Here is a 72,089-nt window from a genome sequence, read left to right as displayed (position 1 = left end):
TGCAGGTCAGATACAGAATTAATCTCTAGGATATATAAAGAACTCAAAAATCTTAACACCAAAAAAATCCACAACAACCCAGTCAAAAAATGGGCTAAGGAGCTGAACAGACAGTTCTCAGAAAAAGATTTATATTCCATCAACAAATATACAAAAAAAAAAGGTTCAACATCTCTAGTAATTAAAAAAATGCAAAGAAACTACTCTAAGAGTTCATCTTATGCCAGTCAGAATGTATGTTATCAAGAATACAAACAACAATAAACATTGGTGAGTATGTGGGGGGGGAAAGTCACACTCATTCATTCCTGGTGGGACTACAAATTGGTGCAACCACTCTGGAAAGCAGTATGAAGATTCCTTAGAAAACTTGGAATGTAACCACCACTTGCCCCAGCTATCCCACGCCTTGGTCAATATGCAAAGGCATTAAAATCATCATACTATAGTAACACAGCCACAGCAATGTTTATAGCAGCTCAATTCACAATGGCTAAACTGTGGAAGTAACCTAGAAGCCCTTCAATAGACGAATGGATAAATTAACTGTGGTATATATACACAATGGAATATTACTCAGCATTTAAAGAGAATAAAATTATTGCATTTGCAGGTAAAAGGATGGAGCTGGAGAATATCATGCTCAGTGAAGGAAGCCAATCCCAAAAAATCAAGGGCCTAATATTTTCTCTGATAAGTGAATGCTGATCTATAACGGAGGGATGCATGGTAAAAATGAAGGAACTTTGATGGGGCAAAGGGGAGAGAAAGAGTTGGGTATGGGGGCAGGAAATATGGTGGAATGAGATGGACATCATTACACTAGGTACATGTATGAGTGCACATAGGGTGTGATGTTACATCATGTATAACCATAGAAATGAAAAGTTGTTCTGCAATTGTGTACAATGATTCAAAATGCATTCTGCTGTCATATATAACTAATTAAAATTAAAAAATCAAGCTAAAGTGATCTTACTGTTGCATCTTATCCTACATACTTAATATTTTTAACTACATACTCAATATTATTAGAATAATTACTATCTCTTAATTTCCAAAAACTAGAACATGAGGAAATATTTCTAATTTATTCTTTGAGGCAATTATTACTCTGATACTAAAAACAAATAAAGATACTATGAGAAAATTATAAATCAACTTAAGAATGTAGATGTAAATATTAATAGCAAACCAAAGCTACAAACATGCACAAAAATACACACCATGAGCAAGAAGAATTTAACCTAGCAATGCAAAGTTGGTCTAGCATCTACAAATCAATCAATATGAACATCACAGTAAAAGTAAAGAACAAAAATCACATAATGATGTCTGTGTATGCATAAAAACTATTTGGAAGATACCACCGCCCATTCATGACAAAGTTAATCAACATTTGTGGAATATAACATAATAAAAAACACCAACTATGGAAAACTTACAGTAAACATCACATCTAATTGGAATCATAAGAAAACATTCTCTAAATCCATTTGAAGACAAGGATATCTACTCTTGCTATGTCTATTCAACATCACTGCAGGTTCCAGTCAATTTACTTAAGAGAAATAACATAAAATCAATCTCACATGGATAAGATATCAATTTATTACCATTTGTAAAAGATATAATAATGTATATAAAAATTCCTAAGAAGTATACTAAAATCTATTTGACCTTATATATGAGTTCACCAAGACTATAAGATAGTAATTGATATTTAAAATTATATTGAATTTCTGCATTCTATCAAAGAGAAATTCAAAAACTAAATGAGGAACCAATCCTCTTTACAATAACATCAACATTAATAATGTATTCAGGAAGATATTTAAGAAAATCAGTGTAAAGTACATTGGTCACAACAAAACATTGTTAAAAAAAATTGAATGGAATACAAGTAAATATACAGATATCCTATATTTCTGGATCAGACTTAATATTGATAAAATAGAAATAGTCTCACCTACAGATTCAATACAATCCCTATACAAATTTGTGCTTCTTTTGGCTTGGTAGCAATTGACAAGCTGATTCCAAAATTCCTATGCAATGTAAAAGTCCCAGTAGAGTTAAAACAATCTATTGATTGATTAAAACATCCCAATTTCAAAACATAAGTAATAGAAAAAGTAGTCAAGAATATGTAGCATTGGGGTGAGGACAGACATATAGATTAATCAGATATAATTAAGAGTTCACGTATAAATCCTCACATTTGTGGCAAATGATTTTGACAAGGCTTGAAGAAAATTCAATAGTGGCAAAGTAATCTTTGCAACAAATTGTGCTTGTAAAATTGGATATTCACAAGAGGGAATAAATGGAGTTGAACTTCATCCTCACACCATACACAATGACTCAGAATAGATTATAGGGTTTAATGAAAAAGCCGAGTATTTGAAATTCTTAGAAAGAAATAATGCGTAACTTTGTTACCTAGCACCAAGCCACACTTTCTTAGATATGACACCAAAAGTACAAGTGATAAAAGAAAGAAAATATCAATTAGATGTCATCAAACAAAAAATTTCTGTAATGTTAATTATAAGATCTAAAAAGTGAAAAGTCATTTCACAAAATGGGATAAAATATTTGAAGACTTTTTATCAAATAAGTCACTTGCATTCAGGGTATATAAAGAACTTTTACAACTTAATACTAAAAAGATAAATTATCAGTTACAAAAAGGCAATACATTTGAATAGACATTTACTTAAAGTAGATATACAAATTACTTATAAGCCCATGAAAAGATAATAAATCCTATTAGGTAAATGCAAAACAAAACCATCACATACTGATTCATACCCACTAAGGAGGGCTATGATAATAATATTTTAAAAAATCATATTGAAGGTGAGAATGTAAAATTTTTCAGCTTCTATGAAAAGCAGTTTTTTTAAAAAAATATTTTGTAGTTGTCAATGGACATTTTCTTTTCTTTCTTTCTTTCTTTATATATATGTGATGCTGAGAATCGAAACCAGTGCCTCACACATACTAGGCAAGAGCTCTACTACTGAACCATAACCTCAGCCCCTGGAAAGAAGTTTTGATGTTTTTCTATAGAACAACTATATGATCCAGACTGTATTTCTTTCTGGAAATAGACTGCACTCTCCCTTGAAAGTGAATCCCTTGCCTTACCCTAAAGCATCTCTCACTTGAGATAACCTCCATTTTCCTTCCCAAATAAACCTGTGTCTATATGCTCCCACTCCAATAACTACTTTATAGTGTAGTAATTTTACTTCAGACATATATCCAAAAGAATTGAAAACAGGTATTTTAACAAAAGTTTGTTCACAAATGTTCATAGCAGCATTATTCTCAATAGCTAAATAGTGGAAACAGCAGTTTCCATTAACTGATTAATAAATTAAAAACCATGATATGTGTACACAATAGAATAGTATTTAGTTGTAAAAAGTGAGGTACTAATACATGGTTTAGCATGAATGAGCCTCAAGAATATTATGGAAAGCGAAAGATAAGTCAAAAAATACCATTTATTTATTTTCATTGACATGACATGGCTGAAAGCAAATCTATAGAGGCAGAAAGCAGATTTTGGTTTTCTTAGAGTGCAGGAATGGGGCAGGTTGTGACAAGTGACATACACATGTGGTTTCTTTCTGGAGTGATGAAACCTTTCTAAAACTAGTTTCATGACAGTTACATACCTGTGAATACAAACCACTACTGATTTATGTATCCTAAATGCATTTATTTGTGATGCATTACTAATAAATCAATAAAGCAGTTTAAATAAGAAAACTATAGTGAATATAGCTTTCCTTATGAAAAATTTTTAGGAAATCAGTTAGCTGGCCACTCTGTTATAAGTGCATCGTGTCTATATTACTCTTCTAGCAATTTTATTCAGAATGTACATTATTTATTTCCATAACTGCCTCCTTTTTTAGATTATGAGATTCTCATAAATTATGACTTTTTATGTTTTCCTGCTTTTACTTCAAGCTCTCTCCTGGAACATACAAAAATAAAGCACTAGCTTCCTAAATATTTTATGAAAACAAATGTTTTTCCTTGCACCTTGCTCCATGAATTTCTATTCTGACACATTATCTGTGGGGACAAAATGCTCTGGCAGCCTTAGTGAGCCAGTCACAATGTCATGTGGAGCTCATTTTTCTAGAAAATGGAATCTGATCTTCCTATGTGTATAAGAACTATCTTTCTCAATTGTTTTAAAAAAGATGATACACATTATTATAGAAATTAAAAAAAATGTTGAAGAAATGTAAAAATAAGCATCCGAAACAAATTTTTTACATGATAAAAAACTAAAGATATAGAGCCAGGTAACATCTGTAATCTGACAATAGAAAACTAACAACAAAAAAGAAAAAAGAAAGAAAATTATATATCACAGGTTTTCAATGAAAATTTTGTTTTCACTAGTGAATATCATATACTCCAAAGAAGAGGATTTTATGAATAAGACTTGATATATTTATATAGTTTTACTCCAAGAAATGAAATGATGTCTCTAGAATAAATAAAGTATAATTTGACTGGTTACTGTGTTTCCTACTTAGAAGTGTTAATGACCTAAATTTGTGCTGGTATGAAGCTATTTCTGTTATCTTAAATGTCAGAGAATCTCAATATCCTTTTTTGGGCCTGAATAATAATCTGCCTCCATTTTCTCTTTATCTACATTTACAAACATTTATATAGCATCAAACCAGTCTATGATAAGTGAGTGATCACCAGAAGGTATCACGATGAAATAATTGTATCAGTTATGGTGAACTAAATAGAGATAGATGTATTTCCTTAAATAATTTTTTTCATAGTCAAATTTGTAATCATCAGGAAAAAAAATTGGACAGTAACTTTTATTCTTCTAATTTATACACTTCTTATTCCTTGGACATTTTCTTCTTGTTTAGTGATTTTGGGCTTAGTTTTCAAATTTTATATAAAAATATCAAAATAAATTTATGCTTATTTCCCTTCAAATGGTTCCCTTATTTGTGCCAGTCTCCTGCCACAGTCATTACTTGTGACCAAAAATTTCAACTGTTTTTTTTTTTTTTTTTTACCCTTATAAGCCCTTCGCATGCATATTTCTCTACTACCTCTGGAATATTGAGTTGTTCTATTTTCATCTTGCAGTGTATTCTATTTTTTTCTTTTTGTTTGATTTTTGTCACTTTGTTATTTTACTTCCCTATTTCTGATGTTTCTGAGTCTATTCCTCTATGTCAGATCCTACAGGATCTCTGTGCTCTCTATTACCTTATATATATGAGAAACATAATAGTGTCTTTTGAAAAGTTTCAATAAGCACAGAGATATGTTGTTGAATCTATTTCAAACTCAGAACATTAGTATAAGAACTAACAGCAATGAGAAGACATAGGATAAGAAAAACATGGAAGAGAAGGTGAAAAAATTTGATGAGAGTAGCATATGTGACTACTGGGAGGAGGGGGAATGTACAGCACAGTGCATAAAAGAGAAAGTTAAAAAGTGAAAAAGCAAGGAAGACACAAATAATTACTCCAAGGGTGGAGGATGTGCCCAAAACAACAAGAACAGGAAGTGAATAAATACATGGGAAAGCTTGAGAACTGAGACTGCTTCTAAAACTCTTAGTGAAGGCTGATTGTTCACTCTGTGAGCTTATCAAGAGTTGTCCCAAAAGCTTTTGGTGTTGAAAGACCCTCAGTAGCTGGAGTGGAACTGGCAGCTTAATGGCTGCAGAGCGGCTGCCTGCACTCTGTGCTTTGGCCCTGCGGCCCCCACACAGGCATCATTCATAAGTGGCCTCAGTGTTTCCTTCCTCTGAGAAATTCAATGTGGAAGCCTTAGTTAAGAATAAAAAGCCATTATATTTTTTTTCTCCATAAATATGGATAAGCTTCAAAATACTGTGTTTTTAAAACACACACATGCACACACACACACACACACACACACACATACACACACACTCACTACATAGTGGAAACTAATAAAAACTTTTACATGGAATTGTTGCCACCATGCATAATTCATAAAGAAGAAATTAGAAGAAAGTAGGCAGACATTGACTTCCTTTAGTTATTGTTTAATTTTTTTCTGACTTTTAATTTATTCCTGTGGGGGAAAATGCTTTTCTTGTGTTCTATTGATATTGTTTTGTAGTAAGTTTTAAGTGTCATCCAGGTTTCCTTATTCAATCTAAAATCATACTTTATGTTAATTTTAGTCTTTATTGTTTGTAGTATAATTTGTTTTTAATCATCATCTTTTAGAGAATTTCATTTAGGACTCAAGAACCATTATCCTTCAGTGATTCTACAGTATAATGAAGCATATTTGCAACACAATATTTTTCTTAAATCCATGGATATTATCGTCATATGTATTTTCAAAGACTGCTAAAATGTCTTCGTGTAACTGAATTAAATACAGTTTAATTAAATTAAGAATTTTAAATTACTCATTACTAGTAATAACTTTAAGCTTTAGAATGCTTTTGAATTGGAAAAGAATTTGAATATCTGGTTTAACAGGTCCAATGTGGTATGAAATTAATTTGCATTATACATATCTCACTCCTTTTCAATAAATGCATAGATGGAAAACAGAGTGAGAGAGATAAGAAGCTCTGAAAAACCACTTTTAAAGTTTATTAATAAAAAAAAAATATTTTCCATGGTGAACAATTGAACTAGAACATGATTTACTTATTGAAGAAAAATGTTCGATTATATAATAACACTGAATAACAAACCATGAAATATCTGAAAAACATTATTTTCTACAGGTCATATAATTTCATTATATTCCAATATAAATGCTAGAACTATTGTTTCTAATGCTAATAAATTCATTTTTAGGGGACTACATAGTTAATGGAAAGGATAATGACAGGTAAAAACCAGAAGTATAACCTTATATTTCTTCCATTACACCTGTTAATTTTGCTATTCTGAATTTGTAATACCAGGATGATTTTACATCTCATTTCCTGCCAAGTAAATTTTCACAGCAGATAGGATCCACCATCTATTTTTTAGAAATTGTTATATTTTCCTAAAATATATTTTTGTAAGTAAGGTAAGGGAAATATTTAGAGCTTTCTATTGACTTAATTACATGAATATATAATTTTGTAGTGTTGGATAACACATCCAAAATTTCTCCCTCCTTGACACCAGTTTCATTCAATTTTATAGTAAGGGATTTGTACCTAATTGCCTTGGTGTGTTATTTTGTATCTTAATTGATCATTGAGTGCACAATATCCAGTAGATGGTATCTATCAGCTCCAAAATAACATTATTAAAAAGTATACTAAAATTGGGACCTCCAGAAAGCCTCATATATTTCCTATCAGGAAAAAATAAATTTCTTAATAAAATTTTTGCCATGGAAAGGGCTCAACAATGAGGTTAGAAAGAAAAAGCAAATTCAAAATTTTAATTAAGAAAGATAAAGAAACTAAGGTATAAGGATGTGTATGCACATAAAAGCACACAACCTGAAACTGTAAAAGTATGTGGAACACAACAGAGAGATATGTAACAGAATCAGAAAATGTGGAAGTATTTGATGTAGTCATTTATTTCTTAAGAATCATTTATTTAAAATGGTTCTTTTCAAGTTTGCCCTTTATAGATATTAATATCATGCTCATCACATCAGTTAAGCATGATACTCTAAGATGAGAGAAATTTATCTCTGATAAATTATCTATATATTTCTAATTATAATAGAAAGTGTTCTTAGCTTCAACATACATACCAATTAGGTTTCCGTTTTGCAATACATTGGAGGAGAAAGAATGGAACACTCTTATTTGTTTAGTTCTTAAGGACTTTAAATATTTGAATATTGTTTACAATTATGTTTGATTCAAAGCTGTGGATGTTACAACCATTCTAGAACTTGAGGAGAATCACTATATTAATGGCTAAATGTTAATATAGACATACTTTATATTATCTTGGATAATTTGACTATATAAATATAAGCAATTTAAATTCATTTTGTTTGTGCATAATTAGTCTTAAAACTATAAAGTGCTAATAATTGCTATTTTAATAGCATTGCATAGCATTTGTTTTAATTCTATTGCCTTACACATTACCAAAGTGAAGTCTCATTTTAATATTTTATGTGGTGAAAATGTACAAATTTCTGAAAATAAAACTACTTTTAAGGAGTGTTAAGTAGCTTATATTCATGTGTTAATTATAAAGATTATATAGTCAAGTAACTGGTTAATAAAAACATAATAAAGCAAAAGCAAAACCAAAAAGGCACCAATAAATTTAGTCATTGAACAATGATTTAAACACCTAGTTTTAATTTTTAGTACAATTCTAAGTGTATAGTAACAATGGAAACCAAATTTAATTAGGGGTAAACTTACTTTAGTCTTTAAGAATCTTTTTTTTTTGAGGTGTATTTACTTAATTTGAATCATGACTTACACTAAACATCTCACACCTTGTTGTGTATGTGAAAGCTCTTCATTCTGTCAGAGGATAGAATGTGTAATAAAAGGAACATAATTTGCACATGATTTATCAAAAGATAGTGATCAAATGAAACCAAATTTGGCAGCATATGTCCATCACTTTCCAAAAAAAAAGTGACAGAACTCATAAAAATAAGTTTCTAAGCTATGTAGCAAATCTATCAAAATAAAATGGATAGATGCAGCCAATTATCCATGGCTAGAAGGAATTAATCATGAAGACTACAGAACTGGCCCCTTGTCATGATTACTAAATATGAAGAAATATTCTGATTTTAATTTGAATTTATATATGACTTTGCTTACAGAAAGTGACTGTGATTGTAAATATTGTGCTATATATTTTATTTTAAATTAGTTCATTGATGTTCTTATTTTAAAATATAAACCCCAGAGGACTGGTTTAATGTAACTTTTCCACAAGTTGTCAATCCATTAGACAGATGAGATTTCTAGATACAAAATCTAAGGTTCAAGCCCTTGTTTGAGAAGGCAATGCTACACTAAAGGATCTTTAGAAATACCTGAGTGAATTCTGAACTCAATGAAAACATCCTCTTCATCTGTAAAAATGTTCACCTTTACTTTAAACAAAAACAGGAAAATTTAGAATCAGGAGAATAACAGAGAATATCCAGCTTACTCAATATTTTCATAAAAAAAGTAGTTCAGATTTAAGAATGACCTTGTATAGGGCATCAGTAATAAATATACTAAAGATGCAGGAATTTGGCCTCTGACTCATTTGTACATTTCAATTCTTGCTTACATGCATGTATCTGGCAACATTTACTGAAAATCTAAAAGTCCAACTTCATGGACTGGGGAACAGTCTACAGCTTCTAAGCTGTACTGGAGAAAACATGATAAAAGGAGAATGGAGTGGTGTTTGCTATGCTTTGTAGTCCAGTAAATGTCCCACTTATTTTTTATAAATATCCAGAGAAATTTTCTTACATTTTTATCCAGGTTACATGTATGAGGATATTATTATGGAATTGTGTGCTACAGCAGTGTGTTGGGATACATCTAAGTCTTACGAATAGAGGAAAAGGAAAGTAATACATGATAAATACATATGACAAACCACTATGCAGAAATGAGTGACAACAACTGTATATATAAAGTATATAAAATCCTATAAAGATAGATCAAAATATGGGATGAAATCAATGACTACATGAGATACTTAGAATAGCATTTTATGCAAATATAAACCATGACCAATTAGACAGCTTGTATTTTATGATATGCATGTGGTACTGAGGTACTTGTACATAGAAGTACCAAATCTATTAGCATGGGCACTGATGGGAGTGCCTTCTCTTTACAATTTCAACTGGAAACCACAAAAAAAGGGTGTTCCAGGCTCCTGTCCTCCCTTCTGTGATGGATCATACTTAAACCAGCACAATTGTGTGGAAGCCAGCACAATCCTCCCATTGTCAATTTGGCATTGATATACACCTCCACTCTATTGTTCTAAACCTTTGAATTATTATTACTCTTTTTCCAGTGGGGAACCCAGGAGGGCCTGAATCAATATTTCCTACTTAAAATGGTTCCTGAAGTCTCTATAAATATATTGGTCTTGCCTTTAAGCAGCAGGTCTTTCTTTGGAACACTTTTTAATTCTTTCTTATCAAATTATAATTCTCAGAAAATTGTAGAACTGATTTTTAGCCATGCTATCATTAGCTGAATTTTTTATATGGCTCTATTCTCTTATGGAATCAGCTAGCTACTCTACCTTTCACAGTTTGGGAACATAAATGTTAATCTCTACTATTGGCAGACGTGTGTGTGTGTGTGTGTGTGTGTGTGTGTGTGTGTGTGTGTTTTGCTTTTAACTCAGTAATAATTAACACCAGAATATCCTTAGTGACATGTTGGGGTTGTTGCTCAGTGGTAAAGCGCTTTCCTAGAATGTCTGAGGCCTTGGGTTCAATCCTCAGCACCACATAAAAAGATAAATAAATAAAAGGTATTGTAGCCATCTGCAATTTTTTAAAAAATATATCCTTGGTGAAAATAAGGGCAAACTGGTATGATCATGTGTAATGTTCACCTTTGCTATAGTGAGAATTTTATCCGTAAGCCCATTCATTAAAAGCTGAATTATATAGGAAGAGAATGACTAATCTTCAAAATAATGTTAATTTTGTTTCTGTGATTATGGAGAGCTTCTTCTGTGGTGGATTTCTTCTGTTGCGCGTTCACATTGAACATGGAAATTTTTCTACTCCACATCTTTCAAAAGGCCATGCAGATATATTTAACTCAGAATTTTAATGTTTAAAAAATAGTGCTTCAAATCCCCAATTAACAACCATTTTCAGATGCTCACGAGTCAGTGTACATCCATATATCTGATCATTCCTTTTTCCAAACAGAGTTAATAATCATAAGAACTTCTTTAAGTCTTTTGACTAAGGATAAATCCATCCTGTGCTAAAAATATACTGCTTCAAACATCAACTCTAAAATGGTACCAAACTACCAAATGGAGCCACCTGAAAACAACTCCATTTATTTGTTTCCAAATCTATTAGGCATACATAACTGTCAATATGGCCCTAGCAAGATGTTTTATCAATGGAGCAGAGAAAGAGTGGGTAAATTATCTCTCTTTTGAACTTGCCCTAAATATATTTTAATTACCTTAATGTGATAGTTATGCAATGTTTTCCATGTACCAATTTATAATATGATGCATTAAATTATGTAAATAGCATCTCAGACTGCATGGTAACTTCATGTTTGTTGTTTTTTTTTTGCAGTAATTATAGAAACTAGAAGCTTTATATGATGACTGCAGAACTTTTTCTCAAACTCTAAGAGGTTGTGCATTAATTTTCACATGGAAAAATTCTAGAAATCTTATAGATTATATTTATTCATTGTATATGTTTCAAGCATTGATCTGCAGGATAATATGAACAAGTGATAATGTGATTTTTATAAGCAGTGAATATTTTCATGAATCCTTTCTCATGACAGATTGCAAAGTAAATTAATTAAAGCAGATTATTCATATATGTTATACAAGTTGCTTCCAGAAACCAGAAACTCACCAAGAATCACTCTTCCTTTCTATTTTTCAAGATTACATGTTGTAAAATATTGTGTTTCACTGTCACCCATATCTCAACAGAACAAATAGTACTTAGCTATTATTATCTTCACTGAAGTGACATACCCTTAGACCTTGGGAAAAATATTGCCCAATTTCTGTCACCAAGCTTCTTAGATATTTTCTGGTTTTGCTCATCAACTCCAATCAGCATGAGTTCATTGAATGATGATCAGAATGAGCCCTGAGTAACGGGAAAGATGATCAAAATTTCTAGGAAATAGATTTTGTCAGAAGTAAGGATTTGATACAGCTCTACAAATAAACAAACATTTTAAAAATTGGGAAAAACATACCAGGTATCATTAGAAGCATCAACTGGTTCCTGTGAAGAAACGACATCTAGATTAAAAGCTGCAATTGAAAGAAGTTTGTAAAAATGTATTTTATTTCTTTCAACATTTATTCTACAAAAGCTAAATGGGAATTTGAAAAATGTGAATATTCTTGCTATCCTTGTGTCTCTTAGGTTTGTGACTATGATTCTAATCATCTCAGATCTTCTGGAATGTGCTTTTGCTTTTGGTTTACTCTTTTGATAGGGACATAGAGTTCCAGGGACTTGTACTTGGTCTTTTCTATTTCATGGTCCTCACTTCATTTATCATAAACTAATGTTGGGATTCTGACAGTTGTGAAATTTAGCTCTTCATGTTGTGCACCTAAGAACTAAAGATAAACCCCAGAATAAGTGATGAGATCTATCATGTGCACTTTGAGATGGACCAGAACAAAATATCCATTTATCATCTCACTACTAATAGCCCCTTTCTCTTATGGGTGAAACAGAGTAGTGTTCCTGGTCTCAGGAATAACATCAGCTGAGAGGAAGTGCTAAAAAGTCCCTGAAAAGTTTTTGATTTTTTCCTTCCCCAAAGCAATTTTACACTGGGAAATGATTTCAGGTTCCCCTGAGGACCTCTGAGAGGAATGTTATACTTTGTAATTGTGGCAATATTTTAAGGTCTTGCAGACATGATCTTTGCCTCCCTTTCAAGGGGATCAGGGTGTAGAATTGGGTCAAGTCTGAGAATTGAAGTAAGGATCCATAACTCTTCCATTCCGATGTCAAAGAGACCATTACTGACTTCACATATAATCAGAAAAGACAGACGATTTCAAGTTTTCATTTTTGAGATTCTTCTTCCATAAATCATTTCTGGTAATTAAAATGTATCAGGCAATGTTCATTCAGGGAAAGGAAAGACTTTCTATTAATTAGAAATGATAAATATTTTAATACAGAAGAATAGACATTTATACTGTCATTTAAAAGACTGAGTGAATGAAGGTCAGGGAAACTATCTCTAAAAATCTTAGCTTGTCATTAAAATGTTGACAAAAAAATAATACTTATAGCAGCCAAACAGGTGACTCATAAAGCCTCAGCATGAAAAAGAAAATATCTTGAATCTCCCTAGTTCATCTGCCACTTCTTCTGGAGAATAATGGCTCCTTGTTGGATGATTTTAATCTACAATATGAAGGAAAGAAAGTTATGGAAAACTGAGTTCCTAACACTTTTGCAATGAAAAAAAGGCTTGAAAGTTGGCAGTGATAATGCTGCGTTAATTACAAACCACTCAACATAAATAGAAAATGTTATCTATAGGAGTTCCTGGTCTGTTAGATTATATGAAGTTATGAAATTCCATTTTTGCATACATTTGCTTTTCATAGAACTGATCAGTGCATACTATTACTTTAGCATCTAGGATAGTGCCTGCTGTTTGGCAGATAATAAGTGTGTATAATCAATTATATGAAATTATATCTAAGTACAATTTTGACAGAAAACATATCCATATATGAAAATTCAAATTATCTTTGTAACTCTTCTGCTCTTTCATTTCTAGTTTTAGACAATATACAAAATAGTTTTGACAATATATGAAATTGACTTTAAAATATTTAAAGAACATTTTCTTTTTATTTTTTAAATTGGTACCAAGCATTGGAACTTAACTACACAGCCATATCCACAGCTATTTTTTATATTTTATTTAGAGACAGGGTCTCACTGAGTTGTTGTGGGCTTGACTGTATATATTATTACTATTAGTTGTTAAGGATGGCTTTGAACTCTCTATCCTTCTCCTTTAGCTTCCTGAGTTGCTGAGATTATAGGTATGTGCCACCATGCCAGGCCCCTATTTTTTGGGGGTCTACTTTTCTGTAAACTGGATTTCCTATGCATTAGAATAATCTCATAAGATATGATTTCAAATAACCATACTGTTCATTTTTTAAAATTTATTTCAAGTAGTTACACATTACAGTACAATACATTTTGACACATCATACCAAAATGAAGCATAACTTCTCATTCTTCTGTTTGCACATTATATAGAATCACACTTATGTAATAATATATGTATATAGATTAATACTGTCCAATTACTTGTATTATCCTTCCTACCTCCATACCCCCTCTACTCCATTTATTCCCCTCTAATTCAAAATGTCTCTATGTTTCCCTAGACCCCTGATGATTGCGAATTAGCATCTGAATATCAGATAAAACATTCACCCTTTGATTTTGGGGGACTGAATAATTTTACTTAGCATGATATTCTCCAGCTCCATCCATTTACCAGAAAATGCCAAATTTTAAATATTCTTTAAGGCTAAATAATATTCTGTGTATAGCACCTCATTTTCTTTATCCATTAATCAGTTGAAGGGTATCAAAGGTTGGTTGAGTAATTTGGCTATTGTGAATTGAGCTGGTTTAAATATTGATGTGGCTATGTCACTATAGTATGCTAATTTTAATACCTTTGGTATAAACTGAGAAGTGGGATAGCTGAGTCAAATAGTGGTTTCATCTCAATTTTTCTGAGGAATCTCCAACTGTTTTCCATAATGGTTGCACCAATTTGCAGTCTCACCAGATATTTGTAAGTGTACCTTTTCCCCCACATCCTTGACAACATTTATTTTTACTTGTCTTCTTCATATTGCCATTTTGATGGGAAATATGAAATCTCAGGGTTTTTTTTGTTGTTTATTTTTTTGTTAGCCGGCATGGTGAATATTTGAGCCTACTATTTAATTTTTTATTTTATTTTTTATTAGGCTCAGGGTCTCTGTCTAGTGTCTAAATCTTTGATCCACTTTGTTGTTGTTTGTACCAGGGATTGAACCCAGGGGCACTTAAACACTGAACAACATCTCTAACCCTTTTTTGGTATTTTATTTAGAGACAGGGTCTCACTGAGTTTCCTAGGACCTCACTAAGTTGCTGATGCTGGCTTTGAACTCAAAATCCTCCTGCCTTAGCCTCCTGAGCTTCTGGGATTACAGGCATGTGTCACCGTGTCCAGCCTTAAGAGCTGTTTTTATTTGTATTTCTCTAATTGCTAGAAATATTGAAATTATTGTTTTCAAGTATTTTTTTTATTGATTGTATTTCTTCTTCAGTGAAGTGTCGGTTCAATTAATTAATTAATTTATTGACTGTATTATTATTATTATTATTATTGTGTTGAGTTTTTTGAGTTTTTTATATATCCTGGAGATGAATGATATGAGTTGCCCATGAGAAAGATTTTCTTTCATTCTACGGGCTCTTTCTTCACATTATTAATTATTTCCTTTGCTGTGAATAAGTTTTTTAGTTTAAATCCTTTCCATTTATTTATTCTTTACTTTACTTCTTTGGTTTTAGGAGTCTTATTAAGGAAGTGGGTTCCTTAGCTGACACGGAGAAGATTTGGGCCTACTATTTTTTTTTTTTTAAGGCTCAGGGTCTCTGTCTAGGGCCTAAGTCTTTGTTCCACGTTGAGCTGAGTTTTGTGCACAGTGAGAGATTGGGGTTTAATTTCATTTTGTAACATATGGGTTTCCAATATTCCTCAGCACTTTTTGTTAAAGAGGATATTTTCTGCCAATGAATACTTTTGGCAGTTTGTGTAGTATGAGTAATTGTATTTATGTGGGTTTTATCTGTGTCACCATTGTTCTACATGTCTGTTTTGATGCCAATACTATGACATTTTTGTTTCAATGGCTCTGTAGTACAGTTTAAGGTTTAAGGTTTGGTATTGTCATACCTCCTACTTTACTTTTTTTTTTTTTTTTTGCTAAGGATTGGTTTGGCTTTTCTGGGCCTCTTATTTTTTCCAAATAAATTTCATGATTGCTTTCTCAATCTCTATTTTTTTCTTTTTCTTTTTTATTGGTAACAGGGATTGAAGTTAGGGGCACTCGGACACTGAGCCACATCCCCAGATTATTCTGTATTTTATTTAGAGACAGGATCTCCCTGAGTTGCTTAGGGCCTCCTCTTCTTGAGGCTGGCTTTGAACTCATGATCGTTCTTCCTCAGTCTCCCTAGGAGCTAGTATTAAAGTGCACCACAGTGCCTGGCCTGCTTTTTCAATTTCTACTAAGAGTATTATTGTGATTTCAATAGGAATTGCATTAAATCTGTGTGAAAATTTTAGTAGTATTGCCATTAATTTTGACTATCCAAGAGCATGCGAGATCTTTCCATCTTCTAAAGTTTTCTTCAGATTCTTTTTTAGTGTTCTATAGTTTTCATTATAATGGTTTTTAGCCTCTTTTTAATGATTGATTCCCAAGTATTTTCTTTTGCCTCCCTCCCTCCCTCCCTCCTTCCCTCCCTGTCTCTCTTCTCTCTTTCTCTTCTCTCTCTCTCTCTCTCTCTCTCTCTCTCTCTCTCTCTCTCTCTCTCTTTCTTTCTTTCTTGATATTATTATAAATGGATTAATTCTCATAATTTCTCCTTCAGTGGATTTATAACTGATGTATAGGAAGGCATTTGATTTATGGGTGTTTATTTTATAACCTGCTATATTGTTGAAATCATTTATGAGTTTAGAAGTTTTCTGGTGGAAATTTTTGGATCTTCTAAACATAGAATCATGTCGTTGACAAATAGTTATAGTTTGAGTTCTTCTTTGCCTATTTGTATCTCTTTAATTTCTTTCATCTAATTGCTCTTGCTAGAGTTTCCATGACTATGTTGAATGAAAATGGTAATAGAGGGAATCCTTGTTTTGTTCCAATTTGTAAAAGGTATGCTTTCAATTTTTCATCATTTAGAATGATGCTGGCTTTGGCTTAGCATAGATAGCTTTTATAATGTTGAGGTATATTCCTACTATCCCTAATTTTTCTAGTGGTTTGAACATAAAGGGGTGCTGAATTTTGTCAAATGCTTTCTCTGAATCTATTGAGTTGATGATATGATTCTTATCTTTAAGTCTATTGATGTGATGTTGAATCAGCCTTTCATCCTTGGAAAGAACCCTCCTTGATTGTGGTGCATTATCTTTTTAATATGTTTCTGTATGTGATTTGCTGGAATTTTTAAGGAATTCAAAGTTTGTGTTTGCCAGTATCTTTTTTAAATCAGAGTTTTTATAACTAACAGTTATGGATACAAATTGTTTCAAGCAAATTGTTATTTTTATCATTCAGTTTTGTAAATTATATATATATATATATATATATATATATATATTTGTAAATATAGATAGTTTAAGTATAGACATCCTTCTCTCAAAGTGCTGTTTTTATTAGTCATTCTGTTCTAAATACATATTTGTCAGTATATATAATTTTAAATATAAAAAGCTCTCTCTCTCTCTCTCTCTCTCTCTCTATATATATATATATATATATATATATATATATATATATATATATCTTAACGAATTGTATCTTGGTAGCTATTTCACACAGCTTTCAATATTAAACCTCTAATCATCATAAGAATCTTTTGGAAATGTTGTAATTAAGCCAAATGCATTTCTTATATGGTTTGTTTTTAGTTTATGATTCACTAATAATTTATCCTTATTTAACATTTACATCTAAAATAAATATGATACTGAGTTTTCATAATAGCTCTTCTCAGTCCATTGTAGCATTTAAAATTTTTAGGTATCTATGATCCTGCTTGCAACCATCAGAGGAGTCCACTCTTACTATGCATAACCTGTGATAACAAATAAAGCAGTGGTTGACCTATTTTAAAGAATGACTGTATACAATGTAGTTCTGACAGCAGAGGAAACTCAGCAGAAAATGAAATTGAAATGAACAGAAGAGCCAAGGAGATCTAGCAAAACAACCAGACTTCACAAATGGAGTTCTAGAGACAAAGAGAGAATGAAAACTTGTACATTAAATTTTGCAGAAAACTAGAACCAGTAATTATTTTAACCAAAATAGAAGTTTGGGACTTGTAAGGGATTCTTTTTGAGGCTTTTGAAAGTAATTCATAGTCCTAAGTAAGGCACAGTTTTTTGACAAAATATATACTTTATTATAATTGGCTTATTAATATGTGTTTTAATGAATCTTGGCTAATGTTCTTTCATCAAGGAATTTATTTTTCATTATTTTAAATACTTTAATTGAACTTAAATGCACTTTTTATAGTACAAAATTTTCTTTTAGGAAACAGAAAGAACAAACTTGAGTTCCCTTTGAGAATATTGCAATTGATGGTGGAATATTTGGTTAATATACTCATCACATGTTGATACCCAAAAGATTCACATATGGGTCTTTGGTGTACCATGAAGATAAATAACCAAGAAAGTTATGAGAAAGAGAATGTCCTGGATGTTGGGTTAAAAGAACTGCTCAGACTGCATGTTGGTGATTTATAGTTTTAATAACACTTGATGATTTGTCAAACTCTTTTAAAGGGCATTTCTCTTTTTTTTTCACAGAATATGGAAGATTGTAGTCATGAAATTCTGTGCTTCAAAAATGCCCCAACTTTTACTGATGACAGCTTCCCAGAGAAAGAGGGTTTTATTTTCTATGGCCTGTGTATACTCTCATGTCCATACCTCCACAGAGTAACCAATCTCTGACATCACTCTTAGTTATTAGCTAAACTTCTCAAACCTCCTAGGAAAGTTGAGTTAAATACAGCCTTCCCAAAAGCAGTAAATATAATTCCAATGACATTTTCAACTTACAGGCGGAAAAAAGCACATTAAAGTTGGGTCTTCCTATAATTATCATTCTCATTAAATACTTCATTGTATTTTTATTGTATATTTCAAATTATTTGTCACTTTCACTTCTAAAATAGCACTTGTATAAACTAAAATCAAATTCTTATATTTTGGATGCATTTTCCTTGTTTTGTTATTTTTTTGTGTTTTATATCATGTCTCTAATGCATGAGCAGTATAAAATATATTTTAAAAAACACAAATGTGTAATTGAATGGAAGTTCTAATAAGGAAAGTTTGAATGATGCTTTGTTATTGTTAGCAATGTGTGTGTTATAATTTTACCTTTTTGCAATTACATATAAGGATAAACACAAATGTAAAAGAAATATGTTAGTTATGTGAAGAATAGTATGCGCAGCAGTTTTGGTATTATTCAAAATACTTGGGACCAGAAGTGTTTAAGTTTTCAGAGTTTTTTTTTTATTTTATATTTGCATATACTTAATGAGATATCTTAGGAATGTGATCCAAGACTACATGCTAAATTTATTTATGTTGCATATATACCTAGTACAGATAGACCAAAGGTACTTTTATAATAATATTATTTTTAATACACCTGAACTTTGACTAAACCTGCCACATGAAGATCCATGTAAGTACTCTAATTTTGACATCATGCCTGTGCTCAAACACTTTGGATTTCAGATTCTCAGAATAGTAATGATCAACATGATCATCGATTTATTATGCACCACAATTATATAATAAAATTATAATCTAAATACTCTTTGGGTAATTTGGAAATGTATATTTTAAAAATAAAACCTAATATTTCTCCATTCCTTAAAGCAAGGGAGTTTTACTGAGAACCTGATACCTTTAAGAATGAAGTATAGATTTGTTAATTGTAAAGCTTTTTAGAAAAAACATAGTTAAAATGTTAAGATGTCAATAACAATATTATTATTAAAATTGCCCAGTCTAAGTCATCAGAAATTTATGCTATTTTTAAATGATAACAAGTACATTTTTCCATTTGTCTTTAAAAACTGTAAACCTGAGCTAATTTTTTATTTCAAGAGGAGTCCCAAACATTGTACAGAGTTTCCAAGATCTAGACAGATAAGTTTAATGTTTATAGAAAATAATTTAAAATAAGCCTTAATATAAAACTCAAAACTGTTTAGCTTATAGGAAAGAAAAATAAGTTTTAGGTGATCTGGCATTTGATAAAGACTTGTAATGGTCAACATCAAAAGCATAATCCATAAAAAAATATTACATTGTTGGATTTCATTAAAATTTAATTCTGTTCTGCCAAAGACACCATTTGGAGAATCAAAATACATGCCAAAAACTAGGAAAAATCATTTTCAAACACATTTTGGATAAAGGAGTAGTATTCCAAATTTAAAAAGAACATTGAAAAGCCAAGAAAAGAAAAACAACCTCATTTTCAAAGGGGCAAAATGTCTTAACAGATACCTTGCAAGATCACATAGACAAATAAGCATATGAAATGATGTTCATAGGAAAATAAAAATTAAAACCTTGCCACATCACATAGACAAATAAGCATATGAAATGATGTTCATAGGAAAATAAAAATTAAAACAGCAACGAACAAACAAACAAACAAATGAACAAAAAATACCACTGGCACCCTCAAGCTAGCAAGCTGCAGAACAGGAATTCTGATTGATTGCTTATAGGAAGGTAATGTTGAAAAGACACATTGGAAGATGGTTTAACAGTTTCTTACAAAGCTAAAGGCAGTTCTATCACATGACCCAACAATCATGGTTCCTAGAGTATTTATACAAATTATTTAAAAGGTGTATGCCCACAAAGTTTTGAATGGAAATATTATAGCAGTTTTATTATTGCAAAAAAAACACTGAAGGCAAATAAGATTTCCTCTATCATTGAATGCACAGACAAATTTGCAATATATTCTTATAATAGAAAACTGCTTATCAGTGAAAAGTATGACTTATGAAGCCACACAAAGCCAAAGATGAATCTTAAATGAGTATTAAGTCAAAGAAAACAATCTAAAAAGACTATGCAGTACGTTATTTCATTTATAAGGTATTATGGACAAACTGGAGCCATAGAGAAAGTGAAGTAGAAGAATGGATGCTAAGGATATAGAGGGGAAAAATGGTTGAACAAGAAAATAACAGAAACATTTTTTTACAGTGGTGAAATTACTCTCTATGATACATAAATGGCAGATACATGGCATTATACACTTGTTAAAACTCACATAACTTTACAGCTCAGAGTTAACATAACATATAAAAATAAGAAGATACAATGTAGGAGTTCAGGAAATGTGAAAAAATAATGAAAACTGTGAAGAAATCTAACTGTATTACAAATACATGAAACAATATCACAGAATGGGGAAGTGAGTGGGTATGACAGTGACCTGGTAACTTTCAAAGTGAATTGAGTCCTTGAAATTAAAAGCAAAAGGGATTTTACACAGTCCTATAGATATTACAGTTCATAATGTTACTACTTCATAAGATATAGGTTCTCTACAATTTTCTAAAATACATTTGCATATAGGAAATTATCAATTTAAGTAAATGGGCAGTGAATATCAGAAGTCCAGTTCCTCACAGTTTGAATGAGAGGCTACAGACAAGCAAGAATAGGGATTAAAATCATCTATGTAGAAATTCATTAGAATTGGAATATAAGTCAAATGGTAAATAAATTAAAATTATATCTTCCTACAGACTTAAAAGGTTATATGTTTACTAATGTTTAGCTTAATATAGTTGTGGATAATTTCACAGAAATATTTATAACATGTAGATATAATTTTGTTTTGATACCCACATGTATCTTTTTGTTCTCACATCTGAGAGACTGTGGAATCAATAACATACTTTATAGATAAGAACAACATGGTTTTTGTTTTCAATACTATATTCCAATTAAATCAACCAGGTATATCTGAAGAAATGGCTAATTATACCACTGGGATAAATCAGGAATTACTTGCAGTGACAAAAAGCAAGCCAATAAGTATTCAAAGAAACAAACATGCAGAGATGTGAAAAATAACCTGGAACTCAATGGAAAGTTCATGCAAATACCAATGTTAAAGCAATTTGGGCCATAAAATAATTAAATTAATACAATACTGTAACCCCCAAATAAAAATAAATATATGTCCATGCTTATATAATAAATAAATGACTGAATGAATATATACATATGGGAGAAGACACAAATCTCTATGCAGAATTCCAAATAATTTATATACACAGTTATCCTCCAAGAAGATGGAGCATAAATCCTTGCCCTTAAGTGAGATTCACACAATTTTTTCTTTCTTAAAAGTAAATTATAGAAAGAAGCCAAACAAGAATAACTGGAAAATGGGAGATCCTGGGAATGGCTACCTCAGCCATTCAGTGAGGTTAATACCAGCAGTGATATGCATACCAGTAGTATATACCTTGGTTATGATTTGATGAGAAGTCCACTTTACCACTGGCTTCTTTCTCCCCCAAATCAAGAACTGTACTCTAATCTAAAAATAAATAAATAAAATGAAAAATAAACAACACAACAAATATCATTTATGGTGCATTCTACAAATTATTTGACTAATACTCTGAAAATTACAAAGGTCTTTGATAAAAGTGCAAAGTTTTTTATGAAAAGAGGAACTTAAGAAACCTTGAGTAATAAATGTAATATGTTTAATTGGATAGGAATCTTAAAGAACATAAGATAAGGAAATGAGTAGCACTACCCACAAGAGCCAAGAGAAGAAAATAACTGAAGTGTTGATCTACTGATGAAGAAAATGTGGTCCATATATACAAGGGAATCTTATTTAACCATAAAAAGACTCAAATTTTATCATTTATGACAACATGGATAGAAATGGATATCTTTATGTTAAAGAGAAATAAACTACACACAGAAAAATAAATACTGAATGATCCCACTTATATGTGGAATCTAACAACTTTACTATCTTAGAAGTTTAGAAAAGAATGGTTATTATCAGAGGAGTAGAAAGGCTAATCAACAGTATGTTATAGTGAAATAGGAGCAAGAAGTTCTGTTTTGCTGTTTTAAAGTAGTATGACTATATACAACAATAATATACTGCATATTTCAAAAAGCTAGAAGAAAATATGTTGAATGTAATCAGTATAAATAAGTGGGAAGTTAGATATACTTACTCTAATTTAAACATTATGATACATGCATGTATTGAAACATCATATGAATACCCATCACATGAATGCATAACTTAATATTTGTAAGTATCAGTTAAAAATAAAATTTTAGATTAAAATAGTAAGGAAATCTGAGTAAGTTTTGAGTTCTTGTATCAATATTTATATATTATTTATGAGAAATAAACCTTAATAATATTAATAAGAATTAACAAAATACTGATAAAATTTTAACATAAAATTAATGTTAAAATATTAACAAAGTTATTGGATATGGAACATGTGAGAACTTGTTACTATCTTAATAGATTTTTAATAAATTTACATTTATTTTATAACAACATTTTATCAAAAATAAAAACACACTTCTGTTAGGGTCTGTAAACAAGTCTGGATGGTGTCTGGCATCTTGCCAGAGGGAGTGGTTTGTGAAGTAACACCAGCGAGCCATTAAGTGTGGAGATTCCTTATTGGTTGACTGCTGTATCTAGTTTATGTTAATTAAAATAAGCTGTGTGTAGTGTATATATACCCTTCCTGTCCTACAATAAAAGGCTCCCACTCCTGCTGTATCAATGTATACAAGTTGTTCATCACCCCCTGGTTATTTTGCTGTAGCTTTTTTTTCTGATAATCCTTCCTCCTCTGAACTTTCTTCTTTCTGACTAGAGTTCCTGGGCTTCCATAAACACATGCCCTAACTATTCTTGGTTCCACTAGGGTGCCTCTTTCCCTTATCAATTTACTTAACACCCCTTCCATATTTTCATCACAAAGACAATACAATACATTGAGACAAAACAAGACACAAACATACTGTATCAATCCTCTCCATTTTCTCAAAAAGGCCATTTTTCCTCTTGCCCTATCTAGGGACAAGCAGATTTGCTCTCATCCTACCTAGGGACCAGCAGCTTTTTTTCATCACTTACCCCCTAGTGTTCTGGGGCTCCCAGAACACTAGGGGGTAAGTGATGAAAAATCCAGCTGCAGCAAAATAACCAGGGGGTGAGGAGAAACTTGTGCACATTGATACAGCAGGAGTGGGAGCCTTTTATTGTAGGACAGGAGGGGTATATATACATTACACACAGATTATCTTAATTAACATAAACTAGATATAGCAGTCAACCAATAAGAAATCTCCACACTTAATGGCTCCCTGGCCCCACCTTACAAACCACTCCCTCTGGAAAAATGCCAGGTGCCATCCTGACTTGTTTACAGACTCTAACACACTTCCAAAGAATATTGATCTCCTAAGTGCAAGATGCTAGAAACAAATAATTATAGAAGTGAAAATTTTGTAATGTATTTGCTCACTTTAACAGGAGGGGCTTTTTATGAGAAAATGTTACAAGGGTTTGAAAAAAATAGGGGTAAATATAACACTCAGGTGTTCATATGGACTTAAGGAAGAATATTGGAGATGTTTAATCTGTAGAATTTTACCTTAAAAATTTGGAAAGAGTAGACTTCATGTGATAATTTCAGGAATGCAAAAGTGATTCTTGTCTGAATGCCTGATACTTTGCTGGGGATTCATAGTAGGTTATATTATGTAGAATGTAAACACATTGAATTTGCTATCACTCATTAGCTTTTATAGATTTTTGAAAATATTATCAGGCCTGCAGATAATTGTATATGTGATAAGACATCTGGAAATATTTTATATAGAACATCAACCAGAGTGATAGAATTGAGCATAGTGCTTATGTGAAAATCCAAACGACTGAGAAACTTCAATAAAAGGTGGGAAGTGAGACTATCTACACTGAGGTTATACTTAACAGTTGGCTCAGATTTTCTCAGGAAGTATTGCTCTCCCTACTTCCATTAAACAAGAAAATAGGAACAAGGAATCTGAAAACCAAGCATGCCGAATCTAAGATGGTCATAAAGTAAATGAGAATATTTATAAATTCTGATGTGATAATTTTCCAAAATGTAAATACCATGAGTTTATATTCATCATGAATTAAAAAGACAACTACCACTTTATAAAATATTTTAAATAACACATTTCTATTTAACCTGAAATGAGAAAAAAAAGCTACTATCCAAATTCACCCATAAAAATTCACCTTATTATACCTAGGTGATATAATGATACTATAAAATTGAATTTTGTAATTTGAAAATACATTTGAGTAATTTCAATGTGGATGTCTACTTTAAACCTTTTTGAATGTCCTTAATCTAATTTAACTCATGCCTATATTGTGTATGTACATGTTTGCAAAAGAATATGGAATATTATAGAATAACAGAGGCTTTTAGCTCAGTTTAACATTGCTGTAAACAATGAAAGTTCCCAAACTGTGCACTAGAATAGTATACTAGTTAGTGAATATTAAAGCTCGGCTTATTTACCATAGGAACTGCTTATAGTTAAAAATGCATTTAGAATACTTGTATACTCATGTTTTTGTTTCGGTATGTTCAAACTACAATGTGCTGTGGACCAGAATGTACATTGCTATAATCAATAAACCAGTTTGTCTATTTAATTGCCTGCTGATATACACAAGCTGATTCAATTCATCTTGGAATACTTTTGCATTTTACATTGCAATAGTCAACATCTCTACAGTAACATTCTGTTATCCTTTGTTGTTTCAAAAGTACATTCATTCAATGTTGAGTAAATTAAATCTCCCCTTGAACTAGCAAGAATATTTTCTTTTTCTAAACTGCACTTTTCTCCTTTTTATTTTGATAACTTCTTTTTGTTTTGCCTTCCATAAATGAGATGACAATGAAATCTGAAGGGATGGAAAAAAATACAGATATGATTACCATTGATTATCTTCCCTTTCTTTGCTTCATTACTTGCTGAGTGTGCCTAGATTAGCTGAACTATTAGCATATACTGAAAAATTATTGTGCTTCAAATTTACAGATACGGTGATCTTATGAGACACCACTTTCTTGATCTTTATGTCCCTAATTAGGAGATGACATGAGTAACAAAAATGTATTCATTTTTTAATATAAAAATAACTTAATTATGCTTTCAATATATGAAGAAGAAAGTGAAACTAAGGATAAATAAGAAGGTAACTTTAATTTAGGGTGAGTTGGAGCATAGAATGATGACACAATTTTGTTGATGATGTAAGACTTCATGGATAAAAACTTCCTTTTTAAAAAGATCGTCTCTGTACTAGATGACCTATTTATCTTAGATGATAGGTTTATGCAATTTTTTTTAGAAAAACGCCAATAAATTTAAAAACTTCAACCCAGTCCTAGTGATTCTGCTGCTGACAGACAGGAGAATATTAGAGGCAGTTCTCAATAATCAGTTCTGATTCAGGTGAAAAATTTTGAATACTAAGTAACAGTAGAAAATGGCATTGATTTTGATAACTTTAAGAATCAATCTTCCATTGTCTGAGTGAAGCCTTTGGCTGGTAGTCACTGAATGAGAATGTTTATCTAAGATTTTACACAGGAAAGGTTATAATTTCATATTAAGATACAGATCCAGCAACTATAAAAGAAAATTTTAATGTTCAAATAATACATCCTAGGAATAGATCACCAAGCTAGAGTTGTTTTCTGCATATTCAGTTGAGTGAAGCATTTGATTTTATTACAAATAGCAAAAACTTGATCATTTCTAATAAGTTGTAAAAAATACACTAAAGATCCCTAGTGTAATATGAATATATTTAAATAAACAGACTGAGTAGCTTTTTTGAGAGAAGTATGAAAGAATCAAACTCTATCATGATATGCCATCTAAATTTGTTATTTTCATGCTTTTTTGACTCCAATTAGCTGTAATAAATTGAAAAGAATTATTATTAGGTAAGTCTAGTAAGCTTCCTGATGGATCAGAACACATTTTCTATGACTCTTAAAATAGAAAAGTGAAACAGAGTAGGTCTAATCTGCAGGCAAAGAAAAAATTTCTTACAGAAAAAAAAAATCATCAACTTTCAGTAAGCATGTCCTTTCAGGAAAAACAGTTTCATGTTAGGACATTTGATGGCATAAAACAAGGGACTTAGTGAAAATATCCACATCTGATGGGGAGCAAATTAGGAACAAGAATGTGCCTGAGGATAGTGCATCACAAATTTGTTAATTATAAGAATCAAAGGAGACATTAGTGACAAACAGAGATTTCTGTGCTCCATTTAGATTTATTCAATTAGTAACTTTGTCAGTTAAACAAACCACAAACCTCATTGATAATTATAGAGATTGACCAAGTGATATTCTGTTTTCTATAAATACTAAAATACTAATTTGGGGGGGCAGGTGCACCAGGGATTGAACTCAGATGCACTTGATTACTGAGTCACATTCCCAGCCCTATTTTGTATTTTATTTAGAGACAGAATCTCACTAAGCTGCTTAGTTACCCTTGTTGGCTGAGGCTGGCTTTGGACTTGAGATCAACCTATCTCAGCCTCTTGAGCCATTGGGATTACAGATGTGTGCACCATGCCCAGTTGCTAAAATATTATTTATTTGTGGACTCATTGGCAAAGTAACATGTGTATCTAAATTAAATGTCATAGTATAGGATGGTGGTCTTTGAAAATTGAAAAGTTCATTTGTAGCAACTGAATTTTGAAAATTGATATTCTATTTGTAGAATTAATATCTTAAAAACAGATTAAACATTTAAATTCAGCCAGTACTTCTAATATATTTATTTTTAATTTTAATAATTTTAACACAAATTAATTATAATTATCAATAAATCTTATATTTGTGACTGGTATGTATACATGTTAGCAGTATTTATAATTTTAACAATGTATTTGTAGTTTATGTCTTTTTCTCTCTAACAAAATAAATTCTATCAATCACTTATTTATAAATTATAATAATATTATACACAGCAAACTGTAACTGTTTTTTAAATGCAGAGTAAAATAATGTTTAACTTACAACTTAAACTCAAAGAATAAAACAGTTACTCAATTACATATTTTCAAAGGAATCACAATTTTACATATTGAATTATCAAACATGTAAGTCTAAACATAATAAATATACATGATGAGTTTGCAAAGTTTACACATAAATTCCAGGGGTTTATGTATTTGATTCTTTCCATGGTCATATTTAATTATGAACCAGTATTAATTATTCAGGAGATAGTTACAAAATAAAACAACTTGATAATAATACCTTAAGAAAACTGTTGCTACAGTCAGTCTTTCCTGGATGAGTTGGGTATCAAACAGAGATGTGGGCTGGAAAGAGCAAATTTGGTGTGGATTATTGGAGGCTCATCTGTAGTCATTTTGATTGGGCTATCTGTTTAGCAAAATATATCTCTCATCCAATATGCATACATTGAAGTTCCTTCTTTCCCATTCACCAAATAGTTTAAATAAGTTATTTCATATAATTAATCTATTTAATAATTGATGATAAATTACTTTATATTATTTCTGTTAATATTATACAAATCTACTGTTTCAATGAAAATCAGCTAGGTTCTATATATCTCATTTATATGTAGTGTCACACTTCTTACCTCATTGTATATAGCTTCTGTTCTTGGTTCTGCATTAAGGAGAGTGAAAATAACACACAAAATTTTGCCAGCATGCATCTCATTGTACAAGTGGACTCTCCTCTACATATTCAAAACACCTGTTTAAATAATTTTCAGACAGTGTCAAAAACTTTGAATGTGGGGTAGAGATATTTTCAGTGAAACTGCTAGAGAAGTTCTTTGAGATGATTTGCTGAGCTCTGAATGATATAAATAGTCATTGTAGAAAGAAAATGAAGAAAGAAACTCTTAATATAGGAAGGAAGAGCAATGAAAAGTAAAATATCTGAAGGAAGGAAGGGAGGGAGGGAAAAAGGAAGGAGGCCGAGGAAGGGTGAGAAAAGAAAAAAGAAAAAGAAAATTACAGCTTCAATTGCATCTTAGTTTCAAGATGTGGTCCTGTGGTTTGGGCAGGTTGGAAACCATGAAGTGATTGTATGTGCTGATAAGTATCAGTCCTGGGACTTCCAGCTGCACCCTCTACCAGACACTGTCTTGTAGCTTCCCAGAGGTCACTAGTTTTTTCAGTTCCCCAGGACTCAACTTTTTGCTAAAAGGATGGTCTCAGATACCTCTGCTGCCTCAGCTTTCCCAGGGAATAGAGATCTGACTACCATAGTCATTATAGATTCTGTTAGTGAAGGACACCAGACTTTGAAGCCCCAGAAGAATTGTTCTGACTGGTATCAGAAAGTGTCAGTACCACAACTTAGAAAAGTAGCTAGTAAGAATTAATTCTATTTAGAGCTATTGGTACAAGGAGTTATAAAAGATGGGATGAACCAGACAGAAAAAAGAATTCTCTTTCTCCAAGATACTCTTCACAAGTCTGTACAAAATCCTACTTTCTCTCTTAAATGGCCATTATCTAAAAACTGAGGCTAGCTCAGTTATGAATAATTTTAAATTTACTTTCTCACATTTCATTTTCCTTTTCCTCTCATTCTTGTTACCTTGAACCTCCCCCCCACCTTGAAATGGGATTGTGGAGTTTGATTGCTTATCCCTGTGAAATCACTAAGGGCCTTATTGTTGTTAAGTGGTATGATATTAAAACTTATTTCATGATGATTAATTATTAAAGTTTGGACCATTTGTTAATAGGGGAAAATATGAACAAAAATAATTAACACATAGAAGAGTTTACATGTATAACACACTGTACCTAGCAATAATATATAAATTATTTAAAATAACTTTTTATCACTAACAAGCATATCTCATGTAATCAATCAAGTCTCAATCAACTAAAGAAAAATTTAAGTTATCCAAACTGTACCATGGCCTCAGTGAAATTTAAGGGAAAGACTTATTAAAAAATGGTAACAGAAAAATCTACACAAATGGAAATTAGGTAAAATATTTTTAATTAACATGGGTGAATAATAAAATCACAGTGAAAATTTGAAAAGAATTTGCTTAAAATATTATTGTTCTGCAACATATCTGTATTGGTAGAATATTGTCAAAGTAGTGTGTAGAGAAAATATGTAGGTTTATGTTGGAAACATTAAAATCTATAGTGCCTTTTGAAAGAGAAATAAATCAAATAATTGATTTATATATAACTCTAAAGAATTCAAAAACAAAATTTGAAAAGAGCAAAGAGAAGAATTAAAGCATAGGAAAAAATGAAAATTAGGACACTGATAACAAATAGAATACGATCACATAACAGAATGAATTAAAAAAGAAATAGAAGTTTAGACTCAGCAACATTAGGAACTATAAATAATAGATTCTACTATATCATTCATGAAAATAACAAGAAAATTTGTGGATAATTATACAAAAATAATTCAGAAATTGAGGTGAAAAAGAATAAAGAAACAGCAAAACCACACAACATATGGAAAATGATATCAGGATAGTTATGTATTTGATCAAGAAATTATTTACATCATCAGAATAAAGAAAAGTTTCTAAAAAAAATCTGTTTTATATGGTTCCATTAGTGAATTATTTTCTATATTAACAAATATCATTAGAAGAATAAATATTACTTTAGCTACTATAAAATACAAAATTATTTTTCAAATTTTATGCTGATTTGATGAAGCTAGAATTAAATTCATAATAAAAATGCCATCATTTTTTTCTCATAAACATAAACAAAGAATTAAATATAAAATACTAATAAATTGAAGATGTTAATTTTAAAAAATCAACTAGGATTAAGTTTGTTTTGTTCTAGGAATCAAAAGTAGATTAAACTTAGAATCAATAATGATAATTTGTCATATTTAAAGAAAATAGAAGAAAATGCAAAAATGCAGAAATAATGTCAGTAAGACATTAATTGAAATCCAAAGAGCATTCTGATAAAAACTGTTAACAAAATGATAACAATTTTCTTTTTTTGGTTAAAGACCATAATGACAAAATTTTAGTTAACCTCACATTTTAATGATATATTAACAAAAGAAATGAAGTTGAAGAATATTTAAGATGTTCCCACCAAACTAGTGGAATTAAATAAATTTGGCCAAGTGGCAATTACTCTAATGTCTGGTGAGGACATAAAATATGCTCTTATCATGTTGTATGTAATAGTATAGTGTTATAAACCTTGTTCACGTTGCTGTATTTTTGGTATTTTGTTTGTTGGTTAGTAGTGCTTCATGATCAAATTCAAGCTCTCATGCCGCAGTCCAGCTGGCTGGGCAAACTTATGCACTTTTGATATATCTTGCATAGATGGTATATAATTTCTCATATTTCTAAGTGTACATGTTGCAGAATCATATTGGTCATTTCATGATTGTTTTTCTCTTTCTATGAAGAATGTCATTGGGATTTTAATAGGAATTTCATTAAATCTGTATAATCCTTTGGTATATGGCCATTTTGACAATATTAATTATGCCTATCCAATAGCAAGAAGTATTGGAGATCTTGGAGGTCTTTCCATCTTCTGAGGTTTTCTATAATTTTTTTCTTTAGTTTTCTGTAGTTTTTGTTGTAGAGGTCTTTCACCTCTTTTGTTAAATTGATTTCCAGGTTTTCTTTTTTCTTTTTTTTTTTTAAGTCTATTGTGAATGGAGTAGTTTTTCTAGTTTCTCTGTCAGTGGATTCATCACTGATTTATAGGAAAATGTTTGATTTATGGGTTCTAATTTTATATCCTGCTAATTTATTAAATTCATTCATTAGTTCTAGAAGTTTTCTGGTGGAATTTTTGTATCTACTATATACAGAACATGTCATCAGCAAAAAGTGATAGTTTGAGTTTTTCTTTACCTATGTGTATCCCTTTAATTTCTTTCTTTTGTTTGATTGTTCTGACTAGAGTTTCAAAAAATGATGTTGAATAGAAGTAGTAAAAGAGGACATCCTTGTCTTGTTCCAGTTTTTAGAGGAAATGCTCTCAATTTTTCTATATTTAGAATAATGCTGGGCCTGGGTTTAGCACAGATAGCTTTTACAATGTTGAGGTATATTCCTACTAGCCCTAGTTTTTCTAATGTTCTGAAAAGGAAGGTGTGCTGTATTTTGTCAAATGCTTTTTTCTACATCTGTTGAGATTATCATGATTCATGTTTTTAAGTCTTTTAATAAGATGAGTTACATTTCTTGATCACTGTGTGTTTAAATAATCTTGCAAACCTCGGATTAATCCCACTTGATTGTGGTGCACTGTCTTTTTCATATGATTTTGAATTTGATTTGACAGAATTTTATTGACAATTTTTGCATCCATGCTCATCAGGGATGTTGGTCTGACGTTTATTGTCCTTGATGTGTGTTTGTCTGTTTTTTGGTATCAGGATGACATTAGCCTCAAAAATGAGTTTTGAAATGTTTCCTCCTTTTCTATCTCATGGAATAGTTTGAGGAATATTGGCGTTAATTTTTTGTTTAATTATTGTTAAGTTTTCTAGAACTGGGTTGAGAATACATCTGGTCCTGGTCTTTTCTTGATTGGTAGAATGTTGATGGCATTTTCTATTTCATTACTTGAAATTTATCTATTTAAATCATGTATAATATTCTCATTCAGTTTTGGTAGGTCATATGTCTCTAGAAATTTATCATCATATGTTTTCAATACTTTCTACTTTATTAGAGTATAAATATTCAAAATGGTTTTTAATTACTATTTATGTAATTGCTATTTATGTATTTCAGACATATCCATTGTGGTATTTCCTGCTTCATCTTGTATTTTATTTAGTAATTTGAGTTTTCTCTCTTATTTATCTTCATTAGAATAGCCAGGGTTTCATCTATTTCATTTATTCTTTCAAAGACAACTTTTTGTTTTGTCAATTTTATAATTGTTTCTTTTGTTTAAATTTTATTAATTTCAGCTCTGATTTTAATTAATTTCTGTCGTCTACTGCTTTTGGTGTGGATCTCTTTTTTTTCTAGAGTTGTAGTGTTAGGTCATTTATTTGTCAACTTTTTATTCTTTTAATGAATGCACTCAATGTAATAAACTTTCCTCTTAGTACTGCCTTCATAGTGTTCCACAGATTTTGATATGTTGTATCAGTGTTCTCATTTACTTCTCAGAATTTTTTTACTTCATTCTTGATTTCTTCTACTATTTATTTGTCATTCAATTGTGTATTATTTAGTCTCCATTTCTTATAGTAGCTTCTATGTTTTATTTTATTGTTGATTTCTAATTTTATCCCATTAGGGTCTGATGGAATGAAAGGTATTATCTCTGTTTTTTGTTGTTTGTTTGTTTTGTATTTATTAATAGTTGCTTTGTGGCATAAAATATGGTCTATTTTAGAGAAGGAGCCATGTGTTGCTGAAAAGAAGGTATATCTGCTCGTTAATGGGTGAAATTTTCTATATATGTCTGTTAAGTCTAAAATATTGATTGCATTATTTAGTTCTTTAGTTTCTTTATTTAGTTTTGTTTGGAAAAATCCATGCAGTAGTGAGAGAGGTGTGTTAAATTCACCCAGTATTATTGTATTGTGGTCTATTTGACTCTTAAAATTGAGAAGAGTTTGTTTGATGTACACAAATGCTCCTTTGCTTGGGGCATGAATATTTATAATTGTTATGTCCTTATATATACTTCCTTTATGAAGTCTGAAATGTTCTTCTTTCTCTCTTCTGATTAACTTTGGTTTGAAGTCTACTTTATCTGAAATAGGAATGGAAACCTCTGTTTATGCAATCCAATATGAGTGATAATTTTTTTTTCCATCCTTTCACTTTTAGCCTGTGGATATCTTTGCCCATGAGGTGAGTCTCTTGAAAACAGTATATTTTTGGGTCTTCCTTTTCAAGATTGTATATTTTGTCTTCATTATCTAAGGGTCTGTTTTCCAATTGGTCTAAACTGTTAGTGATGCTTTATATTGAGTTTATAATTTGATTTACTGATTCCTTTATTTTGAAAAATTCTGTTTATTTTATTTTTTACAATCTCTCTTTATTGAAGTATTGTTTCACTTCCTGTATGTTTTCTTTGATTTTATCCCTTACAGTAACCTTTACCTAACATATCAGTTTAACTATATACAATCTGAACCCCTTCTTGAACACGTCTTCTATTGTGTTATAAGTGGCTTTTGTTGTTCAAGCATCTTCATTTGTTTGGGGTGCTTTATTCCCTTGTTTTTATTTTGATTTTTTTGGTAGTGTCTTATCCCATCTAAAAGTATGGACATAAGACAGGATAAATTTTACCCTCTAGATATCTAGTGTCCCTGAAGGTTTGTAGTGCTTTGCCTTTACTGGTAAGACCAAAATCAACAGCACCCAATGAACACAATCTATAGCCTTAAACCTAATAGATCCCATTAAGTTGTCTACTGCTTTCTTGCATTGAATCTCAATGATGAGTTTTAAAACTACCTATAGTATAAAAAGAATATTTGTTAAAATGATTTACCATTTCAAATGGTGGATGAGAGAACAGAGGTAGGGTAGTATGCACTATTTGTGAGCAAGGAAGAGAGAATCCAGAAGTAAAAATTCACAGGAAATGTAGAAGAGGAGCTGACAGAGATTGACTGTTGGTTGAAGAAAAGTTGGAAAGAAAATCCAAGAAAATAGACAAGAGAGAGGAAGAAGACGAACAAAGAGAAAAAAAAAGAAATAAGAATACAACAAAAAATGCAAAACACCAATCATATATCATTGTCTTCCACACACTGATGCATAAAAAAAACCTTGTTCCAAATAAGGTAGAGAGATTAATGAATCAAAACATAAAACTAAATAAAATAAGTCTTGCTGGAAAGTTGAACTGTCTCTGTCAGTGTTTAAGATTTTCTCAGCCCTGTCTCTGACATCTCTTGGGATCACCAAATCCAGATCAGCTCCTGCAAACCCAGTCTCTATTCCAACACTTTGAGCTTCAGATACCTCAGGATTGGCCATGCTGAAGTCACAAGATCTCAATGCTCTTCCTCCTTGCAGAGACCACTAGGGATACTCTTATGCAAAGGAGCAACACCCAGATGCATCAGCAAGACAGTGGCCACCAGCATTCTCAGCAGGAAGACCCCAGGTTTCTCCAAAGCTTAAGCACTTCCACACTGAACCTGCTGGTCCCAGCTGGAGTCCCCAGACACAGGCTCTTGTGGTGGTAAACCTGTTGGCACCTAGGCACCAGGCCCTAGCTGACATTCCCAAAAGGGTGCATCCATGTGCAACCAAACCTGGAGTCTCTCCAGAGCAGTCCTCTAGGCTGTGGTAGCAGTAGTTGTGGTGGTTATTGGCAGAAGGCAGCAGGTCAGCAGTAGCTGTGACTGCAGCAGGAGCTATGGCTGAAGCTGTGGGGGCATAGTTTTCAGGTGATCTCTGGGGGTCAGAAGCAGTGTCAGCTTCAGTTGCATTCAGAGCAGTGTTTTTTTTTTTTTTTTTTTTTTTTTTTTTGCTGTGGCAGCAGCACCAAGTAAGAAGACCTCCAGATGATCTCAGGCTAGCAGCCTCAGAAGCAGAGAGAGCAGCAATGATGGCAGTGGTGCAGGTGGCAGTTGATTGACAGGAGACCTCTTGTTCAGCGGCAGCAACCACGGTAGTAGTGTTGAAATTTCCATTTGAGGTAACCCAAGTTGTTCCCAGAGATCTCTGGGCATGGAAGCATCATCTGCAGCAGGCTTTAGACCTACATCTACTTATTTCATATGCTTTAGATATGTATTTGTAGTTTATATGGTAATTAATTTTTATAAACATTACACAGTGTACACATATGTCAAATTATCACATTGTTTGAATTGAATATCTAATACCTTTAGGTATTGATTAAATTTTTAAAGGTCATACATCTATCATGTATCAGGTCATACATCTATTCAAAATAACTAGTGTTGTAAACAAACTTTGACCTATTTGGACACACATAGCCCTTAAGATTATTTTTTGGCAGACAACAGTAACTGTGAAAAAGTTTGAGATGGGTGGGGGTTGTATGTGTCCCCTAGTTTGAATACAGGTTACACTACTAGCAAGTTTCAGACTAAATTTTGTCATGGATGTAGATATTTATTAAACGTGTAATTTTAAGTATTCACAAAACAGTTCATATCTTATTTTTCTAATTTTGGTAAATGTCTCATTATTGATGTGTGTTGGATAAGGATATTGGAGACAACTTTGAATCTTTCCCACCTTCATATTGCAATTGCCTTATTCATCCTATTTTGACTCCACTTTCAAATCTAGTCAGTAATCCATTAATTTTTTTCTTGATCATCTTTCACTTGTCTACTGCAAATATATTCTAACTGCTTCTTCTGCTTCTGTTATTGCTTCTGTATCCAAATACTTTTTTTTCTCTACAACAGAGCTGGAGTACTTAACAAAAAACAAGAAATGTGTGCAATAGTGTCACAACCTCTATAGCAGATCATCCAAAGTCTTCTTTGTGACATAAATTCCTACATTTCCTGTAAAACTTTTTCAAGGAATCTCTAGATTATTTGCCTTTGATATTGTTTTTTTCTGAAAGAGAGAAAGAGAGAGAAAGAGAGGGAGAGAGAGAGAGAGAGAGAGAGAGAGAGAGAGAGAGAATTTTTTAATATTTATTTTTCAGTTTTTCGGCGGACACAACATTTTTATTTTTATGTGGTGCTGAGGATTGAACCCAGCGCCCGGTGCATGCCAGGTGAGCACAGTACTGCTTGAGCCACATCCCCAGCCCCTGCCTTTAATATTGTTTTACTCAATATTCCCTTCATTCTTTTAATTCTATTGGCTTTTCTTTAAAGATTTTTCAGAATGGTTTTCTTTCACCACCTCTCAGAAGTATCCATCATTTTTCTTTTTTTTTTTTTTGGTATTAAGAATTTAACCCAGGAATGATGTACCACTCAGCTACATATCTAGTCTTATTTATTTATTTGGGGACAGAATCTCACTAAGTTAATAAGAGTCTTACTAAGTCCCTGAGTCTGGCCTTGAACTTGGGATCTTATTTTCCCAGACTCCCCAAGTTGCTGGGATCAAAGGCACTGGCTACTGCACCTAGCTTTTCTTTACCTCTTAATGGTGAATATTTCGTACTTAACTTTGCCTCACAAAAATTGTTACTATAACTGTGTTATATAATAGCCTATGCTCACTTGTTTAATTTGCTTATTATGTTTCTTCTTCACTAAAGGATCAGCTTTCTTTTTTAAATTTTTATTTATTTATTGTTTATTTATAAATGACCAAGGAATGTATTACAATTCTTTTTACACATAAATAGCACAATTTTTCATATCTCTTGTTGTATACAAAGTATATTCACACCAATTAATGTCTTTATACCTGTACTTTGGATAATAATGATCATCACATTCCACTATAATTAATAACCCCATGCCCTTTCCCTTCACCTCTACCTCCTCTACTCTATCTAGAGTTTCTCTATTTCTCTCATGCTCCCTCTCCCTATTCCACTATGAATCAGCCTCCTTATATCAAAGAAATAATCAGCATTTGTTTTTTTTGGAATTGGATAACTTCACTTAGCATTATTTTCTCTTACTCCATCCATTTACCTGCAAATGCCATATTTTTATTATCTTTTATTGCTGAGTGATATTTCATTGTGTATAAATGCCACATTTTTTTATCTATCCATCTATTGAAGGACATCTAGGTTGGTTCCACAGTTTAGCTATAGTGAATTATGCTGCTATAAACATTGATGAAATTCATCTGGAAAAATAAGAGGCCCAGAATAGCTAAAGCAATCCTAAGCAGGAAGAGTGAAGCAGGTGATATCACTATACCAGACCTTAAGCTATACTATGGAGCAATAGTAACAAAAACCATATGGTATTGGCACCAAAACAGACTGGTAGACCAATGGTACAGATTAGAGGAAACAGAGACTAACCCACAAAACTACAATTATTTTATCTTAGACAATGGTGCCAAGAACATGCATTGGAGAAAAGATAGCCTCTGCAACAAATGGTGCTGGGAAAACTGAAAATTCATACGCAACAGAATGAAATTAAGCCCCTATCTCTCTCCATGCACAAAACTCAACTCAAATTAGATCAAGGACTTAGGAATAAAACCAGAGACCTTGCATCTAATAGAAAAAAATGGAGGCCCTAATCTCCATCATGTGGGATTAGGCCCCAAAGTTCTTAATAAGACTCCTGTGGAGCAAGAATTAAAATCATAATCAAAAAATGGGGTAGACTCAAACTAAAAAGTTTCTTCCCAGCCAAAAAAAAAATATATATATATATGTGTATATATATATATATATATATATATATATATATATATATATATATATATACACACACACACACACACACACACACACACACACACACAATCTGTGAGGTGAATAGAGAGCCTACATCTTGGGAGCAAATCTTTACCTCTTATTCATCAGATAGAGCACTAATTTCTAGGGTATATAAAGAACTCAAAAAGCTAAGCTCCAAAAAAACAAATAACCCAATCAATAAATGGACAAAGGACCTGAACAGACACTTCTCGTAAGATGATAAACAATAAATCAACAAATATATTTAAAAATGTTCGTTATCACTAGCAATTAGAGAAATGCAAATCAAAACCACTCAAATATTTCATCTCAATTGAGTCAGAATAGTAGCTATTCTGAAGACCAACAACAGTAAATGTTGGCGAGAATGTGGGGAAAAAGGTACACTCATACACTGCTGGTGGGACTACAAATTGGTGCAGCCAATATAGAAAGCAGTATGGAAATTTCTTGGAAAATTGTAAATGGAACCACCATTTTACCAGCTATCTCTCTGCTTGGTCTATACTCAAAGGACTTAAAAACAGCATACCACAGAAACACTAACTGATCAGCTTTCTATGGTAAAAATTTCTCTCATATTTCACTGGTGTCTTCAGTGCCTCCAAAACCATTCAACACATAAGCAGCAATAATTTTCTGAAAATCACTAATGTTTTTGGTAAGGTTTATCATGAAGTTGTAAACCTACTATTCATTGCTCTAGCCTTAACTAGAGAGAAGACTGTTCTCCTGTTTCACAAAAGGGCTTTTGATGACAATAATTAGAATGATCAGGAAGTCAAAAGCAAATTATAAAGGTGGCTTGTAAAATAATTCAAATTTTTAAAATTTCTATTGTCTATCATAAACTATACAGATTTGTAAAAATTGTTAATAGTCTTAAAAATAAAGTGCTAAACAGTTATGCACACATCTCTTTTGCACCTTTAACTAATTACTGTATTTACTGGTGTTATTTCTTAAGCCACCATAAACCCCTAGAATAAGTTTCTTGAGATAGCTAAACTTTATTAACTTGTAAACTCACAGAGTCTTACATGATGTCTGGTACAGTTAGTTGTCAAAAATGTATAATAAATGAAGAAATAAGTTCATGGTCAACAATTTGTGTTATACATTTCTTGTTGGATTCAATGTAGTGGTTTAATTTATGTTCCTTCTTTCAATGTCTACTATTGCATTAATGATAATCTAAATAATCTTGTTTCTTAGCAAACTAAACCTGTGAGAAACTTTTTTCTTATTTAAGTAAAAATAATTTCGTTTTTAGTTTGAAGATGATTTTATTGCTTTCCAATAGTTTTAAAATGAATTATCTTTGGAATTTCACTCACATTTAACAGAGTGATTTAACTCAATCACTCACACATTTCCTTGGAGAAAGAGTTATAGCTATAACTTCCAAATATAAAATTAAGTCATAGTGTTTTTTATGGAAGACATATAACAGGAGAAGGGGACATTTTATGAAATTCATAAAAGCCTTATTTTAATTTGAGGGGTGAAAAAGGAATATTTACCTCAAAGGTAAATTGTATTGAATTATATTAGACATTCTTCCACAATAAGAGAAAAAGTTTCTGTCTGCAATGATATTGTAAAGTGTGTGGAATTCTGTCATCTTCGAAAATACATATATACTTTAAGAACTCAAATTTGTTAGCCCAATAATTAAATTAAACAAACTTATATCCACATCTTAATTAGCACCTCTATTTGAACTCTTCATAACTAAATGAATTATATGTAAAATATTGAACTACCATTCAAATACAGTAATTCATGAAATTGCATGGTTAAGGTAAGTTTAAAGAGTTTAAGGGCTTAGAAAAATCCAATACTTGTGACCATTCCTTCTAAGTGAAAGAGTACTTTGTTAAACAGAAATATTTTCACTATCATATAGTCAGGGAGTAGGGAATAGCTAACAGATTGTACTAAGATTTCATTCTTGAATACCTTCTAGTTATATGTTCTTTTTTCACTTATGTTTTATAGATTCATATATAATTTGTAATAATACCAATGTGAATTTTCATCTTTCAAAATTCTTACTTTTTTATCTTATACTTTAAACTAAAATACAATAAGGAGTTAATAAACCAGAAGATATATATGTTATTAAAATTTCAAAATAATAATCAATTTTTAAAGAGATTTCTTGAGGTATAATTTATATAAAATCACACTTATTTAAGGTATATGATTGTACAAGTTTGAAATAGGTATATATGCATGAAATTATTTTTTTTAATTTTTTTTATTGATTGTTCAAAACATTACAGAGCTCATGATATATCATCTTTCATACATTTGACTCAATTGGGTTTTGAACTCCCCAAATACATAATGCAGACTCACTTCTGTTACATACTCACATTTTTACATAATGGCATATTAGTGACTGTTGTATTCTGCTACCTTTCCTATCCCCTACTATCCCCCCTCTCCTCCCCTCCCCTCCCATCTTCCCTCTCTACCTCCTCTGCTATTGTTCAATTCTCTCCTCTTTTTTCCCCTCCCCCTTGCCCCTCATAACCTCTTATAATTTTGTGTATCACTGAAGGTCTCCTACCATTTCCATATGTTTTCCCTTCTCTCTCCCTTTCTCTCCCCCCATTCGTCTTAGTTTACTGTTACTCTTTTCCTCATGCTCTTCCTTCCTGGTCTATTCTTAGTGGCTCTCTTAATATCAAAGAAGACATTTGACATTTGTTTTTTAGGGCTTGGCTAGCTTCACTTAGCATAATCTGCTTTAATGCCATCCATTTCCCTGCAAATTCTATGATTTTGTCATTTTTTAGTGCTGCATAATACTCCATTGTGTATAGCTGCCACAATTTTTTTATTCACTCATCTATTAAAGGACATCTAGGTTGGTTCCACAGTCTAGCTATTGTGAATTGTGCTGCTATAATCATTGATGTGGCCGTATCCGTATAGTGCGCTCTTTTAAGGTCCTCAGGGAATAGTCCAAGAAGGGCAATAGCTGGGTCAAATGGTGGATCCATTCCCAGCTTTCCCAGGAATCTCCATACTGCTTTCCAAATTGGCCTCACCATTTTGCAGTCCCACCAGCAGTGTACAACTGTGCCCTTTTCCCCACAACCTCGCCAACACTTATTGTTGTTTTACTTCATAATGGCTGCCAATCTTACTGGAGTGAAATGGTATCTTAGGGTGGTTTTGATTTGCATTTCTCTGATTGCTAGAGATGGTGAGCATTTTCTCATGTGCTTGTGTATTGATTGTATGTCCTCCTCTGAGACGTGTCTGTTCAGGTCCTTGGCCCATTTGTTTATTTGATAATTTGTTATCTTATTGTTTAATTTTTTGAGTTCTTTGTACATTCTGGATATTAGGGCTCTATCTCAGGTGTGAGGGGTAAAAATTTGTTCCCAGGATGTAGGCTCTCTATTTACCTCTTTTACTGTTTCTCTTGCTGAGAAAAAACTTTTTAGTTTAAGTAGGTCCCATTTGTTTATTCTTGTTATTAACTCTTGGGCTACGGGCGTTCTATTAAGGAATTTGGAGCCCGACCCCACAATATGTAGATCGTAGCCAACTTTTCCTTCTATCAGACGCAGTGTCTCTGTTTTTATATCTAGCTCCTTGATCCATTTTGAGTTAAATTTTGTGGCTGGCAAGAGAAATGAATTCAATTTCATTTTGTTGCATATGAATTTCCAATTTTCCCAATACCATTTGTTGAAGATGCTATCCTTCCTCCATTGCATTTTTTAGCCCCTTTATCAAATATAAGATAGTTGTAACTTTGTGGATTAGTCTCTGTGTCCTCTATTCTGTACCATTGGTCAACCTGCCTGTTTTGGTACCAGTACCATGCTGTTTTTGTTACTATTGCTTTGTAGTACAGTTTGAGCTCTGTTATCGCTATACCTCCAGATTCACACTTCCTGCTTAGAATTGCTTTTGCTATTCTGGGTCTTTTGTTTTTCCATATGAATTTCATGATTGCTTTATCTATTTCTACAAGAAATGCCTTTGGGATTCTGATTGGCATCGCATTAAACCTGTAGAGAACTTTGGGTAATATCGCCATTTTGATGATGTTAGTTTTGCCTATCCATGAACAGGGTACATTTTTCCATCTTCTGAGATCTTCTTCTATCTCTCTCTTTAGGGTTCTGTAGTTTTCATTGTATAAATCTTTCACCTCTTTTGTTAGGTTGATTTTCAAGTATCTTATTTTCTTTGAGGATATTGTGAATGGAGTGGTTTTTCTTATTTCCATTTCAGAGGTTTTGTTGCTGATATACAGGAATGCCTTTGATTTGTGCGTGTTGATTTTATATCCTGCCACTTTGCTGAATTCATTTATTAACTCTAGCAACTTCTTTGTAGATCCTTTTGGGTCTGTTAAGTAAATTATCATGTCATCTGCAAATAGCGATAATTTAATTTTTTCTTTTCCTATTGTTATGCCTTTAATTTCTTTTGTCTGTCTAATTGCTCTGGCTAGTTTCAAGAACTAAATTGAATAGAAGTGGTGATAGAGGACATCCCTGTCTTGTTCCAGATTTTAGAGGGAATGCCTTCAGTTTTCTCCATTTAGGATGATGCTAGCCTTAGGTTTAGCATATATAGCTTTTACAATGTTGAGGTAAGTTCCTGTTATCCCTAGGTTTTCTAGTGTTATGAACATAAAGGGATGCTGTATTTTGTCAAATGCTTTTTCTGCATCTATCAAGATGATTATATGGTTCTTGTCTTTAAGCCTATTGATGTGGTGAATAGCATTTATTTATTTCCATATATTGAACCAGCCTTGCATCCCAGGGATGAATCCTACTTGATCATGGTGCACAAGTTTTCTGATATGTTTTTGTATTCGATTCGCCAGAATTTTATTGAGAATTTTTGCATCCAAGTTTATTAGAGATATTGGTCTGTAGTTTTCATTCTTTGAAGTGTCTTTGTCTGGTTTTGGGATCAGAGTGATGTTGGCCTCATAGAATGAATTTGGAAGAGCTCCTTCTTTTTCTATTTCTTGAAATAGCTTGAAAAGTATTGGTATTAATAATTCTTTGAAGGTTTTGTAGAACTCCGCTGTATATCCATCCGGTCCAGGGCTTTTCTTGGTTGGTAGTCTTTTGATGGCTTCTTCTATTTCTTCCTTTGTTATTGGTCTGTTTAAATTGTGTGTGTCTTCCTGTCTCAATTGGGCAAATCATATGCCTTAAGAAATTTATCGATATCTTCGCTATCTTCTATTTTATTAGAATATAGGTTTTCAAAATACTTTCTAATTATCTTCTGTATTTCTGTAGTGTCTGTTGTGATATTGCCTTTTTCATCCCGTATATTAGTAATTTGAGTTCTCTCTCTTCTTCTTTTTGTTAGCATAGCTAAGGGCTTGTCTATCTTATTTATTTTTTCAAAGAACTAACTTTTAGTTTTATCAATTTTTTCAATGTTTTTTTTTTGTTTCAATTTCGTTTATTTCTGCTCTAATTTTAATTATTTCTTGTCTTCTACTACAATTGCTGTTGTTTTGTTCTTCCTTTTCTAGGTTTTTGAGGTGTAGTGTGAGTTCATTTATTTGTTGGTTTTTTCTTTTTTTGATGAAAGAACTCCAGGAAATGTATTTCCCCTTATAACTGCTTTCATTGTGTCCCATAGATTCCGGTATGTTGTGTCTGTATTATCATTTGACTCTAAGAATATTTTTATCTATTCATTTATGTCTTCTGTAACCCATTGATCATTCAATAACATATTGTTCATTTTCCATGTGGTGTAGGATTTTTCCTTCCTTTTTTTATCACTGATTTCCAATTTCATTCCATTATGGTCAGATATGGTGCATGGTATTATCTCCACGCCTTTATGTTTACTAAGAGTTGCCTTATGGCATAATATATGGTCTATCTTTGAGTAGGATCCATGTGCTGCTGAGAAGAACGTGTATTTACTTGATGATGGTTGGTATATTATATATATGCCAGTTAGGTCTAGGTTATTGATTGTGCTGTTGAGTTCTACAGTTTCTTTATTCAGTTTTTGTCTAGAGGATCTGTCTAATGGCGAAAGCGGTGTTTTGAAGTCACCGGAAATTATTGTGTCATGGTCTATTTGACTCTTGAACTTGAGGAGCATTTGTTTTATGTACATTGCTGCTCCATTGTTTGGTGCATACAAATTGATTATTGTTATGTCTTGTTGGTGGATGGTCCCTTTTAACAGTATATAGTGTCCTTCTTTATCCTTCTTAATTAACTTAGGCTTGAAGTTGATTTTATTTGATATGAGTATAGCCCCTCCTTCTTGCTTCCGAGGGCCATGTGAGTGGTATGATTTTTCTCAGCCTTTTACCTTGAGCCTGTGTATGTCTTTTCCTATCATATGAGTCTCCTGAATGCAGCATATTATTGGATTTGTTTTTTTGATCCAGGTTGCTAGCCTATGTCTCTTGATTGGTGAGTTTAGGCCATTAACTTTTAAGGTTACAATTGAGATATGATTTGTACTTCCAGTCATGCTTCTTTATTAATTATTTTAGTTTGGCTAGTTTTACTTTTTGGTTATTTTCCTCCTCCTTTACTGAGATACCTCTTGTTGTTAGTTTGGGGCACTATTTTTCAATTTATCTTGTAGTATATTGCTCAGAATGCTTTGCAGTGCTGGTTTTTTTGCTGCAAATTCTTTTAGCTTTTGTTTATCGTAAAAGCTTTTAATTTCTTTGTCAAATCTGAAGCTCAATTTTGCTGGATACAGTATTCTTGGTTGAAATCCATTATTTTTCAGCATTTGAAATACATTGTTCCAGGATCTTCTCGCTTTCAAAGTCTGTGCTAAGAAATCAGTCGTTAACCTAATTGGTTTACCCCTGAATGTAATCTGCCTCTTTTCTCTCGTAGCTTTTAATATTCTCTCCTTGTCCTGTATGTTGGCTATCTTCATAATTATGTGTCTTGGAGTTGGTCTATTATACTTTTGAATGTTTGGTGTCCTGTAGGCTTCCAGGATTTTGCAATCCATTCCATCTTTCATCTCTGGGAAGTTTTCTACAATTATTTCATTTAATATGCTGTCCATTCCTTTGGTTTGAATCTCTGTGCCTTCTTCTATTACGATGACTCTCAAATTTGGTTTTTTAATGACATCCCATACCTCTTGAATAGATTGCTCATGGGATTTAAGCATCTTTTCTGTGTTGACTATACTCTTTTCAAGTTGATAAACCTTGTCTTCATTATCTGATGTTCTGACTTCTACTTGATCAAGTCTATTTGTAATATTCTCGCTTGAGTTTATAATTTGGTTTATAGTTTCCTGCAATTCTAGGATTATTGTTTGATTCTTTTTTAAGATCTCTATCTCCTGGTAGAGCTCGTTTTTTGCCATTTGAATTTGTTTGTTTATTTCATTTTCAAAATATATTTTTATTGCTTGAAATTGCTGTCTCATGTCTTCTCTAATATTCCTTTCCATTCGAGTTAGATATGCCTTGAGTTCTTTCCCTATCCCTGCTTCTGATGTTTCTATGTCCTCTTGTAGAATTAAGTTGTCTTGCATTGTTTGTACTCCTTTATTTCCCTTGTTTTCTCATGTTGTCCCCGTTGCTTTCCAGCTCTATTTGATTGTCGTGTTTCTGCTCTCTTCTATAGATTTGTTTTGGTTCTGTATTACTGTGATGCCTCTCCTTTGTGTTGTTAAACTATGCCTGCTAACGTGGATTCCGCTGTGAAGGAAGATCCGACGTCCGAGCTCCAGTGATGACACTACTTTGCTATGACCGGCCCCAGTTCCATGCTGGGGTGTTCTGATGAGGGGGTGTGACTAGACTGTCTCTGTTTGGTTTCAGCTCCCCGTCGCGGCAGGAAGGCGGTCTTCAGCCGCCCAGTTTCACAGGCCGTGGGCGGGTGATCGGTCGCCTGTGGGCGGGTGTTCTCCTACTGCCCAATTATGCGGGCAGTGAGTGAACTGTTGCCGGCGGGCCTGCAGTTTCCAGCTTCCCAGTCTCGAAGGCCTTGCCTCTAGCCTCCTGGTTTCTCATGCTAGTCTTGGTTTCTTCTGTTAGACCAGATTTCCCCTGAGTGATGGTTCTCGGTAGTTCAAACTGTACTCTGGGCCTGCCGTTTGTTGGATGTGGAGGGTGACTATTGGGAACCCCGGCACTCTATTGTTTTGTTTCCGATGTTGGTGATAGAACTGTATGGCTTCCTTCCTTTATGCGGGCTCACTCTGATACTCCCTCCCATGCCTTCTGTAGCTGCAGGGCAGGCCCCACGAATCAGTAGGCCTGAATCTCCGTGGTCCCACAGTTGGCAATTGAGATCCCAGGCACTCTGTCCTTTTGATTTTTCCTGCTTTCCCCTCCCCCAGTGCTAGCTAGACAGGTTTCCTTTTGGCTGCAGCCTTCCTGCTTGCTAATTAATTGCTTCCCTGCAGCACCACGCCTTCTGTAGCCGCGGGGCAGTCTGCACAAATCAGTAGGCCTGGATCTCCAGGGTCCCACAGTTGGCAACTGGGATCCCAGGCACTCTGTCCTTTTGATTTTTCTTGCTTGCCCCTCCCCCAGCGATAGCTAGACAGGTTTCGTTTGGGCTTCAGATGGGGAGGGGTGGTTGCAGGTCAGGTGCCTCTAGTTCCCCCCTAGTTTTTATGCAGGCTCACTCTGATTCTCCCTCCCCTGGCAAGCCTAGGAGAGATTTTATTCAAGTTCCCGATGTATGGGGGATGGGCTGAGTGCCACACACCTGTATTTTTTGTTGAGATCTGTCGGAGAATGGTGGTGGATATTTCAGCTTTTCAAGATGCTGGCTGCTGATTGCCTTGGTGGAGTGTCCACTGTGGGGGATGGGACTGTACCACTTCCTTCCCCGTCTAAAATCCCATACTGAGCCCAGCGGTCAGTGCCGGCTTGGCTACTAAGATTCCACCTGATCGCTGCATGAAATTATTAACACTGTTATGATAATGAATGTATTCATAATCCCAGAAATTTTTTGTATCTCTGTGTAATTAACCCTTTTACACAAACTTTTCTGTAAATACTGATCTACTTCTCATTGTTCATTAGTTTATATAACTTAGAATTCTATATAAATGGAAGGATATTGTATATACACTTTGTCTTACTTTTTCCCTTGCTATTATTTGATATTCCTCCATGTTATTATAAGTATCAACAATTCATTAGTTTTTTTGTTTGTTTTTAGTTCTTTTTCATTATACATGTATATATGTACAGCCCATTTTGATAAAATTACACATGCATAGGATATACCCTTTCTGATTAGGACCCAAGTCTTGTAGTTTTTTTCTTGATATGGCTCACTATATGGATTTGTTGCAAATTTTCTAATAGTATATTCAATCTTTTAATGGTCATTTAGCATTTTTGTTCTAAGAAAACTCTCATGAACTACTTTGTACAAGTATTTATAGAAGTATTTCTTCTTCTCCTTTTTCTCATCCTCTTTCCCTTCCTCTTTCTCCTCATTCTTCACCCTCCTTCTTCCTCTCATCTTTCTCCTCCTACTTCTTCATCTATCTTGGACAAATATCTCAGATTAGAGTGCCTGGATGTCTCGAGATATATATAGTTCATTGTTTTAAAGAAATTGACAGATTTTCAAAGTGATCTATTATAAAAGACTTTCTTCATATTCTTTCTAATGCTCAGTATGTTTATAATTTTATCCAACATGATAGGTATTTCTGTGTCTCTTTGCGATTTTAATATATGTTTCCCAAACAACCAAGGATAGTTTACATCTTTTTATGTGCTTATTTCCTATCCACTTATCTTCATTGGTAAAGTGTAGGACTATCTTGCCAGTTTTAATTATGTTGTTTTTTGTTTGTTTGTTTTTCTTATTATCAAGTTTTGAGTAGACTTTTGAGAGTTTTAGAGTATTCTAAATATTATTCTTCATATACACCAGTTTTTTATCACATGTACAATTTGCATATGTATTTTCCCAGGCTTTGTTCTGTTTATTTACTTCATGTTTTTGAAGGTGTAGAGTTTAGTTTTAATTTTGATGAAGACAAATACATCAACTCTTGGTATCATATGTTAGAAACACATCCCTAATACTTGATTACAAAAACGCACATATTTTATTCTAGATGATTTATAGTTAGAATTACAATGCCTTTGGATTTCAATTTTATATATAATGTGAGGTACAAAAGGTATTATTTTGTTGTATATTGTTATCTAGTGAGCTCAGAAGAATTTATACAATAATAGTTTGTTTAATAATTTGTCTTGTGAAACTGACACACATGCATAGATATAAGACATATATTTAGCTCGGTTCGGTAGCACACACCTGTACAATCCCAGTGGCTTGGGAAACTGATGAAGGAGTATCATGAGTTCAAAGACAGTCTCAGCAAATGTGAGGTGCTAAAAAACTCAGTGAGACCTTGTCTCTACATAAAATTGCAAAATAGTGCTGGGAATGTAGCACAGTGGCTGAGTGCCCCTAAGTTCAATCCCTGATGCCCCCAAAACCAAAATATATATTTAAAGAGTTTTATATACATTTTCATAATTTAAAACACATCAATGAATTCTATATGGTTGCATATTTATGTGTATATATATATGTGTGTGTATATATACACACATATTATATATATATATATATATATACATTCATATATATGCATACATATATATACACATACATACATATATATAATATATATATATTCACAATAAATTAGAAATGATTTTGCCTATATTAGTTTTAAAATTGCCCAAATAAAATAGCCAACTAAATATTTCCAGTTTTATTATTTTTGGTCTTCAAAATATGATTGGTTTCTAAATAATTAGCTATGTAGAAACTAAAGAGTGGATGGGTAGAAATACATTTTGAATTTACATTATAATGCCTGCAAATTTGAATTCTAAAAATTGAAATGAAGACTACTGCTTCTTAGATAGAAAATTCTCTTATTAAGTCATCCTTCTAAATAATTTTTAAGTAAATGAGGCCTGATATTAATGAAACTCATTGAAATAAATTTGCTGAATTTCTATATACATTCGATTCCCTGTATATAATTAGTGCCTTTTCAAATGATCACAATCAAGTAGCATAGTGGATATCAGAATTGTATATCCTGGAAAGAGCAGCCATTCACTGAACAATATCAATGGTTTTAGCAGAGAGCCTTAGTCAATACTTTGCCTTGTCCCCAAAGAAGAAGTCATCAAGCAGAGATTAGAAAGAAGAGAGGTGAATGACTCCATAAGCATATTGGCATACTTGGTGCACAACCAAATGTCCATCAAACCCAGGTCATTGTGTGCATGCATGAAATAATTAATAAAGGGTTAATGGAAAATGCAAACCTTCTTCAATGAGTCATTTCTAGTTCTGTTATACAGAGAGGGGTTCTCACAAAGAAATTGTAATGATTTTTAAAATTTAATTAAGATTCACTTTCAGTGTCTTCAGTTAAAGACTATATTCTAAAAGAGAGAACCAAAAAGACCCTACTTACTAACATCTGGCTTACAATCATGGTACTGTGACTCAACTCATGAATTATATTTGATTCAATTTTGCTGTAAAGCACTTAATATTAGATCTTATGCATTAGACTTGATGCCTCTATAAACCTAGAAAATTCTCAGGTACATTCATTCACTGAACTATTTTTGTTCCTAATTAGTGATTTCAGTAAGTTTTATACAGGAATAAGAAAAACCATCAAAAAATGATAAATAAAAAGTTAAAAAAAGAGAAAAAATATTTATGGATTCTTCCTTATCCTCTTAGCTACATTAAAAGATTTAAGATATACAAGGAATAATTATAGCAAATTTTGATTGGTTTATTATATGTAGACATAATATGACTACTAATACTAATACCAAAATGAGGGGAATGGACCTATATAGAAATACAATTTCTATAGATTATTTGAATTAAAGTAACAAATCTGAAGTATATTCTAATAAGTTATGTTGTGTCTTGTTACTTTTACATCACCTACTAAGAAAAATAGTAAGAAATAATACTACAATGGATGTTGTATGAATTAAATTCAGTAAATTTGTTTAATTTGCTTAGAAGGGTACCTGGAACATGAGAAGTTCTGTATTAGAATTGCCTATTATTAGTAGTTTTGACATTTTAGTCTTAGGGGGTGAAAAATAATTTCCACTATAAAATTACTATGGTCTGAAAATGTAAACACAGATTTACTTTTTCAGAAATATGTCTAGAAGAAGGGAAGATTGGTTGATTGTGAAAACTTATTCTTTTAGAGTATTATGGGCTAGGAGTAAACATGAAGGAATTTGATGACAGACTATAAGTAATATTAGGGCAATACTCTTTCCTAACCATATGACAACAATTTTGAAGAATACTTGCTGGAAATTCTACTTGTTCTTATATAAAGCTGGGTTTAAATCTAAGAATAAATTTCTGAACTTACCATGAAATATTTGAAATTCTGTAACTCATTTCTATTTGCTTATTATTGAATAGTTTGTGTTAAAAAATTTTCTGTTGGAATTTTAGGCATACATGCATATTATGTCTAATAATTTGAGTTCTTTGATTTTCTACAGAGATAGCAGATTGGCCTTTTGGGGAATGTAAATTGTTCCTCTTATACACTTTATATCAGGTTTATTGAATCCAGAAAAAGTGCCATTTTATGGGGAGGTATGTTTGTTTTATAGTCAGAGAAATGGTCTTTGTAAAAAATTATCAATAGAGGCTGGGGTTGTGACTCAGTGGTAGAGAACTTGCCTACCATGTGTGAGGCACTGTGTTTGACCCTTAGCATCACATATAAATAAATGAATAAAATAAAGATTCATCAAAAACTAATATATATATATATATACACACACATATATATAAATTATCAATAAAAATAATAGAGATCACTCATATTTCTGAAAACAATTGATTAAATTAAACTTATCAAGCAAAATATTTTTGATAGATTTTCTGCTAGACAATTTCCTATGGGATACTTCACTACCTTATTTTGAAGTGAATACTTTGTTGCATAATATTCATGATGGAAATATGGAAGTTCCCATTACTGTCTTAAGCTTATCCTGCCTCAGGAAGTTGTGATATTATTGTAATCATAGAGTGAAGAAAATGTGTCAAATTATCTAAATGTTGTTTTTTGGTCTCTGTTTTTCATAATGTTTTTCTTCAGCAATTTTTTATACACTGTCCTGTAATATTTTCCTATTAGTGTACCAATGTGAAAAGAGAGTGAGTATACTAAAGATACTGTTCCTGTGTATTATAAATTCAAATTATTGAGTTAATGAAGCCTCCTGTTGGTACTATACAATTGTAACAACACTTAAAACATTTCCATAGCATTTTCTTATAAAGATGGCCATAAATAAATTTTCATAGAACTGGTTTAATAGACTGTGTATTACTGATTCCATTTTTAAATTTTAATTCATGGATACTTCTTTTTATAATTTTCAAAATGTTGCATTGTGAAAATAATTTAAATTTTAGAAACACTTCAAATTAGACTATTTTTAAAAAAACATGGAGTATTTTAAAGAGACAATGATCACATGTCAATCTGTATATGCTTTTAATTTGCCTATATAACATATAGACAAAATGTTGACTTGAATAAAAGACATAAATATATATTTCTCAAAAGAAGAACAAATGGCTGGCAAAGTTTTCTAGAAACAAATATATTCAAATTAAAATGAGAACATGACGTTTTAAAATGTTAGATTATTAGAATTTCTAGATAAATAATATACAATAATAGTTTTAATAACTTTGGTGAGAATATAAATTGGAGCAGCATTTCTAAAAATAATTTCATTTCTAAAAATAATTTCATTATTCTAAAAATAATTTCATAATTCATTTACAGTTATTAGAAACCTGAAAGAATATTCAAGTCATATGCATGGATCATGGGAGCTTGTTCAGAGAATTCAGTAAGGGAGGCTAACCTTTTCAATACTCTTGAGGAAAGAATGGTCATTCTCTTTAGCTTCCAAGGGAATGTCCTCAGAATTGGTGAGAGAATAAAAACTCAGACCTCATCTCAGATGAAATCTTTAAATAGCATAGAAGATAGAAGCAACAAGTAGATTATTAATGCTTTTTAGAGCTGATCATTTTCCTCCTCAGAATCAGGTGCTAGAAAATAAACATATTATACACTTACAGTTTTATTTTAAGAGATCTTTATTCAATAAGAAATGTATAAGTTACTGAAATTTATAATAGGAGAAAAAAGGTCAAGAAAGAACAAAGTACCTGTATGAAGACATGATTTGGCGTGAATATACTTTTATATTCAAAGATATGAAAAATTGTGCTCTACACCCAAACTTGACGATACTTTCAGGTAATGATCAGTACACGAATCCCAATTGGGACACGAAATTTGGTTCTTCTAGGTTAAACCGTTCGTTTGCAGTAACTGTTTTCATTCTTAGGTTTCACACTGTTTTCTGTTTTATAAATATATGTATTTGGAACTTCAAATCAAACACGGTTTGTGCTAGCTCTTTGAAACTTGGCACAATAAAGTAGTTCAAAGTTCTGTCTCAATGGTTTGTTTCCTATTGATGTAGCCCCAAGCAGACACTACAAAAATCACTTTCATTGAAACGGGTTGCCAAGCTTCCAAAAAACTGCGAGTTTCCTGAAATCACAGCAAACATTTTTTCACCCAATCTTCACAATACTTTCAGGTAATGATCAGTACAAAAATCCCACTTGGTTCACCAAATTTGGTTCTTCTACGTTAAACCGTTCGTTTTCAGTAACGTTTTTCATTTTTAGGTTTCATTCTGTTTTCTCCTATATGGATAAATATAGTTGGAAATCTAAACCAAACACGGTTTGTGCTAGCTCTTTGAATCTTTGCACAATAAAGTAGTTCCAAGTTCTTTCTCTACGTTTTGTTTCCTATTCATGTAGCCCCAAGCAGAGACTGACGAATATCACTTTTTTTGAAAAGGGTTGCCAAGCTTCCAAATAACTATGAGTTTCCTGAAATCTCAGAAAACTTTTTTCACCCAAGCTTGATGAAACTGTCAGGTAATGATCAGTACACCAATCCCACTTGACTCACCAAATTTTGTTCTTCTAGGTTAAACCATTCATTTCCAGTAACCGTTTTCATTTTTAGAGTTCACTCTGTTTTCTCCTATATGGATACATGTAGTGGAACTCTAAATCAATCCCGGTTTTTGCTAGCTCTTTGAAACTTTGCCACAAAAATTAGTTCCAAGTTCTATCTCTGTGGTTTGTTTCCTATTGATGTAGCCCCAAGCAGAGACTGACGAAAATTACTGTAATTAAGAGGAGTTGCCAAGCTTCAAAAAAACTACGTGTTTCCTGAAATCTCAGCAAACATTTTTTCACCCAATCTTGATGATACTGTCAGGTAATGATCAGTACACAAATCCCACTTGGCTTACCAAATTTCATTCTTCTAGGTAAAACCTTTCCTTTGCAGTAACCGCTTACATTTTTACGTTTCACTCTGTTTTTTTTTTAATATGGATACATATAGTTGGAACTCTAAATCAAACACGGTTTGTGCTAGCTATTTGAAACTCTGAACAATAAAGCAGTTCCAAGTTCTATCTCTATGGTTTGTTTCCTATTGATGTAGCCCCAAGCAGAGACTGACTAAAATCCCTTTAATTGATAGGGATTGCCAAGCTTCCCCAAAACTACGAGTTTCCTGAAATCTTAGCAAACATTTTTTCACCTAATATTGATGATAATTTCAAATAATGATCGGTACACCAATCCCACTTGGCTTACCAAATTTCGTTCTTCTAGGTTAAACTATTCGTTTGCAGTAACCATTTTCATTTTTAAGTTTCACTCTGTTTTATAATATATAGATAAATGTAGTTTGAACTCTAAATCAAACACGGTTTGTGCTAGCTCTTTGAAACTCCGCACAATAAAGTAGTTCCAAGTTCTATTTCTATGGTTTTTTCCTATTGATATAGCCCCAAGCAGAGACTGACGAAAATCACTTTCATTGAAAGGGGTTGCCTAGCTTCCAAAAAACAACATGTTTCATGAAAACTCAGCAAATATTTTTTCACTTAATCTTGATGATATTTTCAAGTAATGATCAGTACACCAATCCCACTTGGCTCACCATATTTCGCTCTTCTAGATTAAATGGTTCCTTTGCAGGAACCGTTTTCATTTTTAGGTTTCACTCTATTTTCTCCTATATGGATACATGTATTTGGAAGTCTAAATCAAACACGGTTTGGGCTAGCTCATTGAAACTTGGAACAATAAAGTAGTTCCAATTTCTATTTCTATGGTTTGTTTCCTATTGATGTAGCCACAAGCAGAGAGTGACTAAAATCACTTTCATTGAAAGGGGTTGCCAAGTTTCCAAAAAACTATGAGTTTCCTGAAATCTCAGAAAACATTTTTCACGCAATCTTGATGATACTTTCAGGTAATGATCAGTACAGCAGTCCCACTTGGCTAACCACATTTCATTCTTCTAGGTTAAACCATTCGTTTGCAGTAACCGTTTTCATTTTTAGGTTTCACTCTGTCTTCTCCTATATGATACATGTAGTTGGAACTCTAAATTAAACACGGTTTGTGCTAGCACTTTGAAACTTGGCACAATAAAGTTGTTCCATGTTCTATCCCTATGGTTTGTTTCCTATTGATGTAGCCCCAAGCAGAGACTGACGAAAATCACTTTCATTGAAAAGGGTTGTCAAGCTTCCAAAAAACTACGAGTTTCCTGAAATCTCAACAAACATTTATTCACCCAATTTTGATGATACTTTCATGTAATCATCAGTACACCAATCCCACTTGGATCGCCAAATTTCGTTCTTCTAAGTTAAACCGTTTGTTTGCAGTAACCGTTTTCTTTTTCAGGTTTCACTCTGTTTACTTCTATATGGATACATGTAGTTGGAACTCGAAATCAAACACGGTTTGTGCTAGCTCTTTGAAACTTGGCACAATAACGTAGTTCCAAGTTCTCTCTCTATGGTTCGTTTCTTATTGATGTAGCCCCACCCAGAGACTGAGGAAAATCCCTTTGATTGAAACGGGTTTCCAAGCTTCCAAAAACTAGGAGATTTCTAAAATCTCAGCAAACATTTTTTCACCCAATCTTGATGATACTTTTAGGTAATGATCAGTACACCAATCCCTCTTGGCTCACCAAATTTCGTTCTTCTAGGTTAAACCGTTCGTTTGCAGTAACCGTTTACATTTTTAGGTTTCACTCTGTTTTCTGCTACATGGATACATGTAGTTGGAACTCGAAATCAAACACGGTTTGTGCTAGCTCTTTGAAACTAGACACAATAAAGTAGTTCCAAGTTCTGTCCCTATGGTTTGTTTCCTATTGATGTAGCCCCAAGCAGAAACTGATGAAAATCTCTTTCATTGAAAGTGGTTGCCAAGCTTCCAAAAAACTACGAGTTTCCTGAAATATCAGCAAACATTTTTTAATCCAATCTTGATGATATTTTCAGGTAATCATAATTACACCAATCCCATTTGCTTCACCAAATTCCGTTCTTCTAGGTTACACCGTTCGTTTGCAGTAACCATTTTCATTTTAAGGTTTCACTCTGTTTTCTTCTATATGGATACATGTAGTTGGACCTCGAAATCAAACACGGTTTGTGATAGCTTTTTAAAACTTGGCACAATAAAGTAGTTCCAAGTTCTATCTCTATGGTTTGTTTCCTGTTGATGTAGCCCCAAGCAGAGACTGACAAAAATCACTTTTATTGAAATGTGTTGTCAAGCTTCTGAAAACCTTTGAGATTCCTGAAATCTCAGCAAACATTTTTTCACCCAATCTTGATGATACTTTCAGGTAATGATCAGTACACCAATCCCACTTGGCTCAGCAAATTTCGTTCTTCTAGGTTAAACCGTTCATTTGCAGTAACTGTTTTCATTTTCAGGTTTCACTCTGTTTTCTCCTATATGAATACATGTAGTTGGAACTCGAATTGAAACATGGTTTGTGCTAGCTCTTTGAAACATGGCACAATAAAGTAGTTCCAAGTTTTCTCTATATGGTTTGTTTCTCATTGATGTAGCCTCAAGCAGAGACTGAGAAAAATACCTTTCATTGAAAGGGGTTGCAAAGCTTCCAAATACTATGAGATTCCTAAAATCTCAGCAAACATTTTTTCACCCAATCTTGATGATAGTTTCAGGTAATGATAAGTACACCAATCCCACTTGCCTCACAAAATTCCGTTCTTCTTGGTTAAACCGTTGGTTTGCAGTAACCGCTTACATTTTTAGGTTTCACTCTGTTTTCTCATATATGGATACATGTATTTGAAACTCTAAATCAAACACAGTTTGTGCTAGCTCTTTGAAACGTGGCACAATAATGTAGTTCCCAGTTCTGTCTATATGGTTTATTTCCTATTTATGTAGCCCTAAGCAGAGACTGACGAAAATCACTTTCATTGAAAGGGGTTGCAAAGCTTTTAAAAAACAACGAGTTTCCTGAAATCTCAGCAAACAGTTTTTAACCCAATCTTGACGATACCTTCAGGTAATGATCAGTACACAAATCCCACCTGGCACACCAAATTTTGTTCTTCTAATTAAACCGTACGTTTGCAGTAACTGTTTTCATTTATAGGTTTTCCTTTGTTTTCTCCTATATGGATACATGTAGTTGGAACTCTACATCAAACAAGGTATGTGTTAGCTTTTTGAAACTTGTCACAATAAAGTAGTTCCAAGTTCTGTCTCTATGTTTTTTTTTCTAATGATGTAGCCCCAAGCAAAGACTGACAAAAATCACTTTCATTGAAATGGTTTGCCAAGCTTCTAAAAAACTACAAGTTTCCTGAAATCTCAGCAAACATTGTTTCACCAATTTTGATGATACCTTCAGGTAATGATCAGTACACCAATCCCACTTGGCTCACCAAATTTCTTTCTTCTAATTAAACCGTTCATTTGCAGTAACCGTTTTCATTTTTAGGTTTCATTCTGTTTTCTCCTATATGGATACATGTAGTTGGAACTCTAAAGCAAACAAGGTTTGTACTATCTCTTTGAAACTTGGCACAATAAAGTAGTTTCAAGTTCTATCTCTATGGTTTGTTTCCTATTGATGTAGCCCCAAGCAGAGACTGACGAAAATCACTTTCATTGAAAGTGGTTTCCAGGCTTCCAAAAAACTACGAGTTTCCTGCAATCTCAGAAAACATTTTTTAACCCAATCTTGATGATACCTTTAGGTAATGATCAGTACACCAATCCCACTTGGCTAACCAAATTTTGTTATTCTAGGTAAAATAATTCGTTTGCTGTAACCTTTTTCAATTTTAGGTTTCAATCTGTATTCTCCTATATGGATACATGTAGTTGAAACTCTAAAGGGAACACGGTTTCTGCTAGCTCTTTGAAACTTGGCACAATAAAGTAGTTCCAAGTTGTAACTCTATGGTTTGATTTTTATTGATGTAGCCCCAAGCAGAGACTGACTTAAATCACTTTCATTGAAAAGGTTTGGAGCTTCTAAAAAACTATGAGTTTCCACAAATCTCAGCAAACATTTTTTCACCCCATCTTGATGATACTTTCAAGTAATGATAAGTACACCAATTACAGTTGGCTCACCAAATTTCGTTCTTCTAGGTTAAACCGTTAATTTGCAGTAACAGTTTTCAATTTTAGGTTTCACTCTGTTTTCTCCTATATGGATACATGTATTTTGAAGTCTAAATCAAACAGGTTTTGTGCTAGCTCTTTGAAACTTGGCACAATAGAGTAGTTCCAAGTTATATATCTATGGTTTGTTTACTATTGATGTATCCCCAAGCAGAGACTGACGAAAATAACTTTCATTGAAAGGGGTTGCCAAGCTCCCAAAAAACTACGAGGTTCCTGAAATCTCAGCACACATTTTTTCAGCCAGTATTGATGATAGTTTCAGATAATGATCAGCACACAAAGCAAACTTGGCTCTCCACATTACGTTCTTCTATGTGAACCGTCCTTTTGCAGTAACCCTTTTCATTTTTTGGTTTCACTCTGTTTTCTCCTATATGGATACATGTATTTGGAACTCTAAATCAAACAAGGTTTGCGCTAGCTCTTTGAAAGTTGGCACAATAAAGTAGTTCCAAGATCTATCTCTATGGTTTGTTTCCTTTTGATGTAGCCCCAAGAAGAGACTAAAATCACTTTTATTGAAAGGGGTTACCAAGCTTCCAAAAAACTAGGAGTTTCCAGAAAACTCAGCAAACATTTTTTCACCCAATCTTGATGATACTTTCAAGTAATGATCAGTACACCAATCCCACTTGGCTCACCAAATTTCGTTCTTCTAGGTTAAATCGTTCGTTCGCAGTAACCGTTTTCATTTTTAGGTTTCACTCTGTTTTCTCCTATATGGATACATATAGTTGGAACTCTAAATCAAACACAGTTTGTGCTAGCTTTTTGAAACTTAGCAAAATAAAGTAATTCCAAGTTCTATTTCTATGGTTTGTTTCCTATTGATGTAGCATGAAGCAGAGACTGAAGAAAATCAGTTTCATTAAAAGGGGTTGCCAAGCTTTCAAAAAACTGCGAGTTTCCTGAAATCAAAGCAAATATTTTTTCACCCAATCTTGATGATACCTTCAGGTAATGATCAGTACACCAATCCCACTTGGCTCACCAAATTACCTTCTTCTAGGTTAAACCGTTCGTTTCCAGTAACTGTTTTCATTTTTAGGGAACTCTAAATAAAACACGGTTTGTGCTAGCTCTTTAAAAGTTGGCACAATAAAGTAGTTCCAAGTTCCATCTCTATGGTTTGTTTCCTATTGATGTAGCCACAAGTAGAGAGTGAAGAAAATCACTTTCATTGAAAGGGGTTGCAAAGCTTCCAAAAAACTATGAGTTTCCTGAAAAGGCAGGAACATTTTTTCACCCAATCTTGATGATACTTTCAGGTAATGATCAGTACACCAATCCCACCTGGCTCACCAATTTTCGTTCTTCTAGGTTATACCATTCATTTGCAGTAACCGTTTTCAATTTTAGGTTTCACTCTGTTTTCTCCTATATGGATATATGTAGTTGGAACTCTCAATAAAACACGGTTTGTGCTAGCTCTTTGAAACTTGGCACAATAATGTAGTTCCAAGTTCTATCTTTATAGTTTGTTTCTTATTGATATAGCCCAAAGCAGAGACTGACGAAAATCACTTACATTGAAAGAGGTTGCCAAGCTTTTAAAAAACTACGATTTTCATCAAATATCAGCAAATATTTTTTCACCCAATCTTGATGATACTTTCAGGTAATGATCAGTACACCAAATCCACTTGGCTCACCAAATTTTGTTCTTCTAGGTTATACCATTCATTTGCAGTAACCATTTTCATTTTTAGGTTTCACTCTGTTTTCTCCTTTATGGATACATGTAGTTCGAACTCTAAATCAAACATGGTTTGTGCTGGCTCTTTGAAACTTGGCAAAATAAAGTAGTTCCAAATTCTATCTCTGTGGTTTGTTTCCTATTGATGTTGCCCCAAGCAGAGAGTGACGAAAATCACTTTCATTGAAAGGGGTTGCCAGGCTTCCAAAAAATTGCAAGCTTCCTGAAATCTCAGCAAACATTTTTTCACCCAATCTTGATGATACTTACAGGTAATGATCAGTATACGTATCCTACTTATCTCCCCCAATTTCGTTCTTCTCCACTCTTGTCACACTATCTTCTCCAAATCTTAAAATTCGTATTTGAAAACTCTTGGTTGGTGCACTTATATTAAATGATAACTGGATTCTGGGACATATGATTAACTCTATGTCTTATTCAGATTTTGAGTAGTTTCTTCTACAGGAATTTGGTATGTTTCATGTCTACATCTTAATATATATTTGCCGTGTATGTCTCATAAATGTATAAATTTCAATTATTCTTAATGTCCTTCATAAGACCTAATAAAATGCCATTCTTCAATCTGGAAACGACAAAACATTCATTTTCTGGTGCTTCATTGCAGAATAGCTTATTTTTCTAACTATTGTATTCACTTTGGGAACCTGGAAGATTTCTAAAATTTTATGGAATTTATTGTACATATATTTTCTAGTCTTCTATAGAAAAAAGTTCATTTGTTTAATGTAATTTTTGTCTGTGATACTGCAGCAGAGGCACACTAAATATTTACCATAATGAAGAGTCTTAAAATAAAATGTATACTGATGCAGAAGCCAATATGATTGAAAGCATTTCACCATCTTACTTCAGGGTAATAGGTCTGAATATGTGCAAATTGTCTAAAAGGATAAGTCCCAAAGTAGTCTGTTAAGATGTCCATATATTCTTTGGTAAAGGATATCATAAACAATGACATGCCTTCTGTACGTATAAGTGAATATTTTCATTTTTTTCTTTTGAACAGTAAATCATGTTAAAAAACACTCACATATAAGCATGTTAAGCCATATTCTGAGGAGACAATACATTGTCAGCACATTTACACATGCCATTATTGAGTTAAGTGGGTGATTGATGAGAAGAAACACTGATGTGGATTTGGAATATTTCTAAAAGAAGTTGTGCCAAACCCTAAGGAACTACATTCAGTATTCATAGGTGACTGTGGATGGATGCTGTATTTGTTTACAAAAATGCAATGGCATATGATAGATGCCTGAAGATTCTTTTAGTGAACTAGTATAGTTGATAAGGGAATTTTTAATTAATAGCATTTTCAAAATTTATCAATGGTGGAATGTAAGCTGTCACTACCTCTAACTACCTAATGTTATTGATGTGATATATGATCACCTGAATAACACTTTATCTTACTCTAAAGTAAGAAATTATGCCTTTCTAAAAATATCACAACAAATACTTACTAAAGATGTTTTATTGAAAGAAGATAAAAAGAACAAGCTGCACAGAGTTCAAATGAAATAAAACAAATGAACAAATTAACCAGGTCACTTATTATGAGTGGTTAAATTAAAAAGATAAATTGGAGTGAAATGGGTTTTAGTACGTTTAGTTCATGTCTACCACTGTGATTTAGCAAAATAATACATAAATACCCTCAACACAGGAGGGTATGGTAGGGCATACCAGTAATCCCAGTGACTGGTGCTGAGGGGATCAAAAGTTCAAGGCCAGCCTGGGAAAATTTGTAAGAACTATCTCAAAAATTAAAAGGGCTAAGACTGGCAGGGCATGGTGGTGCTCACCTGTGATCCCAAAGGCTCAGGTACCTGAGACAAGAGGATCACAAGTTCAAGACAGCTTCAGCAATGTAGCAAGCCCCTAAGAAAATTAGCAAGACCTTGTGTGAAAATCAACCAATCAATCAAAAATAAAGAGGGCTTGGGATGAAACTCTGTAATAAATTACCCTGGGTTCAACACCCAGCATCAAAACAAGCAACCAAAAACAAAGAAAAATAATCCCTCAACACAAATATAATGAGATCCACAAGTCAAGAGAGAAAATGGGGAAATGTAATTTTCCTCAGGCTAGTAGTGGCTAATATTGCCTATTTTTATATTTAATAGTTATTATTCCTTAATGGTGTTCAGCTGGTGCTATTGTACTAAAAATAGACATTTTACTTGACAGGAAAATTTTTCTAAAATATTACCTAATGTGAAAAGAAAAAACTTCTCACACTTTTGGACTATATTTTTATTTCTTACTCATCATTTTTAGACCTACTTTCATCTCTTTCATATTTTACATACCCTTTCTTTGTTGCTGTTGCTTTTATTAATGTTTCCCATTCATTGACATGTACAATGGCACACACATGCTTGTTCACACACCAATGACAGGAAGGAGGAACTCTTGAGTGGCAAATAATGTTACTTTTTTTTTCTATTCCATTATCACATTATTTGGGCAGTGAAAACCTAATCATTTTTCATGTATCACACAATCTTTGCCATAACATATACATAGGACTCTTTTTATCCTCCAAATTATGAAATGTGTAAAAATTGAGTCATTCCAGTATGATATTGTAATATTAAGACTGCTAATATTACATGCATGTTTTAAGTAAGCTCATTCACAGTCATCTTGACCTGTTTCTTGATTCACACATATCACCTTAATTATTTGATTGGGCTCACAAAACAACCTCTGAACATATTTTTAGAAAGCTTACAAATTGTTTCTTTCCTTCTCTTTTATCTGATGAATGCATATTGTTTTATGAAGACTGCCAAACAGAATGAGTGACACTGTATTTAAGTGTCAGGATAAATTTATTTTACATAATAAAAAATAAATTAAATAATAATATATTTCAACATTATATGAAGTAAAAAAACAAGATTATTTAAATATTTGCCTTAAAGAAGGGTTGAAATGATTATTTCAAATCACAATATACAACATGAAATCAAGAAAATAAAGATGTATACCCAGGAACCTGGCCCAGTTTTCTGCACAAACTAGATAATTAATAGTTGTTAATGATGAAAATTCCTAGAAATTTAGCATTGGAATATATTTTATGTATTACCCACAAAAATGTTTTATTTTCAATATATTTCAAATAGACAAATAATAAGTCTGTAGTGTTAATGTACTTAAATTTATCTTCTGAATACCTTGCCATACAGGTGTAAATCTTAATTGATTTTTTGTGATTTAAGAATAGGCAGAGGTACTCAAATATCTTTAACATTGTTTCTACCTATTACTTTTGCTAGAGGAATATATAACTTTTAGACTTTCAATTGCTTCTTATTATCTATAAAATATCTCCATAATGATTTTTTTCATTCCTTTTAAGAAAAACTATCTAAAGTATAACTCAATAATTGCCTTATAACTTTCTCAAACATCTTTTTGCCCACTTTTCTCTCTGTAGGTTGTCTTACAATGTTCTAGAACTCAAGTTCATAATTCTTCAATTTATTTTTATACTTTTTCTTTTAGCCATATACCAAGTTCCATAAATATCAGCAAAATTCTATCCTTAGGAGCAAATGTCCTTCAGAGGAGATTATCATTAATATATTTGAAAGCTCCAGATAATTTATATAATATCCATTTTACTCTTTTATTTTATTAAAAATTGGAATGAAGGAATTTTTATTGATAGTATTTTCCTAAGAGAACTCAAGAATATTTAGAAAAATACAAAAGATAAACTAATGTAATTTTGGTGTGAAAACTTACAGACTTGTAAGAGAAATTTAGTAGATGAAAATCATAATAAAAATGTCAGAGACAAAATACAAATTATGGTTACTTCAGAGAAATAGTAGTCTTTTCACTGTTTATAAGAGACATCATCAATAAGAATATTACAAAAAATGCCATGATATTTAGAATATAAGTGAAATTATTTAAAATAAATTTGAAGGAAAAAAAAACAGACAATGTGGAGATACATTTAAATATACCAAATAGATAAAAATACAGTGTTTTATAAATTTTCAAAATAACTAGTATTCAATGTTATTTTTATTCAGAGAGAGAGAGACAGAGAGAGAGGGAGAGAGAGAGAGAGAGAGAGAGAGAGAGAGAGAGAGAGAGAGAGAGAATTTTTAATATTTATTTTTTAGTTTCTTCAGTGGATTCAACAATTTTATTTTATTTTTATTTGGTACTGAGGATCGAACCCAGGGCCCATGCATGCCAAGCAAGCGCACTTACTGCTTGAGCCACATCCCCAGCCCATTAATGTTATGCTTAGTGCTTTTTAAAACAACCCATATCTTTGAATAACTTAAATTATCAATAATACTTTAAATGGTGCTATTTTGAGTCAATTACCACACATAGAAATTTAGTCAAAATATTTTCTTCAGTAAAAACAAAAATATACCTAATATTTTAAAAATATTTTAATTTCATTAAGTTCAAGATCCTTCTTTTTCACCCAAATTCATTTTAATCCTTTATCAGTCTTCCATGCAAATAATTACTGAGGCCCTGTTATGTGTTGAAGGGAGGGAACATCATGAGTTCTGTCTGATTCCTGATTCTGACATACCCCCACCACAATCACTTGTGTATCCATCTTTGCTTGTTATGGTTGTTTCTAGATGAGGGCTTTTCCCTAATCCTATGACAATTCAGCTTCTCTAAAACACATGTCAAACATGGTTCCAATAGTCTGCTCATTGCAGCCATCCACTGCCCTCTCTATTGGGCCTTTTTTCACTAAACACATCATATTTTTGTTCTCTCATTTTCATCATGACTATTTCTGTCTTATGTATACTTTGGTCTCTCAGTTCCCTCACTTCCTCACCTCTCGTGATCTCATTCTGTGCCTTTTCTTACCCACCAACTCCTATATCTATATCCTAGACATTACCAATAATGTCACCACATTCAAGCTTCCGCTAAAATTTTCCTTCTCTTTCATCTCCAACTCCCCTCTTCCTAGAGGAAACACTCTAATACTACTTTAAAAAAAATAGAACAGAGAGAGCAGCAGGGACTATCATATCAACTCCCTTCATGTTAATACATGTCCTTAATGGCTTTGATTTCATGATTTCTTATGATAACCACCTTTTATATGCCATGTCAACATCATAATCTTTTTTCGCCCTCCACTGTGTTGAGAGTCTGGGGTTAATTGTTTCCTGGCAAAATACAACTACTACATTTTCTAGAATCTATTGTTGAATAGCTAGATTTATTCTTCTTGAAGTAAATTCAGACAAATCTATTTCTTTATTCGAAATATGCAATAGATTTTAATTGTATTTATAATAAAGGACAAAATATCACACCTGGACAATAAAACCTACAAAATGTGGTCTCACTTGCCTTTATTTACACCATTTTGGGCTCTGTCCCTTCCTCACAGGGCCAGAGCTATACTGTACTTACTCCTCTTTGAAAACAGAAATGCTGGCTCTTCCATCAAAGCTTTTGCCATATTTTTCTCTTTTTTGACTATTTTATTCTAGATATTGCCATGACTCACCTCTGTGATTTAGATTTTTGCTCAAGTATTACCTAAGAAGTGTAACCCAAGAAACCTTCTTTAAACAGTCATTTAAAACTGCACCTGCTTTTCACTCTATTTTCTAACTTGCTATTTAATTTTTCTCTATACTTTTCACTTCTTGGCATTATATTTATTAACCTTGTATTTGATTTATTACTTCTATCACATTGGAATATAAGCTCTAAGGCCTGGATCTTTTTTTCTTCTGCATTTCCTGCTATATTAGTAGGACAATGAAGATGTCTGGCATGAAGTGTTAGCTCTTAATTATTTTCTGAATAAGTAGCACAGTAAAAACATAGCTGAGGAATGATACCAAGGAAAGAATGGGAGTGAAAGTATTGGAAGAAATGCAAGTAGTACTTGCTTGAAATGGGAAGTATACTGAGACTTTGAGTTACTGAAAGAACACCAGTAAGACAGGATGAGTGCCAAGTGAATGGAAAGAACACATGGAGAGGAGTCTTTGGAGTACCCACACTATTTTAGGTCAGGATTATCTAGTTATCAAAGCTCATGCCTTTCATTTATCTATGAATTTTGTCTTTTGTTTATCATTAATCTGCTGAAGTATTTCAAAGAGGGTGACATGAACTCACTAAGTTTTCAACAAATTTATAAAGGCCTAAATCAATAACCTTAATTGTATAAAAACAAATTATTTCACAGACTAAACATCAAAGACAATGTAAAATCTCTGCCATGATAGTTGTGCTGAAACTGTCTAAGAGAATATATACATATAACTGGGATATAAATTGAACATTATTAAACAAAATGATAACGCAGATAAGACTATGCATAATGAAATTTGCTGCTTTATTAAAAAATTACAGATAATTTAACTTCATTTACTGTCTTTTATATTCTAAAAAAATATTTTTCCAGAGCAACATTTCCATACAAAACAATGAGTGGGTTTTGCAAATTCATTTATTAATTAAAATTGCATTTTTCATATCACTTCTGAATGAAATGGTGAATGATCCTGGAAAAGGTCAGAAAAAATAATTATCAATAAAAGTTAATATATTATAAAATTTCTTGAAGCTCAGTGTTTGTACCAGATTTTAGTCCATTACTGTGAATTATCATGATTTTAATAAAGCCTTAATACTAATTAAAGTATAATTGAAGTTATTTCATTTGTCTGAAATGTATGTCCTTAGTATATCCCAAAAGTTAATTTGTCAGATGTCACTGATAAGTATGCAGAAATTTCAGCATCAGTACCAGTTTGATTTCTGAACCCTAAATAAAAATCAGCATCATCATTGAGAAAGAAATTAAATGCTTTTCTGCTTATTATGGACTGCTCAAGTCAGGCTACTCTAACATTTATATACTGTGGGTAGGTATTCTATTTACACTTAAGAAATATAGACATATATCTATACCTCGTGAACGTATAGACAATGACACATTGAACTTAAAACTCAACTCCTGATAGAATCGATTCACTTTATTGACAAATTCTTGCATACAACTCAGTTAGCAAATATGCTGAAAACATTGTGCATAAGGCACAGTTGTTGCAATAGTGTGGAAGACAAGGGCTTGAAATGGTCAGGAAGGAGGTGACTGCTGAAGGTCAAAGAAACTACTTGACCTTCAATTATACCTCTGCAATGAAATTTGCTCTCTTCTTCTTCTCATTTCCCTTTCTTCTTCTCTTTCCCTCCCCCTCTTCTTTCTTTCCCCCACTTCTTCTCCTTTTACCCTGTTCCTCTTCCTCCTTTTCTCTCTTGTTCCTCCCTTCTTTTCTCATACACACATATACTCTTTTTTGTTTTTCAACCTCAATCTTAACATTCCCTCAATTTAATCATGTTGCTGATCTCGAGACACCATAAACTAACATTCTTTCAATTGTTTGAACAATTTGAAGTCATATCTTTAATGAGTGTATCTACTTCATCCTCCTGTTTACTTTATCTTTGAGACTATAAACTACAATCTCCTAAAGGAATCTTCTGATACCATTAAACATTATGTGACTGTTTCTCTTCTATATTCCAATAATATCCTCAGGTTTCTTCTGTTTAGTGAGATAATATACTTTTTATATACTTTTATTTATCTCCAGCATCACTGTGAAACTTTGAAGTGCAAAATTTTAGTCTTAAAAAATCAGTTTTCTATCCACAGAAGTTAGACCAATTCTGGTTTGGCCATCTCTATATGCTCATAACAACATGCCATATCACCTTACTTCTTGATTTTGACCACCCTTCCTAAAAGAATAAATTTTCCATCAAAGGGCTTGTGATGTGACTTTTGAAAAATATGAAGAAAGGGTAAACAAAATGTCAGAAGATATTTTTTTTCTCCCATGTGGAAACATTTACCATTGAGAAACAGCCCTACCAACAGTTGGACCAAAACAAAACAAAGCAAAACAAAACTCTCCTTTTCCTAAGTCCCCTTGACTATACTATGTTGCTGGTATCTGTCCTACATTGAAGATTTGTCATGCCTGCTCAACTCTCAGCTTTACTGTCCCAGTTACTAATGAGTTTGACTTTCTCTCCATCCTTTTCCACTATACCTCCATTTTCTCTCATTCTTGCTCTGGAACTTTACCTTCTCAGGCAAGGAGTAACAATACTCTTTGCCTCGGGTTTTATTTTCTAGAAATCAAGGTCTAAAATAAAATGGATACAAAACAATTAGCCTGTTAGAAGAGTGTATGATTTAAATGGATGTGTAAGCAATAGCAACAGGAATCTTGTCTTTTTGAAAACGGAGCTTTTAGCCACTTAATATCATGAGCCACTTTATATTGATGTTACATAAAGATCCAGTAGGGTGCTACAGCCAAACCCTAAGAATTTATGCATATGCTCATTATACTGTGCACAGTTTGTGCTGAGATAAAGAAAAATCTCAATACTTGTCTACAAAAAAAGTAAAGTTTGTAATGTGTAATGTGTTTCTGTTAAGTAACCAAACAGAGGGTTAATTTACTCCAAATATATTGGAGTATGTTCAAAGGATAAAAAACCCAGTGATCCCTGATACTATGAGCCATGTGTTGGTTTTCTAGTCAGATTCTGAGAATGTGAGGCACGTGCACATCTCACTTCCCACTTGTCCTTTCCTTTGTTAGTCCTTAAGAGCCTCAGATTTAAAGTCTTTGAGGAAAATCATGAACAAAAGGTATAATCAAATACAGAAAACCAGACATTTGCTGCAATTGATGCCTGACAAAGACTTAAACTTTATGTGAACATTAGAGACATATGTTTGCCACAGTAGGAGTATATAGGCCTACTAGTGCAGAGTCCATGAAGCAAAGGATCCTGCAGAGTCTTTTGAAAGTTTTGCAGAGAGAGGGAGATATGCACCATATTCAAATATGTGAATTGGTTGCTTTTTATTTTTTAAATAAAATACTATCATCTCTGCAAGAGTAGCTTGTTTATTAATATTGCTACCGTGAAGACACTTACATCTTCTTGAAAATGACTTTGAATTTGATGTCATGATATACTTCAGGAGACTTTCTATATATAGAAGAGGACTGTAGTTCAGCAGTCCTAGCTGCATGTGACAGAAAGAAAGAATGTAACTGAAGTGTTGGTATAAGACTATGCATGGCTTGCAGAGTTCTCTCTTTTATCAACAGAAAGTGTGCCAGATGAAAAGAAGATAGATCCAAGTGTACTATTTCACCCAAAGATCTGTCAGTGGGCCAATATGTGAAGGCACTGCTCCACAATTCCAAGATGTTCATCAATTTTCAAAAGTTCATCACTAGATGCTAATAAAAATTTCAAAATGAGTGATATTAATATTTCAGTGCCATTATAGTCCTAGAGAATCTCCATCATGAAAACAACCCAGAGTTGACCTATATATCATTATATGGCACACGACTGTAATTAGATATGCTGAACAACTGCAGTTGTACATTGTTGAGTTGATGCACATTCAACAGGCAATCTGTGAATGTCTTGAGAACTAATACAAATCTTAATGTCATTTCCTGGTTTGAAAATATTTCTCTTATTAGGCCTCCATTGGCCTGCAAGGGTACATTTTCCCATCACTGGTTTCTTGCTTGCTAATATCCTGAATTGGAAAAAGGTATATACCTTGAAATTTAAACATGATTTTTTAAAATGGAAATATGAAAAAATAGTTGTATGTAATTGACCTCATCTCAGTTTCACATTTACTATTTAGTAAGTTGTATGATGAAAGATATTGAAGTCATTTTTTCTTATCTATGCAATGGAACATACCTTCACTATGAGGGTTGTTAGAATTTAATGTGAAAATGTAGCTGGGTAAGGTGGCGCACATCTGTATATCCAGAGACTTGGAAAGCTGAGGCAGGAGAATTGCAAGGTGGAGGGCAGCCTCAGCAACTTAGCAAGGGCCTAAACAACTCAGTGAGACCCTCTCTCAAAATAAAAAAAAAAAAAAAAAAAAAGGCTGGAGATGTGGTTCAGTGGTTAAGTACTCCCAAGTTCAATCCTTGGTACTAAAAATGGCAAAAACAATAACAACAAAAATAGTTTAGTGTGAAAATGTAAGTAAAGAAATTGGCATTGTCATAGCCTTAATTATATTTTTACCTAGAGGAAAGCAAATATTTTAGAATAAAGTTTACTTTTTGCTTTGTATAACCCCTTTAATGGAATGATTAATTAGGAATATTGATAGAAAACTAGAAAGTCTTTGTATTTTGTTTTTAAAGCTGTCTCCATGTTTTTAAGACTTTTTAGAGGAGACAGCAAAAACAAGTAGTTTTCCCTATCTATATTTAGGCTACACCCCTTCACAGTAGCATAAGACCAGGTACAAGATGTTGGGAATCTAAGCTTTCCAGGATAGCTCAAAAATGAAGGCTGAAGAGCTCTGAAAATATGGTGAGATCTAATTGTATTTCTCTTTTTTACTAAATAAACTATTTGCTTTGCAAATTCTTTGCCAGACTCTCTCATATGTAGGGGTGTTTCCAATGATTTGCCAATTTGTTAGTAATAGAGAAAATAATATATAATCAAAACTTGATTTCATGCCTGATTTAATTACAGGGTATTGATTAAACCAATGCTAGCAAATTCCACTTAATTCAGTGATTAGGAGAGGGGTGTTTCCCCCATATACCGCTTAAGAGACCAATCAACACGAGTACGATTTCTTTTTCTTTATGATGTGGGGACCTGAATCATGCTGAATATATGCATAATGTATTCATTTTTCAGTATAAATTCATTAACAGACTTTTAGATTTTCCTGAGAAAAAATGGAAGGATATATTCCTGGGTAAGTGAAAGATAAGTGATCTTCTTGTCCCTTGAGTTTAATGACACTTGAATTGCTTCGTTCTTGGCATGTTCTGTTATTATATTTTACTCCTGGAGTACTGGCAGTAGAGGAAGCCTGGGACCTGACATAGCATTAGATATCTTGCCCAGTACGTTTACAAGTTAATTTATTAACCAAATCATTTTCATTATAACACTGGCCTCCTGTGTTCCTGTTAGCACTAAAATAAATCATATTATTCTATCCATTATGGTAAATGATACAGCTGATACATTTATTATGTTAAAGTGTTCTCTCAAATTCTTATGTTCAATTGTTCTTGTCACTACTCACTATGCTGATGGATCTCTCAAGAATCATTACCTATAAGGATAAACTCCAGACTTTGTTTCTTGGTATTTATGTTCCTACTTGGTTTGATCACAGTCTGCTTTTCTACTCTCATCACCCAGTAATTATGGCTCTCCTAGTTATATTCCCCATAGGTCTGCTAGGCACACCATTGCCAGCTCAACTCAATGTTTCTTCCTCCATCCATAAGTTTTTATTTTACGTTCTTTTGGGGAAAACCCTGCCCATCCTTTGTGATCAGAGTCAACTTATCCTCTATCAAGAAGTGTTTCCCTTCCATTACTTATCTGCACCTTTCCTTTGCAGGCAGTATATTCTGCTGATGACAGCCTGGTGTTTTCTTTACTGTGTGGTTATTTAACAGATATTATTATGCTCACTTCTGAATTTACTCCAAATTTACCTCTTATGCTATTTAAATGTAAAGCACTATTTTATAGTTTTTTATGTAAAGCAAAAATTTTGAACAAAACACACAGAGGAAAGCATTCACATTAAAAACTACTTTGGTACTTGAATTCCACATTTTTCCCAGAAGCAGAGGAGAGGTGATACATCTCTAGTGAAGGCACTCTTAGTCAATCAGTGCTAAGCTCTCAGATTCCAAATTGGTGGCTACTCCTTCCATTCCCTTGAATCTCCTGAGTAATAACAGAGTAATAATAGATCTTAGACCAGAATTGCCTCCAGTTACAGTTTTATAATAATTAAAAAACTTTCCCAGGTATATTAAATATTACATGCATGCATGTGATATTTAATCTTTAATTACCAAGATCTGTGTGTGCTATATATTCCTTAAATTTTCTAGAATCATTGTGGAGGAGAGTTCTCTATTTTGATACTCCAAAACTTATTCACAATTTTTCAGGCATTATTATGAAAAATTTTTTAACAAACTAGAAAAGACTGATTAAAGTGAAGCCACAATGAACTAACCAGCAAGAACCCCATATTTTATTCAGTTTATAGTAGCTATATCTAGGGCTTCACATCTGAGAATTAATGATATGGTGGAAGACATAATTCTTGTAATAAACATACAGAACAATTTCATTCATGAACTTTCATTGACTAAGAACATCAAATGGGAAAATTATGTTAATAGCAAAATTTAATAGGTTGGCACATGTATGTGTAATAACTGTGGATTTATAGCTCTAAAAACATATACTAAATGTTTTAGTGAAAAATAGCATTATCATAAAGTACCTCTCAGGATACTGGAAAAAATAGGGTGTGCTTATTTTCAAAACTAAAGCCACAATATGAACATACATGCACCCGTGACTATGCTTGGAAATTCACTTCTGGTATAAAAAAACACATGAATTACTACTTCAATGATTCTTATGAGCATTCATTATAATTCTTACAATATTAAACAGTTGTAATATTTTAGGGACCATAGATTTAAATTTTCACTCTTGGGTATT

The sequence above is a fragment of the Ictidomys tridecemlineatus genome, chromosome 6, assembly GCF_052094955.1.
Source record: "Ictidomys tridecemlineatus isolate mIctTri1 chromosome 6, mIctTri1.hap1, whole genome shotgun sequence".
Lineage (NCBI taxonomy): Eukaryota > Metazoa > Chordata > Mammalia > Rodentia > Sciuridae > Ictidomys > Ictidomys tridecemlineatus.
Note: the sequence above shows the minus strand (reverse complement) of the source record.